A 72089-nucleotide genomic window follows, 5' to 3' on the forward strand; every position below is an offset into this window, starting at 1 on the left:
TAACGGGTTGGCTTTTTAATATAAACTAGTTTGAAGTGTGTTTAATTATATCAAATCATGTGTGCAATTTATCTCTGATCCAACTCGTATTCTATCAAACAAAGGGCTTAACTCGTTTTAAGAAATTTTGGGATTATAACGCTCGAGATACGAGTATTATATTCTTGGGAATTCTTAAGACGGGTGCCGCTATGGCGATCTCAGATTGGGACGTTACAGCTATCCACCCGCTTGGCCTTTTGCAACCTTTGCCCATACCGGAAGAGGGATGGTTAGATATCTCAATGGATTATATTGAAGGCTTACCTCCTTTCGCTGGTAAAACTATGATTTTGTGGTAGTGGATAGATTGACAAAGTATGGCCATTTCATTGCTTTGGCCCATTCTTTTTCTACCAAACAAGCTTCATAGGTGTTTGTTAAAGAAATTTTTTGTCTGCATGGTTTGCCCCGTACAATTGTCAGTGATCGTGATCCCATATTCCTTAGCAACTTATGGGATTCTTTCTTCAAAATGCAAGGAACTCAGCTATGTCACAGCACGGCTTACCATCCTCAATTCGATGGGCAGACAGAAGTGCTCAGTCGTATTCTTGAACATTATTTGCGCTATTATGTAGGTGACAAACCTTCTTCCTGGTTATTAGGTCTCCCTTGGGCTGAATGGTGGTATAATACCACCTACCATTCTGCTATTAAAATGACCCCATTTGAGGCGTTATATGGACGCCCTCCTCCTTCCATTACTGCTTATTTACCAGGCTCAACAACGGTGCATCAGGTTGATATGGCTTTAAGAGATCGAGATGCCTTATTGCGTCTTTCCAAGTCTCACTTGCAGCTTGCTCAGTCGTGCATGAAAAGTTATGCTGATAAGCATCGTACTGAGTGAACTTTTGAGGTGGGAGATTGGGTTTACCTTAAGCTGCAACCGTATCGCCAGCAATCCATTCATGCACGCCATTGTCATAAGCTTACACCACGCTACTATGGTCCTTTTTAGGTGCTTGCTAAAATTGGGACAGTCGCCTATCGTCTTCAATTGCCTCCGATGTCAAAAATTTACCTTGTCTTTCATGTTTCTCTTCTCAAGCTTCGATCTTGGTATGTTCTTGCTTAAGATTAGTGAGTGTATGTCGATGTTGAAGACCAATGTGGTGCTGCCACTTGCCCAAAGTGTTAGGCCCTATTTTGGGGTGTGACATACTCGATTAAATGAGTTTCACTTATAGATTATTTAAAATGTCTAAAATATCTCTGCTACGTCATATTTTTACTAATAATTTAAATCTGATTAATAATTTAGACCCAATTATAATGAAAGTACATGACTAAACTTTCCAAAATTAAAAAAACTGAACCAAAGTAGAAATTTGGTTAAAGTATAGGAACCAAAAATGTACTTTGGCAAAGCTAATTTTATAACATTTAGCATAAAGCTTTTACCATTTGTACATGCTTTAAAGACTTTGATCTACAAGGTCTCAACATCGCCATCGTAACTCAATGTCGGGAAAGATCTATATGCGTCGCCGATGTGCTCTCCCACAATTCAACTGCTCATTTATCAAACGCCAAGCACCGACCATCGTCCAAACCCAAAAATGATCATGGCACAAACAAACATGATGGGTCAATTGGTTGAAAAAGAAAAGAAAATTACTAACTGAACTTATTTGAATAAACCCATTTCAGATTTGATGTCTTCTCAATTGATCAAATCCTTCACTTCAAAAGAAAAGACAGGGAATGAGAGAGGAGGAGAAGAAGAAAAGAGAGAGATATAGAGAGAGGAGGAGAAAGAGAAAAAGGGAAAGTAGGGAAGAGTGTTGGCCGGCCGGAGTTGGGGGCAGGCGTTGCTGGTGTTGGGAAGGGGTCCTACAGTTGGGCACTTGAGTTTGATGAATTTTTTATTTTTTACTATTAAATAATTAATCTTAATTAAGTATACTTAAATCTTAATTAAGTATATTTTTTATGTGGTATAATGAAAGTTGACGATAAACGTTAACTAGGCATGCATCGAGCCTTGTGCAAACATTTAAAATAGAACCAAGTGGGGAGAGGAAATAGAGGAGTAATTATATATTGAAGTTTAACTAGTGGAATAACAGATTCGCTCTTGAAACTTACAATAATTGAACTGTTGTGAGAAGTAAATATGTCATTTAACATGCCCATCCAAAGGGACAAGACAAAGGCCGTCCTCAACTCTCGAGAACCAATCATCATGTGTTTGACAGCACTCTACAACGCAGCATCTGAAGTGAGAGCCATGTCTGAAATGAAAGAAAGTTCGTCCCAAAACAATGTATTGTGAACTCTCCTTTCTATCTAGTTTTTCTCCAGATGCGCCATGTTTCCTTCTCTTTTCATGAATATCTTCTGCATAATTCTCGATAGGTCCTTTTATCAAAGTGTGAAAGAAACGGCAGCAACGCCGCAGTGAAGATGCGATTGCTCATTAAGGATACCGGCTGACTGGATTACTTCAAATTGATGGGTTTGCATGTTATGTTCTGATACTCTTTTCCTTCTTCATAATTTCTTTAATGGTACTCTCTTCTCTTCCTTTAAACCTCCTTTCGTGCATATTAATTCAGGTTAGCGTTTTGGGCCAAGTTTTTAAGATCTTTGGTCAATCAGTTAGATTGCTCGATCTGTATAATTTTTTTTTTGAATTAATTATTATGGACTACATATTAGTTATTGTTTATAACCTCTATTATCATTATTTATAGCCTTATAGGCTTAATTATCGATTTATGACCTAAAACTATAACTCATTTTTACATGGTCATTTAAAGTTTTTTTGTCTCAGATTACCACCTGTAACTTACATCTGTTTCTTATTTTACTTTCTTCCGTCAATAATTCCGTTAAAAATGATGATTACGTGACATGAAGATCTAGTGAGTTTGAAGCATGTGGCCCGCAAAAGAAGAATATGCCGTTGAGCTTTTGTACGATGTGACCTACAAAGTAAGAATGAGACATTGAGTGTGTTTGGTTAATAAAAAATAATGTTAGTATATGTTAATTAATGGACTTTTTTTTTTTGGGTGTCCGCATTAGGGGGTGGGGTTAGGGATGGCAAGAATCCCTGCGGGGGACCCAATCCGATTAAAACCCTAATGGGGGAGATAAATGGGGCTGGGTTCGGATTCGGGGATTTAGGCGGGGACCCGAGTCGGGGGCAGGGCGGGTATGGTTTTAGCTCCCCCGACCCGGAACCCGCCCCGTTTACACCAAATATATATAACTAAAATTTTAATATTGAAAGTGTCATGCAGGGGATCGAACTTGGCACCTCAAATTCTCTCCCGCAGCTCCTTACCATCAGACCAACAAGTTATTATGAGTGCACTATCCTAATTTATATATTTATGCACAATTTAGATAATAAAACACCTTATACCCTATACTGTCTCTAACTCTCTAAGGCCATGTTTGTTTCACCGTGCTAGCTAGTGCTAGCTAGGATAGTGTTAACTAACACCCTTATCCCATGTTTGGTTGTTACCATTCTAATTTTAAGTTGGACTATGGAGTCCGGCCCAACCCAAAAAATGAGCTTAGCCCTTCTTACATAGCACCGTGTAAACACACCTCGCTGTGTAAGCTCCTTCTTACATAGCACCTGATCTGCTTAGCCATTCGACAGTCGACGCTCGCCAATACTTCATCGTCTTCTTCAAATTTCCTCTGCTTCAAATCTCACAAGGTCAGCTCTCTCTCTTTCTGTCATTTTATTTCCTGATGACTCTTATCTTTTGCTTTTGATTCTTTTCTTTTCTTTTCACTTTACTTGATGTGTTGGTTCTTTGTTTTTGCTTTCTTTTATTTCAGATTTGGGGTTTTTTTGTTGTTTTGATGGCTTGATCTATTGGGTTTTTCTACATATATTTTGGGTTTTTTTTTGAGTAATTTTGTGGGTTTTTTCTGCATTTTTTATTAGGTAATTTTGTGGGTTTTTTTCTGCATATTTTTTGGGTTTTTTTTTCGGGAGCAGAAACCTTGGATCAGTAGTTGTGAGTTTTGTGAAGGAGAGTCTTCTCTTTCTCTGTCTCTGTTTCTATCTCTGTCTCTGTCTCTGTCTCTCTCTCTCTCTCTCTCTCTCTCTCTCTCTCTCTCTCTCTCTCTCTCTCTCTCTCTTTCCCTCTCTGTGCGTGTGTGTTTGTGCTTTAATATGCTTGCCTTCAAGTCAGAACTTGAGTTGGTTGTGAGTCAAGCTTATTATATAGAATTGCAGCTGAGTGTTACTTTTGTGCTGGTGGTTGGCAAAAATAAATATTGTCTCTTTGTGTTTCTTGTTGGAGAATTGATTGTGACCTCCCAGTTCAATGGTCGTTGATATAATTGGATTGTTCTTTGAATATGTAGTTTATTGTATTGAAATTTACCATGTTATTTATGTAGATGAAATTAAGATCAGTTTTCTGTGCTTAATGACCTGATCACCTTTACCTTAATAATCCAAACTTTTCCCATGGTGTGGTTGGATCTAAATTACATAAGTCAACATTTAATGAATGGAAGCTGGTTAGTTTGTAGTTTTGGAACAATAATATTTCTAGAGTTGTAAATGGAATAGAACAATAACATTTAATTTTGCTGACTGTTTTATTTGGTAGAGAATCAACGTACTGTTCTTGTCCCCTAAACATAGTTTTTAGTATATATATATGTGTGTGTGTGTGTGTACAATGAAAGACAAATTCTATAGGGGAAATTTGTTTGACAGTGACTTTATGTTGGATCCATTATCATTTATCAAACTTTAAACTAAAATTTGATGGCGAAAGTGTGGTTTTTTTCTTTAGAAAGAGACCATAAATATGCTTGAGGTCATTGAGATAATGAGATTGAGTCATTGTAGAGATGCATTCTGGTAAGAGGATGAGCTCAATGCTTTCATGAGTAGAATAATTATTGATTTCACTTTATTCTTGTAAATTTATATAAAATTATTTGTCTCACATCTTCACTAAAGCGGATTCTAAGTGTTATACTAATGTGGTATAAAAGATACGGTATGTCTAATATTACTCTCTATTTTACCTGTAAATCAAGTGCCACTTTGTTAACATAGTGGAAAGAAAGAGGCCACAATTAAAGACTGAAAAAACGCTTGTTTTTTAATAAATGTCTATTGCATGTGCTAGAGTTTTATAACTCTAGTGATACAATAACATGTATTTGCACGTCCATATGTAGGAGATTGGTTTTTCTTGTTAATATTTTTGTATTTGATAATCTTAGTATTGTATGTTGCTTCTTTCTTTCTTTTAAATTGTATTAGTAATAATATGTCTATTTTATAATTCTTAGATATGGATCGAAGAAAGATTTTATTGATCTTATTATTGGAGCTATGGCATTTAGAAACGATGTGTGCTTGTGCACTACTTGTGATGATGATGTTAAAAAATAGACGGAGATGTATTGAAAGACATGCCTTGGACAATCGTTCTTTGGTTAGACATGAGACTCGTTTGCGTTATCTAAATAGCATAATAGGCAATAGTGACATAGAGTGTGTGAATGAATTGAGAATGGATAGAAGAACTTTTGGTCTATTATGTGAATTGCTTCGTAATGATGGAAGGGTAAAGAATGATGGTTTGGTGTCTGTGGAGGAGCAAGTGTGTATGTTCTTACATGTACTTGCACATCATGTTAAGAATCGTACTATTAGTGGTAGATTTTTCCGGTCAGGAGAGACTATTAGTAGGTACTTCAACTCTGTGCTGCAAGGAGTTTTGCGATTACAAGGTAGTCTATTGAAAATACCGGACCCTGTGCATGATAATAGCACAAATCCTAGATGGAAATGGTTTAAGGTATGTTCATACAACAATCTCCCCAAAGTTTAACTAGTGTTTGACCTTTTTTTTACAATTTAATTGTTGAAGCTTACAATTTTATTCTTTTAGAATTGCTTGGGAGCATTAGATGGCACTTACATTAAAGTGCGTGTAGCTGAAGTTGACAAGCCAAGATACCGAACAAGAAAAGGTGAAATTGCAACAAATGTGTTAGGTGTATGTTCACGGGACATGCAATTCATATTTGTGTTACCGGGTTGGGAGGGCTCCGCATCTGATTCTAGAGTACTTCGTGATGCAATAACTAGGCCTAATGGGTTAAAAGTTCCCACTGGTAAGGCTATTAGCCGGCCTGACATTTATATCCGATATTTTAAAGTATTGCCACACTAATAATAATTGTTGCTGTGGTTGTTAGGATATTATTACCTTGTAGATGGCGGTTACACAAATGGTGAGGGATTTCTTGCACCTTATAGAGGAACAAGATATCATTTATCAGAATGGAGGGAGGGAAGTACACCAACAAATCATGAGGAGTTTTTTAATATGAAACATTCATCTGCAAGGAACGTAATAGAACGTTGTTTTGGCTTGATAAAAGCTAGGTGGGCCATACTGAGGAGTCCATCTTTTTATCCAATAAAGACACAATGTCGAATAATTACGGCTTGTTGTCTTCTACATAATCTTATTAGGAGGGAGATGTCTACAGATCCAATGGATGATGAATTAAATGAATTTGAAGATGCAGAAAACATGGTAGAAGGTGATATGCTTGGTACCATTGGAGCATCTGATCAATGGACTACATGGAGAGATGACTTGGCCCAACAAATGTACAATGAGTGGAGGGGAAATAGGCACCACCAGCCTTAGATTTTGATTTGGATTTAAACTTTAACTATGTATTTGCTAATGTGATTTAGGTGTAAACTTTAACTATGTATTTGTTTATATGATTTAGGTGTAAACTTAACTATGTATTTTCTTATGTGATTTGGGTGTAGACTTGTGACAAATTTAACTATATATTTGCTTATTTAAATTGAGTTTAAATTTAACTATGTATTTATATTTGCATAATGCTATTTTTATCATTTTCTTAGCATATGTTATATATTGCCTTGCAATAATGGAAGCTGGTGGTGGCAATGCTGGTGGTAGCAAGAAAGGTACCAGGCGGATATGGTCAAAATTTGAAGAGGATGCATTGCTAAAAATTATAGAGGATTTTGTCGCTCGAGGCCATCGTTGTGATACAGGTAGTTTCAAATCTGGTACAATGGTCCAAATTGAGAAAGCCTTGGATGAATTATGCCCTACTTCTAAGCTAAAGGCATTTCCACACATTGAGTCAAAAACCAAAAAATGGAAAAAAGATTATAGCATAGTTTTTGACATGATTAACACAAGTGGATTTGCATGGAATGATGCTAAGAAGTGCATTGAGGTCGACAGTGACGATGCATGGCAGACTTATGTGCAGGTACTTGTACTCACTTATGTTGCTAATATGCCTCTACTTATTATTTCTTATAAAACAACCAAGGGAGAGCATAAGGTAGCAGTAGCAATTTAAATTTTTTTTTTCAAGTTCAGGCAATCTGCAAGACAGTGACTGATATCTATATTATTTATGATTAATTATAACATACATTTTCTTATATGCCTCAACAGCAGTAGCATTTAATTGTTTAATAGATTTGTGGCTGGGAAAACACCCAGGTAGAAAGTGAAAACGCCAATTTGTTATGAGAAATATATATTCAAAGTTAGTTTTTATTTTTGCTACTGAATATTTGGGTGCTTCAATGCATTAATCTATGACTCAATTGCTATGTTATTCCTCACGTACTACACTAGGAAAGGTGAACATTAATAGCACCACCAGATATAGATTGATAAAATCTAATTATTGAATAATTGAATTGCATTTTATTGTTGATTTCCTTATTTAATGTAGAAAAACAAAGATGCGGAAGGATGGAGAAACAAACCTTTTCCACTTTTTGAAAGGTTTGCTAATATATATGGAAAGGATCGTGCTACTGGTCGAGGATCGGAAGCCCCTATTGAGATGATGGAGGAGCAAAGCCATAAGGAGGTTAGTGAAAGTGAACTTGGAGCTGAGAATGATGTATCTCCCATTTCAATGAATCAAGAAAGTAGTCAGTCTCATAACAGTCAAAGAAAGAGGAAAAGAGCAACTGGAAACTCAAGTGATGGAACATATAGCATAGTTCTTGCATTAGAAAAATTATTTGCAGAATCTGGAAAAAGAATGCAAGCTGTAACTGATGCTATAATACGAGGTAATGAAGATCGTAGTGATATTGCTAATGAACTCAAAAATATGGGGCTTTCAGCTTTGGAACAGATTGATGCCATGAGCATCATTTTGGACAAACCCCAAACTATATCATTGTTCAAGTCATTGGGGGATGATGTCAAAGAAGTGTTTGTTCGTAGGTTGCTAAGTGACAATGCTAGAGGATGACATGTGGTAATATGTAGTCTTGATTGTGGGTGTTTCTCATGGTTATTTTGTGGACTATATTCAGTCAAGACATCATCTTCTTTGTAGTTTATTAATTAGGACATGAACTTTGGATGTTGATTATGAACTGATGAACTTTGTAGTTTCTTCATTGGGTTTTTTTTTTTTTTTTTTCTGGGTTTTGATCTATTTTGTTTGGTTGTCGAATTACAAGCAGAGGCACCTTAATTGATCTATCTTGTTTGGTTGTCAAATTACAAGCAGAGGCACCTTCTAGGTTTTGATCTATCTTGTTTGATCTAACTTATGAACTTTGTTATTTTTCTTCTTTAAATCTCTGAAAGATCCCTGTCATGAAGGAAAAAGGGAAGCCAAGGAATTAGAGCTGCACACATAACCACATATGATGTGCACTCTTGAGTATGCCAAAATTGGTACATGACCACATACTATTTCAATACAAAGCCTGCTCCTAGAAAAGAATTTCAACTTATGGAGCATCTCAATAGAAATTGATTGTGCATAGGACCCTACAGCACTTAAGACCCTGTTTAGAGTTCAACCATACACGATCATGGAGGTTTTAACATGAAAAAGAGTAAAAAGATATTTTGTATTTTTTACTTTGTGATGCATAACGGTGGTTAATTAACATTGCCAAAACAGTTGCATAATCCTTCAAACTATTTCAAAAAGTGAATTGTCATTGGATAAAATGTATTTATTTAATAAACAAATACATAAAGTACATTATTTTAGGTATTGAAATTATATTTTAAAAAATAAATAATTAAATTGTTTTTATTAATTTAAAAATTAAAATAATTATAGTTTAGTCCGGCCATGCACCAAACACAAGACAGTGCTATTTAGCTTATCCAGCTTCATAATCCGACACAGCACCAAACATAGGATAACATTTAATCCAGCTTACTCCAGTCCAACACAGTCCAGCTTAATACCTAAAAATAATCCAGTCCAACACAGTCCGGCGTAACAAACGGAGCCTAAGACCCTAAGCCCATGTTTGGTGAGAGTGGGATTAAAAAAAGAGAGGCTTAGGCCCCGTTTGGTATCCAATTCAAAAAAAAAAAAATTCAAAAACATGGATCCATTTTTAAAATATGAGATTTTAAATTCAGTTTTAAAAATTTGAAAACTTGTTTGGTATAGAACTTAAAAACTGTTTTTAAATTTTAAAATATTTGAAAACTTGTTTGGTTGATATTTTTTAAAATAATATTTTTTTTTCCAATATGTTGTTTGTATAAGGATTTAAACTTAAAGTTTGAACTCAAGACTCAATACCCAACTCTCGAGATCCGAGATCCAAGAACTGGGGCCCGGGATCCCACACCTGAGACCCGAGACTCTATACACAAGGTCCGTAACCTAAGATCGATAATAAAATTTCATAGCACAAATTCAAGAATCATTCAAAATAATATAGAGTTTACTTCAAATTAACACAAATTAAGAATCATTCAAACATCCAAGATAACAAAAAGTTCAATTTAACACAAATTCTAAGACCGATTATTAACATAATCTAGCCACATAGCCCCAGCTATGTGATCTCTAATATCACTCATTTGATTTTCCTCATTCAAGTCCATGTTTGCCCCTTCTTGACTTGCCCCCGAGCTTTCTTCATCTACCACATCAAGGTCTTCAGCTTGGTATTGATGAAACATTCTATCACCCCTTGATTGCATTCTAATGAAGTTGTGCACTGTGCAACATGCAATGGGAATAAGTCGTTGTTTCCTAAGTGGACAATTAGGCATTAATTTCAGAATAGGAAAACGAGCCTTAAGCACTCCAAAACACCGTTCAATAACGTTACGTAGTGATGAGTGTCTATAGTTGAATAATTCCATTGGACCTCTTGGTTGTCTGTTTCTTCCTCTATAATCACGCAAGTGATAACGCTGTCCACGATATGGTGTGAGAAATCCAGGCATATTTGCGTATCCGGAATCAACAACATAATATTTTCCTATTGAAGAACAATGCAATCAATTATTTTACTATTAAAATATATTATATATATTATGTTAAAATAATTTAAACGTATTTGAATGACTTTATACCTTCCTTAGGCAATGGAAACCGGTTCTCTTCTCTATTTATTGCATCCATCAACACTCTTGAGTCATTAGCTGTTCCTTCCCATCCCGTATAGACAAATGTGAACAACATGTCAAAGGAACATGCACACATAACATTTTGGGTCACCTGCACTTTTCTACCTCGATATGGAACTTGCTTCGATGCAGGTGCCCATGCACTGATATGTGTTCCATCAATTGCCCCAATACAATTCTACCAAGTGACAATTCAAATAATCAATATTAGTACCAGACTATAATAGATTTAGCAAAATTATAAAATTTGTATTGTATACTAATACTAATAGAATTTATTACCTCAAACCATGGATAATACTTGGGATTTCCCATGATCTCAGGAAGAGTCTCATCCATATTTCCAGGTTGAATTATATGAGCGCCAAGTCGACATATTGCTTTGAGAACTCTCTTAAATTGTCTTGATACAGTCTCCTTAGAATGTTGAAATGTCTCAGAAACCACCCTATTGCGAACTGTATGACAAATAGTATACAAAAACATACACAATGCCTCCTCGACACAAACTGATCTATCATCTTGTAAAAAATCGGACCCCCTTAGTGTCGAGCAGAAGTTCACAAATGTATCTTTGTTCATTCTTACTAAATCAAATAACCTATCAGGATGCCCATGCAACAACTCTATCACATATTGACGACCTGATAGTTGTGAAGTCCTACACGGCTCTTTAGTTAAACGTGAGTGATGTTCATGTAGATTTGTAATTAAGAGTAACTCTCCAAGTGAATCCTCTAAATCAGTCGATGAATCACTTTCAGAACTTGAATCATCATTGTCAATCTCATTTGGGTTCATCCTATAATAAACATACACAAATAAGCTAGTTATATAAACAAATCAAGTTGTATTGGAACATAATAAGTATCAATAAAGTAACCCAAATATACATCAAAACCCTTGACAAAACACCACACACCAATAATATATCTCTTTGTTTAACTAATTCTCTCATTGTTGTAGGATTTCCGTGAAGCATGCATTTCGATTATGAAACTATCTTACAGTCCACGAATCACAATGTCAATAGTGTGAAAGAATGAAATTAATAAATTATGTTCCTCTTTATTAATTTAATTTGAAAATAAATAAAATTGACATTATTTGTGACTAACCTTGAATGTTCTTGAGGCTTCTCTAGAACATAGATCCTCTTAAGGGTCTTGTCAATCTTCTTCTCCCAGAGAGACACAAGCTCATTAAGTTGGCAAAGAGACTAATGTAGAGGAAGAGAGAAAGTAAAAGAGATGGGTCATTCACAGCCTTAATAAGAGATAGGTAGATATTTGAAGTTAATGTAAGTAGGTAGATATTTGAAGTTAATGTAAGTAGGTAGTAGAAATTTGAACATAAATGATGAACATAAATGATGTGTCAGCATTGAAAGAAATGTTATAAAGATGTATGAGAAGTTCACTGTTAGACCAACTTTTGATTACTTAAGAAAACTACATTGAGTGAAGATGAGTCCTTTGGTAATCTTGGCTCCAGTTAATTTGTTGCAATCCGATTGCTGCTGACTAGCTTCCAATTAGTATTCTCTTTTATGTATTTGGCAGATATTAAAATAGTGACTGGCTACTCAAGCTCAATAGGACTTAAGCTTGAATGTAGGTCACATCGTCCTTATATAATGTTAATAAAAAAAGACAAAAAATATGTCACAAAAAAAAAAATATTAAAATATAAAAATCAATGAATTGCTAGAAGTGCATATCAAACGACAAGTCTATTAAGTACTGTCAATTAAGTACTGCCAATTAAGTAGCTAGCAAACATTCACTTTAGGCTATTAAGCCACACTCTTTTCCTTGTATCTGACATCCTCATAAACATTCTCCTCCAATCTGGACTGGTAAATTTCTCAAGAGCTTTGACATATGCATCATCATCCACCCCCTCCATAGCCTCTAACACCTCCATGCAATCTTCAATGGATCCTAATTCTCTCAAAGGAGATGACACTTCCTTGTTCTTTCGGCGGTCAATCTTTGCCAATGATGCTTCCGTCTTGGCACTTAGCGCTTTGGTCCAGGCCTCAAGTGCATCATCCAATTTGGCTGATTTAGATGATCTTGATTCTTTTTTTGGGCGAAGATCAGCTGGGGGGACTAGAGGACGTCTGTGTGTGTGAGTAGTAGCTTCATCTCCCTCACTATAAGCTCTTTTCCCATTTTCAATGTGTGCCCCAGAAGTGAGAAATTCAGTCTCTAAATCTCTCTCATCATCAGAATTTGGAGGAGAATGAGTAGATGCATGAGACATTTGTCCAGTGGCAGTGGTGTTGTTGAAAATCTCACCAAGCACATGATAATGTGGACATCCTTTTTTTCGAAAACGGCTCGCAAACTTGTTTTTCTGTAAAGTTGAAACAATACACAATAAAAATATGTAAATAAAAAGCAAACACCCACCCCAATAAAAAAGGAATGCCAAACATTAATAATTTAATGCTTAGAAAGAATATATAATATGCAATTTCTAAATAGTTTATGACACCAGGATATATTAGTTAGTCCTGGAAGTTGTTTATGACAAATACCAACAGCTACAATAAACACCACCGTGAAGTTAAATATATAGCAGGGCAGCTTATACATAATTAAGCTGACAAAGGCATATGGCATAGTACGTACGTACTGCAAAATTTCAAACTAATGCACAAATACTATGATCATGCAATAAACCAACACATCTGCTAGCTGCATGTATCAACTCAACCACACATAATATTTGTACTACTCATTTGCCTAATTAAGTTTATCTCCTTGAAGTTGGTAATTAATAATATAATCACTGAATATATAGAAATTAAGGTACCAGTACTAGCTTTAATGTGGTGGTTCAATTCAACAGCTAGCTAGCATAATTAGCCAGTTATATCCTCTTCGATGTGATATGACTTTATGTGCTTATTTGCATCCTTAATTAATTACATAAGTAAAAGCAGTTGGGGTTCTTACATTAGCACACTATCCCTTCTTAATTATATGCTTAATGCCCATTTATTTACACATAGTAAAAGTAGTTGGGGTTCTTACATTAGCACACTATCCCTGCAGGCTATTCCTGCAAGAGCCCTGCTAAAGTCACAGTCAGTGACTATGTGTTTTCTGGCCTAGCCAAAGTTGGGAACACCTCTAACATAATCCAAGCTGCTGTGACCCCTGTATTTGTTGCTCAATTTCTTGGTGTAAATGGGCTTGGCATCTCTTTGGCAAGACTAGACTTAGCCCCTAGTGGTGTTATCTCATTCCACACACACCCTGGTTATCAATTAATATATATTATAGTTTATAACATTAAAACTTACAGCAGATTCGTTACATCATGAACAATAAATTACAACTGCAGTAACAATATCAACAACAGACAATGCCTTTGTAAGTATCATCAGCTAGCTAGCAGTCATGAAAGGTAATTTATGCATACCTTAATGTAGGATGCCCAAACCTCTTCAGATGCGTGAACTGTGTTGGCATTCGGGTCCCACCCCATTCCCGTATGAGCCACAATCTTTGCAAATTCACGGTGTAATTTACGTAATCTATTATATTTGGACTTCATCTTCTCACGAGAGTATCTCTTACCAAATTTAGTAAAAATGACATTTCCTATGCCATCCCATTCATTCTTATCCAAAGTTGAGGTTTGTAAGCCCTTTTTTGCCGATTCATGCAATAAGTGAATGAAGTGCTCCTCAATAAAGGGTGGCCATAGAGCCGTATCATCAATGTCAAGGTCGTTTTTTGAAGCCATCTCGTACACTCAATAGCCTAATGCATATTATATGAATTTAGTAATTAGTCAACTTAACACAAATATGATTTCTATAATATAATATGTATGTTGCTTTCTATCTATCTTGTAATGTAATGTATAATGTACTTGCAGGAAATAAAACAAATCAAGGAATTACGATCCTAACTTTAATTTTTGTTTATTCTCTTATCTATATATTGTTCACAAGATATCGATCAGCTCTTAGATTATATTTCTAACCAATGCTTTTTCCCATATAGGATCACCAACAATTCTATTACCCAACAGAGAGAATGTTGTCCTGATCACCAACACTTCTATTACTCATATAGGATCCACTACATTTATATGTCCTAGACCAATAATAATTTCAGATCATGCTGGCAGATCATGTAGAACACATAGACGAACAAATTTACATAAGGCAATGGACAATTACATGTACCCAATAACCAAATTGGCATAAGGCAATGGACAATTTTCTATACCTAGAAACCAAAACATAACCAAATGAAAAAGAAAAGGAAAATCTCATTAATTCATTGTTTCAAAAAACCTAAATCAGAAAATAACAACCAAAATTAATAGACATAAGAAAACCCAAAAACCAAAACCCAATCTCAAGGTGAAAATCTATTTACCTTGATCTTTGAATTGGAAGAGATTGCAAGCATAGAGAAAGAGCTAACCAAACAATGGCAGATTGTTTGGTTATTTTCTCAGTAACCAAACGACCCAATTCTAGTGCGATAACCAACAGATCGAGGGAAAAGAGAGATGAGGATGAGGTGAATGAGCACCGAATCAAAGTGATTTCTTACATTTTGATTTTCTCAGTAAACAAACAAAGTTTAGGTCGATGGGAGAAAGAGAGAGAGAGAGAGAGATGTTAGATCGAGGGAGAGATAAGGCTGATGCGAGAGAGGTTAGGTCGAAGGAGAGAACAGGTCGAGGCTAAAAAAAAAAATGACGAAAACGATGTTTAATCATTTTTAGAAAACCCCCTATTTTTGAATTATTTTTAAATACTTGTTTTTCAATATTGGCTACCAAACACGTTTTTAAAACTTAAAAATGATATCCTGGTTTTAAATACAAAAAACGCTTTTTGAATAGGGTACCAAACGCAGCCTTAGTGAATCCCCTCTAACTTAAATAAACCTTCTTAGATAAACCTTCTTAAATAAGTCTCTCTCGCGCAGTCGCTCGGTCACTCGGTCTCTCTCGCGCAGTCGCGCCGCTCTTGGAGATTTCGCCATATCCTGTCTCGCCGCCCTTTCGCCACCATCTCGCCCCTCTGTCTCGCACTCTCGAGTCTCGCCCCTCTGTCTCGCACTCTCGAGTCTCGCCCCTCTGTCTCGCACTCTCGAGTCTCGCCAGTCGCCTCTCTGTCTCCCCCTCTGGCCACCATCTCTGTCTCGCCTACTCCCCTCTGTCTGGTATGTATTTGGTATTTGTAACTAGCAAAGTAGCAATGTTGTGTATTTGGTATGTCTGGTTTGCTGCAGTGTAACTAGCTATTTGCCTATTTGGTATGTCTGGTATGTATTTGGTATGTCTGGTATGTATTTGGTATTTGTAACTAGCAATGCTATGTATTTGGTATTAGTGAGGCTAAACAAAGGATGAAGTTCATCAATGTCCCCGGAAACTATCAACACAGTAAGAGAGGAATCACTCTCAACTTCAAGCAAAGAAACACCCTTATCTCTAGCGAGAGAAAGACCCCAAAATAATCCCCATAACTCAGCTTCCAACACAGAGCCGGCACCAATGTTAACGGTAAAACCCCCAAGCCAACAACCACTACTATTCCTCAATAAACGACCAGCCCAATAAGACCAGTAGAAGAGTGATACACTTCCTTAATCAAATCGGGGTGTTTTGTATATGCATATCTATACATAATTATATATAGCTATTAAACGACCATGATTATTGTAAAATTATTTACATGTATGATGTATGTTTGTGTACTTGGTTGTCCACCTTTGTATACTTTATTCTTGGTCCTATTTAACATAATTGAAGCCTTTTTTTTATTCTTCTTTTGTGGATAACAGGTCTCTATGGCATTGAAAAGCCTTCATGGTTATGAAACTATCCCTTCTGGATCTTCTTCCATTCAGGAGTTGTTTGGGGTGCCTTCCTCTCCCTTCAGGCAGCCTCTAGATGGTCCGGACCCTGACTATTCTGCACCACTTGCCCCTCAGGCTCTCTTTGGGGTAAATGCTTCGCAGACCAGCCCTACAGGATCATCTTGCATTCTCTCTGACAGCGGAGGTCCTCACAGTCCTCCTGGAAGTGAGTTAGCTGATAACCCTGACCACACTATGTTGTCTGCTGTCAGCAAAAGGTATGGCAGTATATTTGGATATCATTCTGTCTTTCATAGTTCATTCACATCTTTTTGAAGTTCATATCATGAAAGCGGATTTAACAAATGTAGGCGTTAAACGAACTTCATATGTGTATGCAATTTCAGAGTCCATGTTCTAATTGACTGACCTGTGCAAGGGGTGGGTAGGAAATTACATGGATTTGGCATACGTTACTTTAAATAGTGTACCATGGCTGATAGGCAAGGCCGGCCTTGAGGGTTGGCGGGCTGGGCCTTTTGAGCCTTATCTAGTGTTGAGTGACTTGAGTCCCCTTTTTGTGAGTTAAGTGGTACTGTGTTTAGTTACTGGGTGGCTTAGTGGTGATTTGGTGTGTCAAGTAAGTCTCCATATGTTCCTTGCATATCATGATGACATCTGTCCTTTTATTTAATAAGGAGTGTTGCTATATGCACACCCTATATCCTCTCACTACACACCCCTTCTTATCAATTTGTGAAATAATAAATTTACCTCAATACAAAAAGACCATAGAGTACAAAATTATTTATTTTTATTTTTTTTAAAAAGCCACCATACCAAATCCCATGGAGCTCGCCGCCGGCGTCAACGGTTAGACCCCACCGCCAGCATCTCTCATCCCCCTCTCCCTCTTTCCCTCTATTTCTCTTTCCCTCTCTCTCTTTCTGATGCACTCCTAGGGTCCAAGAAATAGTATCTTCTTTAGTAACTTTCTAATTTTTGTTTCCTAGTTCGATTTGAGCGTAGTTTCTTGATTTCATTAGGTCTTTAAGGTAATTTTACTTTATGTTTTTCTAGTTAGCTAAGGTTTATTGTTTTCCTAGTGAGTTGACGAATATGTTTTCCCTATATGAACTTAAGGCTTAGGTTGTAATAGAGAGTTTTTGATCAATATGTTTTTTTATGAGAATTCAGATTCTAGACTTTCTCTTGGGTTCCTAAACCCTAGAACTCATCTATCTATGTTCCATCTTTGATTCTATAGCTTAAATCTCTTTTTCCTCTATTGTTTGTTGCTGGAAATTCTGTCTATTCTAGATTTTGCCCTAATACAGTAGCAAGACAGCAGCCCTCTGTTTTTGTCTCGCATCACTTTCTTTTTCTTTCTCTGACTTCCGGATTTGTACTTCTTCGCATCCAGTGGCGGAGCCAGAAAAATGTACTTGTGGGGGCACCTTAGAAAATATATATTAAAAAAAAAATTGAAACTCATAAAATAGATAAAATTATCAATATTGATTGATAAAATTTTTTTTCATTATCTTTACAAATTGTATACGAGTTTTTATTTTGAAATCGTTGCATATTGTCAATACTATGAAAAATCTATCATTCAATATACTCGATCAAACAATTATTCATCCATTAATCTTTCATTCGATTTGCGTAATAGATTATTCACAATATTCATAGCAGGAAAACACATGACAGTTGGAGAATGTATTAACTTCTTTAGAGATATTTAAGTAAAATAGTTGAAGTCTTGAAGAGTTAAAACAGTATATACAATATATTACATAGCATTTTCTGTTTGCTTTGTATCATTCAATAATAACATTTTAAACATACATTCAAAAACAATTGAGAGGGGGCCTGTGTCCCCCCTGGTCCCCACGTGGCTCTGCCACTGTTCGCATCCTCCCTACCAGATGGAAGGGGAGGCTGGCTACCATGACGGCCTCTAGATCGGAGGTTGCTCACTTCCGATCTAGAGGCCAGCGACCAGCAGGGGAGGTGCAAAGAGAGAGGGAGGGAAGAGGGAGAAAAAGAAAGAAAGAAAGAGAGGGAGAAGGAAGAGAGAGAAAGAGAGGAGGAGGTGCTTCGGCGACAAGGATGGCGAATCGAGCGGCTGGCTGCAGAGGGGGGTGGGTTGGGTCTTGGGCTCTGTTTTTTTTTTTTCTTTTTTTGTGTAGGGTTTTTTGGAAATGTTAGGGTGTGCAATGAGAAATTATAAAAATAAAAAAGATGAAAGGGTGTGTAGTGAGAGGATATGGGGTGTGTATATAGCAGCCCTCTTAATAAGATAAGTCTTATAATTTATTCTTCCTATTCTATCATTGAGCATTTTAAAAAATATAAAAAACAAAAATGACACATTCTCTACCCTCTCCGGTCTGATCATATCTACCTCTCTCCCCTTGGCCATGGCAAATCTGCCACACTTTTTTTTCCATCATCTTTCCTCATCTCTCCAACCTCAAAAACTGCAAACTGGCCCTTCTTGGTTTCTTGTTTTAATCTCTCTCTTTCTCTCTCTCTAACAAACAATAAAAAGAGGTCTTGTATGTTTTCCATGAATCAGCCCTTCATCTTATTTAATCTCTCTTTGCACCTCTGTTCGTTTTGAATAGCTTGAATTCCAATAGTGACCCCTTTTTTTTTCTTCTGCCAATAAAACCTACTTTTTCCTCTCTAAATCTTTTCAATTGGAATTTTTCCTCTCTAATTGAATAGCTACAATTTCAACATGGGAAAAGATTTTGTGCCCTATTATGGCACAAAATCTATGTGCCCTAATCCTATGTGGCAAAGTTAAATAATATGCATCATTATTTTCTTTTGGGTGATTATACACATCATTTTTAATATCAAATTAATATCTTTTTTATTGAAAAACTATCTTACCCATCCCAAATCTAATGGCTATAGTTTACTTTATAAAGATTCTACATTGTTAATTTGTTATATTTCCCTGACATTCAAAACCTGCAAAGTATAATCTGCAACACGTTGAAATTCTCCAACATCAACTTTGAATGTTCTCCAACTCTAAGTCTACAATATTTAAATCTTCTCTCAAAGGATCCAACACCTGTTTCTTCTCTTCAAGAATCCAACACTTATTTCTTCTCTTCAAGAATGCAACGGCTACTTCTTATCTCAATCTTTTTTTTTCTTTGATTTATTAGGTATTATGTGAATTAGGAAAAAAGATTATGCTTTGTTGGTGGTTCCCATTCTCTTCATAACTACTTTCTTATATCTCGATTTTAGCCCATTGGAAACAAAATAAAAATTTTCATTTAAATTGGGTTAGTGTATAATTTTCTAACAATTTTTTTAGATTTTTATTTCTTTGTGGTGAAGAAGAGAGATTTGATTGTATAGGTAGAGTCGATCCCCTAGACTTGAATATTTTAGATGAGAACCCTAATTTGCATAAATGATTTGGGTAGTCCCTTGATTTTTCTTTTGTAAACAAGATGAAGCTTCCCTTTAGTTTCTCTTTCTCTTTCAATTTCACCCAAAAATAAATGATTTCAAGAAAAATTAGATTTCTCCTTTCAAATAAAGCTTTCGATTGTCTTTTAATTTGTTTTCCAACATAGCAATTGCAGTAGGACATTAATAATGAAGTGGCTTTTAATTTGTTTTCCAACATAGCAATTGCAGTAGGACATTAATAATGAAGTGGCTGGCTGTGCTTCTTGGTGTTTGAAGTGGCTGGTTGTGCTTCTTGGTGTTTGAAGTGGCTGGCTGTGCTTCGTGCATGGTGTTTGAAGTGGCTGTATTTGGATCATATATAAACCATATATGTAGCAGTACCCATAATTGAAATCTTAATTCCTTGGCCAAAAAAAAGCAGTACACATCATCATCTACATTGAACAAGAATCTAAGTTTTTAAATTATGAAGATCATGGCCGGGTATGATTGTAACCTTGAAAATTGTCCATGATGAAAAAAATAATAATAATAAAAGAAAGGAAAAGTGTTATAAAAGTAAGTCTAAAATTGGGGCAAAAGTTTTTTTAAGTGATGGACTTGTTTAGCTAGGTTTTTTAATTTGGTCATGAAATCTTTTTTATATCTCTTTTTCTTTTGTAATCAATTGATATTTTTGTAAAATTTTACAAGAGGTTAAATGAGTCTTTTTAAAAGCTTATGTGGCAAATGCATTATGAGATGTATTTGATAATATTAAATAGTTCAATTGACATGGAAATTTCATATCATTAGGGCACGATTAGGGCATAAATAATTAGGACATCCTAGCATAGCCCTTTCAACATATTTGGGTATCATTAGAAATGAAGGATGGATTGTTAGGCAGAAGAAACAAAATTGGGTATTTGTTAGGAATTGAAGCTATTCATGTAAGATCAAGTGAAGGGTAACAATAACAGATGGGGATAATGGGGAGGTCAAGAGGAGGTGGGGTTAGGATGAAGAAGACGGGAGGGCGTGGCAGTGGGTGTGACAGGTTGATGAATGGGAGGAAGGGAGAGACGGACCAGACGATGGGAGAGGATAGAGAACAAGTCGGTTTTAGGAAAACGGGACAGAGGATCCGGACTCATATTTTCAGTTCTAAATGAATGAATGAGGGAGTTTGATTTCTAACAGAACACTGGTGCATTTTTGCCATAACAAGAATTTTTTTCTCATTCTGATACTGCACTTCATCAATCACACTCGAATTTTGAATTACTTTTCCAAAACTTTGCGTTCTGTCTTATTTTGCTAATCTCAACTTGTACCTCTGTTCAGGTCAAAGAAAAACCGTTGGCTATGCGGATGGACACAAGCTACGTCTATTTTCAAGTCTAAGGCTTAGTTTGGGATTGCTGTGAGAAAAAACAGCTGTGAAGTAAAGCAGCTGTGAAGTAAAGTCAGCTATGAAGTAAAGCAGTTGAGTGTTTGGTAAATTATATTTTCAAAAGTGTTGTGAGTACAAAAAGCAGTATAAAGGTGTTTGGTAAATTGTAATGTAAAACTGCTGTGACTATTTATAATTACTAAAATGAGGGTATTATGGGTAAAATAAAATTTTCATTGTTGCTGTGATTCACTGCAGCTTTCAAAAGCACCTACAAACTTGCTTTCTATTTTTGCTGTGGGGAGTTGAGAATTGTGGGACAAAGCACTTTTTCATTTTTTTACCAAACACCAAAACTGCTGTGGGTGATTGAAAATTGTCATCCACAGCAGCTTTTGGGTCCTCCACAACAATCCCAAACGGGGCCTAAGGCAAAGCTTGCGGAAGAGAGATAACAGCGTCTCAAAAGGATTTCTTGGCCTTGTCCCCTTTAGTTTTTATTCTGTTCATTTTCAAATTTTAAAGAATTTGTGGTTCTGTATTTCTTAAAATAATTTTTCTATCGAATTTTTTATAGTAATTGCCTAATTGGGAATAAGGTTAATTTCTCATTTGAATTTTTGGGTTAACGTAGGGCATGGAATTTTATCTTCAATACATTTTATTGTTTTTTTATTGACTGCAACACACAGAACACGTTCTTATGTTGTTACTCATCATTATTTTTTGGTAAGTTTTACTCATAATTATTTTTTTGTAAGTTTTACTCATCATTTTTAATCATGCATATCCCAAAATTAAAGAATCAAATGATATATAAATCATCCCTTTGTGGTTAATGTACATCATTTTTTATCTTGATGTATGAAATTGCATTAATTACAAAATTAATCACAAAAGTTTATTTAAACTTAAGAAATTCAATAAAACAATATATAATTTCTCAAGATAACAACTTTTTAAAATAAAAGAACCATAAAAGCATCGTAACCGCAATCTTGATAAAATTTGAGAGAATTTCTCATTCAAATTCATATTTAACAACTTTTGAAGATAACCATTTAATTACCACCATGCTTATACCCTGAATAACTTGATCATACATCTGTGCGGAATTCCTGCATCGCACAGGCAGGCAATATTCTGGCCATATACACGTGCAGAGTAAAATCCATACACGTGCAAGCAAATCCTGGTTGTATGTGCACGCAGAGCGGCCTCCAAAAGGCGAAGCATCCCGACATACGGCCCAAAGCCTATATGTGTGCCGTGATGGGTCCCAAAGACCTATCCAAATCGATAATCTAGAGGGTACTGCAACAGGTGGTTTGAAAACCATTTTTCATAACCAAAACAATAAATCTTTTTCTCATCGAAAGCAAATATTATCGAAACCTTCCCACAAAACTTAAATCAAAATGTCAAAGTGTATTATTTCAAATATATTCAATATACATGAAACAAATCCAACCTTTTCGACAATACCCAAATTATTAAATAAACTACGTGAATGAAACAAGAGACTAGATTCTTTTCCAAAGTCCAACAACTCAGAAAAATCAACATGTAAATCTAGGTTTTAAAACTTATTTATAAACGCATTTTGAAATCCAAAATCCATTACCATTAGTCAAATCCCAAATCATCTCAAGATATTATGCATAATAGAATTAATGAATTTTTATAAATTCATTTGAAAACCAAGGTTCAGTCACACTTGTTATTTCTAAATCAAACTCAATTAATCAAAATAAAACGCAATTCCATAAATCATTTAAGGAAACAAAGGTCCACTCACAGAGATAGCCCTATCTTCGATCCTTCGCCGGATCGTCACGAGTCACGGTCGTCTCGCCTATAAAATAAACAATAAAACACAATTAGTCTCACCTCGACAACATTAAAGGTGCGTGTGTGTGTGTGTGTGTGCGCGTTTACGAGACCTAACGACACTCCCGTCTCTTGTCCCACACAATGATTTACGACACACAACTTAAACCCACAAACACCTCCTTAATCACCCCAAGCTTCTCGGCTCAAACCAACCTTAACCACAACACCAAAACACATCTTAAACTTACGAAAATCAACGCAATGTCTTACCTCGATCAGAAAATTCTTCCTAAAATGAGTTTAGTATCGGCAAAGTCACAAATTTTTGTCCAACAGTTCTCGGCTTCTCTAACAACTTTGGACCTAGCCAAAACAACAACATGTCCAATTACACAATATTCAACCATCGATCCAAAATCGGTTCAATAACTGTAGAGAATTTGCATTACCAGCTCACAAATCAACCCACGATCAACGACTGGTCCGATTAAACTCACCCAATTCCCATTTAGTGGCCATGTGGCCTCGGAGTGGCTAGAATTCGACACTGCCGTTAGTTCCGATGGCTGCCCAAACCTGATTTCCAACCCAAACACAAATGTATCAACTTAATTCCAACTCCAATAGGCTCATTAAACTTAAAAGAGACAGGAAACATTGAAGGGAATCTGAACCGGTCACCATGCACGGCGAAGCTCGCGGTGGCCATGGGTGGCTGAGTTGGGTTTTTTAATTCCGGGCACAATCAGACCAAATCAATCATACAAACTTGTAGAGAATGAAGAGAGGATCGATTTCAGTAACTGGGTCGAGACCAGAAGTCATTGGAGTCGCCGGAAAAAGGGAAGGAAGCCAGCGGCTGCACTCATCGTTTCTCTCTCGTGGGTGGTCGTCGGAGGAAGGGAAAGTGACAGAGAAACTCGCCGTGACGAGAGGAAGTCATCCTTGATGGTCCGGCATCGTGACGTAGCCGAAAAATGGAGGATGTCGGCGAAGAGGCTCGGCCTGTTCTGTGTCATTTCCTCGCCGTGGGTGATCGGCCGGAGAAACAGAGAGTAATGGAAGAGAGAGGGGGAGGAGGCGAGCAGGGGGTGGGTGGTCTTGCCGCTATCCCTCGCCGGACGATGAGGATCCGAAGAGAGAGAAAGGGAGAGTGACCGGAGAGGGAAAGAGAAGAGGGGATATCGGGGTAGGGGAGATGCGTGACAGGGCAGAGAGAAAAATGAAGAATGTTCTGGACTTTTGGGGTTTTAAAACCCTTTGATGCAATTTACAAAAATGCCCCTCACTTTGAATGTCCGTTAAATCCAAACCGTAACTCCGTTTTACGTGTGCTTCGTGTCTACGAATTCGTGGAATCGAGACCTATCCAACGGGCCAAAAGTCAAAATCAAAAGCCCACTAGTTTTAAAAGTTAACTTTGGGTCAAGCCCAATTTGAAACGAAAATTAACAATTAAATCAAAACCTTTTTATTTACCAAATAAATTCTCAAAATTATCAAAATAAATTCTCAAAATATTTAGAATAAATCCTTGAAAAATACAGGGTCTCACAAATTTAAAAATGTAACACTTTTAGCCGATAAGTTTGGAAATAACATTAAATCAATTGTCAGTGAACACACCAAATGAATTTTTAAAACATTTCTAAAGTAATTTAGTAAACATTTTCCGAGGTCTTTCAAATTTCGTTTCCTTATAAAATCTCTTAAAATGAACAAAGTTGAATAAAAAATTTTAAAATTTTAAAGAAATTTGGGTTGGGTTGTTACAAGAGGGGTCACTCCGCACGAGCAGGCTCGTCCGATCAGTACTTGCATTTACACAGCAGTTTTTAAATACTCTTTAACAATCCAACTTATCAAAAACGTGCTTTTCGTCAAATTACAATGTCTCAAACCATATATCAAATCTCCAAATAAACCTAATATCATGAAATGATTGAAATAATGTGGTCTTTTCATAAACTTGGTCAAAATAACACATCCAACTCAAACATTCTTATCTCTCGAACAAAACCAAAGATGGCCAGAAAGAATTAAATTATAAAATGTATAAACATTTCTAAAATAAAAGTCCACTCACAATTGAGGATGCCCAACTTGATCCTCCGCTGGACCGTCTCTGTTCTTGGGGTTATCGGCTAGAGAAGAAATGATAACACATGAAATTAGGATTGCTCCGCCATAAATTCAACGTGCGTATGTGAATCTAGACACTTCGTTCAACCTTTCTATTCCCAAAGGTAAATTTCTAAATTTTCATAGATCACATAAACTCAAATCCAAAATAAATCCTTCTCGACTCAAAATCCAACAACACTTTTTAATTCGACAATTCAACTCAAATAAACCTTATGTATAGTATATCTCGAACGGGGTTCGTCCAAGTATCGTTTTGGTTTCGAAAAAGTGTCCAATTTACATCTAAATTGAAGTTTCGTCAACTCAAATAACTTCCAACTAACCAAATTCAATAATCAACCAAATTTGAATCTCAAATTCTTGTTATTCAAAGAAATTGACGGTTGGGTGGTCCAAACCACTGCTGTCGCCGCTTAAGGTGGCGGTTTCAACACCAAAAATCATAAATTCTCAAGTTTCTCTAAATTTCCAATTCTACTCAATAATTAAAGGTTCCTATGGGTGGAATTTGTACAAAATTTCATACAACATCAATTTTCCCAATTACAAGAGGAACCCGAAATGGGTGCTAAATCCCCAAATTTTCCATTTTCACAAACCTCAAAATAAACAAGCCACATTCAAAGGAAATGGAAGTCCATACCTCAAGGGGAAAAACCCACTAAAACATTGAAGAAATCGTGGTGAAGATTGGCCAGAATTTTTGGGGAGACAGAGGAGAGTGGCAGCTGGGGTTTTCTGGGTTTCTCTGTGCGTGCGGGGCTGAGTTTCCAGTGAACTCAGTGGGTGTCGGCGCCGGCAAAGGGGGGTCGCGTGGGTGGCTGGGTCGGTCGGAGAACGGCCGGAGGTGACGATTGTCACAGTAGGGTGTGTGTGTACAAAGGAAGGTGCGAGAGAGAGAGAGAGAGAGAGAGAGAGAGAGAGAGAGAGAGAGAGAGAGAGAGAGAGAGAGAGAGAGAGTGAACTCGGGGGAGGGTAGTCGGCGTCGGGGTGCTCGCCGGAGATCAAGGTCGGCGATGGCTGGCTGGCGATGGTGGCTGGGAAGGGGTGTGTGTGCGGGGAGGAAAATTCGAGAAAGATAGAGAGAGTGCAGTTGGGGGGGGGGAAGAGAAAAAATGAGGAGAGAGAGAGGTTGATTTTGGGTTTTTAAAACCCATGTCTACAAATTTACAAAATTGCCCCTCACTTCAAATGCCCGTATCTTTCAAACTGTAACGCCGATCGATGCGTGCTACGTGTCTACGAACTTGTGGACTCGAGACCTATCCAGCGTGCCCAAAGTCAAAATCAAAAGTCCAACTAATTTTAAAAGTCAACTTATAAAATCTCTTAAAATGAACAAAGTAGAATAAAAATTTTAAATTTCTGAGAAATTTGGGTCGGGTTGTTACAACACAGGTGGTTGCCCGACTTAGAACAGCATACAAAACACATCAAAATCAACGACGGACCTTAGAAAAGAGTTCTGGAGTTTCCGAAGAGGCATAACAACTGAAAAAACCATCGAAATCGCCGCTACACAAGGCGGAGCTACAGTGGCCGTGGCTGCAAAATAGGAAAATCAACAACAACTCCCAATTGGCTCAAACTAATCCAACCAAAAGCAAAAGCGGAGAGAGAGGATCGAGTTTGATACCTCACTCGCAGCCAAAGGCCGCCGGAAACGCCAAAAATTGCTGGAGATGCCGCCGGACTTCTCAGCCACGATCCGCCGTCGCGAGGGGTTGTCGGAGCAAGGGAGTGGAATGACAGAACTCGCCGTGGACTGGGGAAGAAGACCCAAGTGGTCGCCACCCTCGAACCCGCCGGAAAAGTCGAGTCGCCGTCGGAGAGTTCCATTCAGAAACCGCGTCGCTGCGCCGTGGTCGCGGCTTGGTTGACTGATCGGACCCCACTGGGAGGTTAGTGGCCTGGAGACGAGTCCAGCGCCGGTCGGATCACTGAAATCCAACGCCGGACGACCAAGAATCGAAGAGAGAGATCACGGGGAGAGAGAGAGAGAGTTGAAGTGTTTTTTTTTTTTAAACTTAAACACAAAATTACATAAATGCCCTTTGCTTTAAAAGCCCGTAACTCTCAAACCGTAGCTCCGATTTACGCGTGCTAGTGTCTAAGAACTTGTGGACTCGAGACCTACCCAACGTGCCTAAAGTCAAAGACAAAAGCCGACTAATTTTAAAAGTCAACTTTGGGTCAAGCCCAATTTAAACAAAAATTAAAAATTAACCCAAAACTTTTTTGTTTCTCAAATAAATTTTCAAAATAATCAAAATAAAATCTCAAAATATTTAAAATAAATCTTTGAAAAATATGGGGTCTCACAATATAAGTCTATTGAAGTAAGTTCAAGATCTATTAAATGTGGTAGATGTGGTAAAGTTGATGGCCACAATAAGAAAACATGTACTGCTCCTTTGAGGAATTGATTTATTTGTTTTGTAGTTTAGTTTCAGTTTATGAAACTGAATTTAAGGATTCTTGGAATTATTAATTGAATTAGATTTATGATTCTCGAAATTTTTATTATGTAGTCCTGTATTCTTGGATTTTGGAATTTTCAAATGGAATCTGTTTGGTTTTCATGTTTTTAGTATTATTTTCGAAGGTGAAACTGTTTTGATATAGTTTCAATTGAATATTTTGTATTAATAGGGATTTGGTTTATGATTGCAGTTGAATGTTATTATCTGACTTTTGATATAATTATTATATTCCAGTTGTTAGCTTTTTACTAATGAAACTATTTATTCTCTTGAAACTGAAAAAATGTACGCCTCTTTCTTTTAACATGGCAAATGAAACTATTTTGTAAGTGAAACTGTTTTGCAAATGAAACTGTTGTGCAAGTAAAACAGTTTTGTAAAAAGATCACAAGTGCATTGGTGGTAGCTAGTTTTGTTTGTCCTACATGCAGAACAAAGAAGTTACAAGTACATTGGTGTTAGCTAGAACTGTATGACCAAGAAGTTGTTTTGCAAGTGAAATTGTTTTTCAAGAGAAACTGTTTTGTAAAAGTTGACAAGTGCATTGGTGTTATTGCGAGTTTTTTTTGTCCTACATGCAAAGTTCACAACATTTAAATACAGTTTCAGTTACTTTTAGTGTCTAATTTTAGTTATTGTTTAACAGTTACACTAGAACTTAATAACCAAGAAGTTGTTTTTTGAAAGTGAAATTGTTTAGATATTACAAAAATTATAGAAATAAAGAACTACTTATATACAAGTTATAAATTAAAGAAATTAGATAAGTCTCGACATTTTATCAATGTTTGAATTTCGCCATGATATGATCAAACTTGTTTTTGGCTTCTGGTTTCTTAAATTTTTTGCCCAATATGTTTAACCAGCTAAGTGGATGATCAATGAACTTCTTAAGGACTTGTATTTTGAATTTCTGGACATCTATCTTTGTGAAAGGGTTCTTAAATGGAACTCCCCTTTGAATTTGCTCTGTGTAGTACATGACTAGGAATCCACAATCATTTCTGCAATAGACAAGTATAATCAAACTTACAGTTACAGTCATTCCTTTGTTCTGAAATATATATTTGCAGTTTTTAAAATATTTAATAATACTTACGTTCCCGATTTTTGCAGTGGACAATTGTTGTCATCTTCAATTGGCATTTCAATGTTGTGTTCCAACAACCAAGTCAATGTTGCTTTCTCATCCTCATTCAGTTGCACTTGATATAAGTCATCTAGTTTATGTTGATTTGCCTGGTTTAGGAAAATTAGATTTATTTGTTTCACTAGATTCTGCCTCCTTGTCTCTTTAGCTAAATCTTGTGCAGCATTCTTTTTGGATTTTGTGAGGAATTGATCCACGTAATCTTTTTGCTTGTTTAAGACAACATATGTTAGTGTAATTTAATGTTAATATAGATTTTTTTTGTTTCTTACCAAATACTTTGCATTTTCAAAGCATACATCACTTCCGTTCACATTACTTGATTTGAGGGAATTGAAATGTGTCCACTTGCTATTCTTCAAGTCAAGCATAAGTAGTGTGAAGTGGCTCTTTATTGTAGATAGCATAGGAAACAAGAATTTGTCATATTTTGGCAAGAGTTGACAGGACCGCCCCCGGATTCCACCCGGAAACCCGGAGAGGTCCTGCGGGAATCCAAATTCAAGGAAAATCCTACCGAAAATTCGGCAGAACCTCCCCTGAAAATGGACTAACCTAGAAATTTCATAACCTGTTAAAACACTTCTAAGATATCAACCACCTCTACCACAATCCAAAAATAAAATCTCAGGCCCACAACAAGTAATACAACTCTAATCAGAGCACATCTAATCGACTATACAATCATATCTCATTTTAATAATTTCAAGGGAAGACTTTGACCCTATTATACCAATAAGTTGGAGATGTGAAACTCGAATGCCTTGACGTGGTACGGTCTGACCTCGGTGATCACTACCTGGGGGGAAACGTCAAAAACAAAATGTGAGAAAACTCTCTGTGAGTGGACAAAATAAAGAAACAAAACATTAAGTGATTCATCATTTCAAATTCCTTTAAAATCAAATCTCCACTAAGACATCACGTCACTCTTTGAAATCCCCCAGTTTTAAAACAATTTTTCAAGCTTAAGAGTATTATAAAATTAATGGAACTCAAGGAAAAGATAATTCAAAACACATTTCCCAATAGCAAATAATTTAATTTAACGAAATCATAAAAATAATAAAATCGAAATCATTATAAAACTCGAAAAGTAGTTCTCACTTAAAATCCATATTTAACTCTTGAAGATACCAATTTCGTCTTCCACCATGCTATATACCCTGAATAACCTGGCCATACACCTGTGCGGAATTCCTGCATCGCACAGGCAGGCAATATCCTGGCCATACACACGCGTGGAGTAAATCCAACACGTGCAGGCAATATCCTGGCCATACACACGTGTGAATAAATCAGCACGTGCAGGCAATCCTAGTCATACGTGCACGCAGAGCAGCCCCCAAAGGGCGAAGCATCCCGACACACGGCCCAAAGCCTATATGTGTGCCGTGATGGGTCCCAAAGACCTATCCAATCCGATAACCTGGAGGGTACTGCAAGGGTGGTTTGAAAACCATTTTTCTATAATCCAAATATATCATTTTTTCACCAAAAATAAATATCAAGGTACTTCCCCAAAAGAAACTTAAAATCCATAAGTCAACATACGAAATCCGAATCAAAGTCAATATACATAAATCAAACTAATAATTTTCGAAATAAAACTTAGAAAAATACATGGTCTTACAAATTTTTAAATGAAACATTTTAAATCTAAATTAAAATTTTAACTAACGTTAAATCAATTTCAATGAAAACGTCGAATAAACTCTCAAAGTAATGAAAAAAAATTTCCAAGGTCGCAAAAACTGAACTTCCTTGAAACTCTCTTAAAACCAAGTTAAATAAAAAATTTAATCTTCCAGTAAAATTTGGGTCGGGTCGTTACAACCTTCCCCCCTTACAAAAATTTCGTCCTCGAAATTTAGCATAATCGTAACAGAGGAGTAAAGCCTAAACTCATGACTGCTATCAAGTTTCCAATCTGATTCCTGCAATGTAGGATGCAATCGTGAGATTTGAACAAAGGAAATCTCTCTTTATATGAAGCGGCCTGCTTATTTGACCCATCAATTTTGAAGTGAGTTGTCGCTGTGTCGATGTCCAGAGGTGAGCCGCAAGCTCTCATCTCGAAAGTATGGTGATGACGTGCCCTGGAATTTGTTTGGTGATCCATTAGAAGTTTCATCACTATACCAAAGGAGTAGGTCTTATGAATAGGTAATAATAGAGCATAATTGTATCCATCCAAGAATTCAAGGTGAGTCGTCAATATCGTTATTAGCGAATTCGTGTATTATACCGTTCGTTCATGACAATTGGTGCCTTATATGCTAACTAATTTACTTTACTTGATTTGTAAATCCTCAACTTGCATGACTCGTAACTGTAGTCCATATATCATTTGTCTTGTCCAAAGGAAACTTGAATTCTTGCTCCAAGTTGTCTCAAGTTCTATCAGTCTCGCTAACTCCGCTGCTGACCGCGTATTGGGGTGATTAGTCTAATCCTCACTATGCTTCCGCTGCCCCACTCTGATTATTAACCTTCTGAGTTCTAACCGTATCCAAATTATAACTATCACCAAAATAATAACATAAGTCCACTATATATGCTGCCCTGACGATCCACAAATAAAATGCATCTCTATACGGTCCTTGACTAGCTAGTACCACTCTTACGGCAGGCGTTTCAACTCTCCATTTTTTTTTTTTTTTTTATTATCAACGCTTACTTGGATCTCTTTCTATCAGTACTCATGTTAGTTTCTCATTTCTCCAACCATTCCTCATATCAGGTCATGTCACTCTGATCAAAACTCTTAGCTTCCATCAATGATCATCTAAAATAGAATAACACCATGAAGCCCATAATTATTAATAATGTATCCTCATTCCAAACGATAAACATGGTATTAACATTAGTTTTACCTAAATTATCATTCTTGTCACAAACAAAAATTTCCACTAGGAAGTTATAAAATCCCATAATAAATTGACTCTTCCTATTATTTCAATCGATTAAATTCCCTTCAGTTTAACCACATAACTTCGCCCATGATAAATAAATTCGCCAAAACAGATATATTATCCAACATAAAATATGATCGCGACTTCAAGTGTCGTTAATTACTACATCTTCCACACCATTCCTTACATATCCATGAAAATGAGAAATAAATTTTGATCGTGAACTAAGGGGTCACCCTCAAGCTCCTATAATTTCCTTAGCAATGTGTGATGTATTCAGGTCTATTTCGACTCCAACTACCCAGACTTCCATCACAAGATACTTATGTCTCTAAAATGGTCTAGCTCCTCATTACCATCCATAAGTCATCATCAATCCATCGAGTAATCACATGCCCCAAGTTAGGAAAGCTAGATTAGTGGAATTACAACAATTTCAAGCTTACTCTTTTAAATAAAAACATCACTTCATATGTCATCACTTTGTGATGTCCCTCCTCTTCTAATATCAACCCTTACTTAAATCCAATACTTGATCTCTTGCTTCCCATATGCCTTCCACCTTCTAATTTCTCCTATCATCCCTTTAATTCACGTCTTTCTCTACTCAAATTCCTTCATTGTCCTCACTAGACTTCCAAAATAAAACAATTCATTTATCCCTTAATCGTTATTATGATATCTTTATCCTAATACACAAGCATCTATCATTCGCCATCCTTATTGTAAACCATCAAAGTTTAACTGAGCTTCACTGTGTCACATCTTTGATACTTCATCTCTAGGGAAATCTATAATTCTAATAACGTTAAATTCCATAAAATTCCAACTTGATTTCCTCGAATGGGCTTCAAACGAAGTACTGAAACATTTAAACAACGCACTTACAATTCCGCAATTACTGATTATCAAAAAGAAATCCTCACGGGTACGACCCAAGTTGTAATACAAGCATACCGCAAACGTAACACTCACGTTAATCATATTAAATCTACCCCCATAAACTTACCACACTCTACTTTGAGGTCGGCCACGTCGAGGAGCCATATCTATACTAGCGGAGGAAAGCCTTTTTGTACACTGAAGGATGCACAGGAGGTGCGGAGTCTACAGGAAACTTAAAACCTAATGCTCTGATACCAAGTTGACAGGACCGCCCCCGGATTCCACCCTGAAACCCGAAGAGGTCCTGCGGGAATCCAAATTCAAGGAAAATCCTACCGAAAATTCGGCAGAACCTCCCCTGAAAATGGACTAACCCAGAAATTTCAAAACCTGTTAAAACACTTCTAAGATATCAATCACCTCTACCACAATCCAAAAATAAAATCTCAGGCCCACAACAAGTAATACAACTCTAATCAGAGCACATCTAATCGACTATACAATCATATCTCATTTTAATAATTTCAAGGGAAGACTTTGACCCTATTATACCAATAAGTTGGAGATGTGAAACTCGAATGCCTCGACGTGGTACGGTCCGACCTCGGTGATCACTACCTGGGGGGAAACGTCAAAAACAAAATGTGAGAAAACTCTCTGTGAGTGGACAAAATAAAGAAACAAAACATTAAGTGATTCATCATTTCAAATTCCTTTAAAATCAAATCTCCACTAAGACATCACGTCACTCTTTGAAATCCCCCAGTTTTAAAACAATTTTTCAAGCTTAAGAGTATTATAAAACTAATGGAACTCAAGGAAAAGATAATTCAAAACACATTTCCCAATAGCAAATAATTTAATTTAACGAAATCATAAAAATAATAAAATCGAAATCATTATAAAACTCGAAAAGTAGTTCTCACTTAAAATCCATATTTAACTCTTGAAGATACCAATTTCGTCTTCCACCATGCTATATACCCTGAATAACCTGGCCATACACTTGTGCGGAATTCCTGCATCGCACAGGCAGGCAATATCCTGGCCATACACACGCGTGGAGTAAATCCAACACGTGCAGGCAATATCCTGGCCATACACACGTGTGAATAAATCAGCACGTGCAGGCAATCCTGGTCATACGTGCACGCAGAGCAGCCCCCAAAGGGCGAAGCATCCCGACACACGGCCCAAAGCCTATATGTGTGCCGTGATGGGTCCCAAAGACCTATCCAATCCGATTACCTGGAGGGTACTGCAAGGGTGGTTTGAAAACCATTTTTCTATAATCCAAATATATCATTTTTTCACCAAAAATAAATATCAAGGTACTTCCCCAAAAGAAACTTAAAATCCATAAGTCAACATACGAAATCCGAATCAAAGTCAATATACATAAATCAAACTAATACTTTTCGACAAAACGATTTATTAAATGAACTATGTATATAAGATAAGAAATTAAATTTCTTCCTCAAAGCCCAACAACTCACTAAAACCAACATGTAAATATATGTTTTAAAACTTATTTATGAAGCATTTGAAATCCGAAATCCAACATTTCCCAAAGATAAAAATAATACATTTTTATAATCTTACTTGAAGACCCAAAAGTCCACTCTGATTTACTAATTCTCAATTAAAACTCAAGATACTTAACGTAACTAAAATAATGGAAATTCAGGAAATTCTTTTGAAAGGTCAAAGTTCACTCATACTTATTATTTCTCAATCAAACTCAAATAATCAATATAAAGCACAAATTTCATAAAATTATTTAAAGAAACAAACGTCCACTCACAGTTTAACCGATCAATGTCTAATCCTTTCCGGAATATGTTCCCATTTCACGATTCCTTATTGTTCGTCACTAGAAATAGCCAAAAGACGAAGCTTCATCCACCTTCCTCGCGTTCCCTATCTTTCGTGACTCGATTTAAGATTCCGATAATCGATCTACACTGAAATTGGAATCCTCGAGTAAACCCAGCCTGTCCAAACAACCAAATGTCACACTTGATTCCCAATGGTCTCACATAAAATAATACAAGCTAAAAGCGGTCGAAAAAGGAGTTGATCGCCACCCATGGTGGCTGTCTGATCCTAAGCAACACACAACCTCCACCAAGAACGTACCCGGGGCTGGAAATTGGCTTTTGGGATCCTAAGGAGGCTGAACTACCAGGAAATTTCTCCACCCACCGCCACAAGCAGTGATGGCAGCAGCAACAACACCTGCATAAGGGGGTTTTTACTCAGAAATCAACACAATTACAACTTAGGTACCTCACTTGTACAAAAAAAACAATTTATTTCCAACTCATAACTGCCCAAATGAAGGTGAACCCGAAATGGGTTTTAGACCCAAAAATTCAACTTCACAAATTACCCAAAATTGACAAGCAATACCTTAAGGGAATGGAAGGCCATGATGAGGGGAGAAAAACCCACCAAGAATCAAGTTGATCGGAGCTCGGAGGTGGCCGGAATCGGCAAATGAAACCGGCGGTGGAGCTGACTTTTCCGGGCCGATTTCTGCTCGAGGGAGTACTGGTCGGCGAAGGGAGCAAGGGGAAGGATGACTGGCTCACGGGGATCACGTTGGTGGTCTTGCGCCGCCGGGAAGGTAGCCGGAGTGCTGGGTTCGGGCTGAAGCTGCCTCGTGCACAGGGAGAGTCGAGAGAGAGAAGATGTGCGAGAGGAGAGAGAAGGTGAAACATGAGAGATATGGGGAGGGAGAGAGATGGACGGCGAGTAGCTGGGTGGAGGTCTCGCCGCCTTTGGTCGCCGGACGAGCGAGTTCTCGCCGGATGAGATGATCGGCCAGAGAGAGGGAGAGAAAAGAGAAATCTGGGGGGGGGGGGGTGTGTGTGAGGAGAGAGAGAGAGATAGGAATTTAAATAAAAATTTGGGTCTTTCTAGAAATCCCTAGAACACAAAAGTCTAAAATGCCCCCCAAACTTTGTTCGTCTGTAAAATCCAAACTGTAACTCCGTTTTACGCGTGCTTCGTGTCTACGAACTCGTGGGATCGGGATCTATCCAACGGGCCAAAAGTCAAAAAGGAACGCCCACTAATTTTAAAAGTCAACTTTGGGGTCAAGTCTAATTTAAAACGAAAATTTAAAATAAATCCAATACAATTTATTTCTCAATAAATTCCCAAAATAATCACAATGAATTCTCCAAATCTTTAAAATACTTTTCGAAATAAAACTTAGAAAAATACATGGTCTTACAAATTTTTAAATGAAACATTTTAAATCTAAATTAAAATTTTAACTAACGTTAAATCAATTTCAATGAAAACGTCGAATAAACTCTCAAAGTAATGAAAAAAAATTTCCAAGGTCGCAAAAACTGAACTTCCTTGAAACTCTCTTAAAACCAAGTTAAATAAAAAATTTAATCTTCCAGTAAAATTTGGATCGAGTCGTTACAAGCGTTGCAACAGTTCTTTCAAAAGGAATCCAACGATGCCATTGTCGTTTTTCTCTTCCAAAAATCTCTGATGTTCTCAAGAATAATAGATTTGAATTTGATAAAACATACATATACACATTTAGAATTAATAGTAGAAATAAATAATACGGTTTCAGTTCTTACCCAGGCATAAGTACTGAAAATGAATGTACCACTTTCTTGTATCTCTTCTTGCAATATGTGATTATATAAGTCGACAACCTATGTTTTGTGATGAATTTCAATGTTAGAAATTAGTATTTTAAGGTATAAGAAGTATATAAGAAATGAAATTGAGCATGTGTTACTTTCATGCTTTTATCTTACATTATTTGCCACATCATGCTCTTTGATCAACTGATCCACATCCTCGCGTGATACTGTCCATCCAGGTTTACCACACCAATAGAATTCACTGTTTGATAAAGAAAACAATTTCAGTTACAGTATAAATTTAATTGCAGTGTGAAGATTCACCGTGTAAAATTTACTATTCATATTTAGTTTCTGTTTGAATGTAGCAATTCAGTTTCAGTGTTGAAATTTAGTTTCAATCTAGTATTGTAGTGAAACTTAATATGTAAAAAGATTGAGTTTATTTGACTTACTCAAATTCAGCTTCTTTCCAATAATATATGATTTGTGCTTTCAATTCAGGTTCCATCATCTTGTACACTGCATATTTGCCCCATGAGATTTTTCTCCTCTTTTGATCTACTACTGCTGAATCAACAGTTGCAGTGGTTTGAGTGTTGTCGAGTTCCTCAAGATCATCAGTTTTCACTTCATCAGGACCCACTTGTGAAATTGGCATTGCAAATTCGGCAGTTTTGATGGTAGTCCTTGTCTTTTTCTTTCCACAGTCATAATCGAATTCAGGGTACTCCAACTTCTTCCTCTTTCTTTGTTTCATTCGTAATATTGCTGACAGGTTTTGGATGAAATGCTTATTTGATATCTTTAATGCCTGGCAGGGAGTTTCAGGAGTATTCTTTTCCTTCAAGAACACTACCTCTTTGATGAGTTCGTTCTTGATGTGGATTATTTCACTTTGGATGCCTTTTAGGTTCTTGATCTCAAGCTCTAGGCTGCAGTTCTCAGTCGCTATTGCCAAAAGGTCATTACTCATTTCCTTCACATGTTCATTCAATCCATTTACATGTTCATTTAGAGATGCATTTGTAGCATGCAACATGTGCATCTGAAATTCAACTTCAGAATTTTTTTGTTTTTCAATTTGCAACATGTGCTTCAGTTTTTCATTCTTTCTCTTTTTTTCCTGTAACTGTTCACAAAGTTTGTCAGCTTCCTCTTTCAGCATGTTGAATTGATGTTTTAGATCATTCATTTCTCGTGTAAGCTCCTCATTCTCAGTCATTTCTTCTGCCAGCATTTCTTGAGTCGATATTCTTTGATATTCGACTCCATGTGGAACTTCAATTTGCCTATAATTTTCTGCCATTTCTCTCAGATAATGATCTTCCAATGAGCCAACAATGTCTTGAAAAACATCATTGCCGCTTGTATGGTCTCCACCTTCCACATCTTCAATTTCAGTTGCAGCATCAGATTCAGTTTCAGTTGCACTGCTGTCAGACTCAGTCCCTTCTTCTTTATTTTCAGTTTCTGGTTTATCCTCATCTTTGTTTTCCTCTTATTTTGGGTTGTCGTTTTTCCCCTTTGCAGTGTCATCCACTTGTTCTTCCTCATCAGATTCAGTTTCAATGTTTCCACCTTGCTCTTCTTCCTCATCCTCACTTCCTTCCTCACCATCGCTTTTTCCCTCATCCTCCTCATCAGATTCAGTTTCAGTGTTTCTACCTTGCTCTTCTTCCTCATCCTCACTTCCTTCCTCATCATTGTTTTTTCCATCATCCTCCTCATTAGATTCAGTTTCAATGTGTCCACCTTGCTGTTCTATCTCATCATCGATCACTTTCTTTCTCACCATCGCTTTTTTCCTCATCTTTCTCTGCAGCCTCATCCAGTACTTTGTATTTATTTTTCGGACCCTCTTGGTTTGTATGTCTTTGCCTGATCCTTACGTTCTTTCTTGTCATCTGCACAGTTGCAATATAAGGTATTGCAATAATAGTTATAATACAATAATTTCACACTTTGCAGATAATGTTTTTTTCACTTACCATTTTTTACTAATGACATGTCTTCTTGAAAATCATCATCATCATCATCCTCATTACCACTGTCAACATCTTGTTCTGCAAACTGCACATTTATATTAGTGTTAGTATCATTGAGAAAGCAGTTTCAGTCAATTACAGTTAATTAGAATATGAATTTTTACCTTTATATCTGCAAGTTTTGTCTTTCTCAAAGCTGCACTCAATTTCAACAAGTCCCACTTTACAATTGTTGGACTCATGTGTTCTCTTTCTTCTATTGGTTTTATAACTCTAGTTTTCTTACAAAACCAATACTGTGAAGATACAATAAATAAATATATAGTTACAATCATATCAACATATTGTAAAATAATGTTAATAAAAATCTTAAAAATGTAATTACGTACCAAAATCATTATAGCACATCCACTGATAGAACTGCCATGTGGACTATTCCTTAAATTATTTCTCAAGAAATCACTTATGGTTGTTGCCCATGCAAACGATTTCATTTTCTTGATATTTTCTATTGGGGAGATAAAATTTCATGCAAGTGTGTACTCCGAATTTGCAAAGAAGATGATAGTTAACATCAATAAGCCTCACCACATATCTGTTTTGTCTTCTTCAAGGGCTTTTATAAGTGCATTTCAAGTTTCTTTTTTGGTCACTCTTGTGTCTTCGCTGAAACAGCTCTTTGCAAAACTTGAATCGGATCTTGTGCAGTCAGAGTTGTTGATTTGTACTTCCTTTCCATTACTTGGCAACCCAAACATCTTTGCAACATCTTGAACTTCAATTGATTCAAAACTTTCCCCAGTTTTGAATTTGTGTGTTGTTGTGTCATACAAAATGAGGATATAGTGGATCTGTTGGTCTGATTGTAACGCCCCGAACCTCGGGCCCATAAAAATACAGAACGTCAAACCTTTTAAATCTGTTTTCTCTTTCTTTTGAGTCATGCACATAAATATAAATAAATAAATTTCTTTCAAATAAAATATTTATGTAAAACCTCTGTATAAAAACATTTAAACAAAACAATGTGGGTCCCATTGCCTCGACTTCTTCTCACTGCTTTTTCAACCTGCTTAACCTGGAAAACACAAATAACCACACTGCACCATATCCATGGTACACCGGGTCATTCAAACAAACAACCCGGTAAGCTCACTAAAGCTCATATGAGTGAAATGAAGAAATAATTATCCTAAATAATTTCCTCAATTTTCGTACTCAATAAATAATCCACAATAAAATCCAAGCATAAATAATAAATATCCAATCACATAATATTTCATTCACCAATGATCCAAGCATCAAGATAATCAAAATTCCTCGTATCCACATCAAATCCCACTAATAAATATCCAATCACATAACATCGATGATTTTTCAGTCAAGTTTTCACTCACTTCTTTGACACTTGCAAAGCAATATCCATTGATTTTTTGCTGTCCCTTTCATCCATTTTAAGCTCCAACTCAAAAGTTTTAAGCTTTTCTATTAATTTACCAATTTTAAGTTCATCCAAGTTTTGGACTTCTTGAATTGCATGTTTCTTAGATTGGAACCTTTTAGGTAGAGATCTAAGGACCTTTTGGACAATGGTAGACTCCTCATAGGGTTTTCCTAAGGACATGACTTCATTTGTAAGGGTTTCCAACCTTTCATAGAACTTGGAAAAAGACTTATTTCTTCAAATTTGGCATGAACCATTTGAAACTTAAGTGACCTAATTAACTTGTTTGTCCCCTTCATGAACAACCCTAAGCATGTTCCAAGTTTGCCTAGCCGTGACACAATGTTATATGTGTGCAAATTGTGAGGATGATAGTGCAGTGACAATAGCATTTCTAGCCTTCTTTTGTTGGAGCTAGAGGTCGTGACTTCGGCTACAGACCATTCAGACTTAGGCTTAGGTATTTTAATCCTATCAACAATTTGTGTGGGAGGAATTCACTCAACAGTGAGATACTCATAGGCCAATTCATCATATGCATCTAAAAAAATTTTAAATTTCTCTCTCCAAGCAGCATAGTTGCTGCCATCAAAAAAAAGGAGGGGAGTTACAAGACCCTGCAACTCGATCTCTTTCCATCTAGACTCACCTAAAACCAAACGACACCCTAGGAGATCTCTATTTGCTTTTAAAGTAGCGCTCTGATACCAATTAAAGGTTGGTATTAGGTGATTTAACTACCTAATCAACTTGATTAAAACCACAATCAGTAATCACACCCCAATTTTTGTTTACGTACGTGATAACTCAGGGACTAATCAAACAAACTTAAATCTAAAGCTACAAATTGACACTCGAAAAATAAAATACAAATTTTGTAGCCAACACAAATCAAACACACACAAGGATTAAGTAACAACCTATACACTTAGAGGACCCATCACGTACAGTAGGCATCCCAGTGTTATCCACAACTATAGTGGTGTGTAATTAACTGAATAGTTCAATATAACATATAATAACATTAAGCATAAATGTTCAAAGAAGATTCGTGTTTAAATGTTAAGTATGTCAGTAAACATCATGACATAGAATGAAGAAGAAAGCACACAAGATATTCACCCAGAAAAACCACAAAGGGTAAAAACTGGAGGTCTTTTTCAGCTGACCAGGCAATGTACTATGTAGGAGGTTCAATACAAATGCAGCATACAACACACAAGCTCAATCACTAAGTCCTAAAATAAGTGGCAGCTTCTTACCTCTTCGTGCAACTTCCATAAGCTAGGCAATCAGTCAATCATGAAGTAAGCAACTCAATTTCCAAGATCATCAACCCATGGCACCGATTCAGATTAAGCACAGCAGATTCTTCAATGTATGAACATAAAATGCAGATTTGGATTCTATAAAAATCAACCTCCTCAAGCTAAAGACATGAAAAAACTAATGGAAAATTCTAGATATAAAACCAAAATGAGAGTGTTTAAAAATTTGTGAAAACTTCAAGAACTCACTCAACACATTCAAATTTTAGAAAATCGAAAACAAGTTAAGAAAATAATTTTAGTTTTTGAAATTCAAAACTATTTTCTTACTTGAAAAGATGAGCTATCACCAATGACCTAAAAAATCTCAAGAACATGCACACCTAAAAATAATGTCCATCTACTACAAAGAAAATAGTTTGATTCAAACCTGTACCACGACACCAACATGCTTACCTGCCCGTGCCACCTGGAAGCCAACCAATGGCTCTCCACAAAAGACAAATTGAAGGCATATTCTTGGTGTCCCAGAAAAGAATCCTAGTACAGCTATAGATGGAGCTGTAAATCAACAAATTCCTCATTTTGCAAACTTCCCAAAAAGAGAAGATGATGAATAGTGAAAGAGACAGCCAAAACATGTGCCAAACATGTGAATTCATTTAGTTGATGAATATGCATGTGCAGTGCACATGTGATGAAAAATGTCCTTATGATCAGTGACAACTTGACGAACAAACTTAAAATTGATTTCGTTAAATGCATGAAATGTTTTATACCTTCGGGTCTTTTTCATTGCCACATCAATCTTGAATTCTTCACCCCAATTGTTCTTGGTCCTAACTCTGTCCTAGAGCTTGTGAGAGTAATAATTGAAATACATTGATTTTGGCAGGGAAACGCCAATTCTTAAATCCTAAAACCAACACTTTCTCTATACTCATTCTTCCCATCATTTAATCTAGTATGTCAACCTCTAGACAGTTTTGAGCATGGGTGTGGAAACAACACAAGGTGGAAGGATAAAGGCTTTGGTGGTTTACTATAGGCTTCCTATCAAGAGAAAGAGGTATAATCTTTACCTCTCTTGTTTTAAGTTTTCTTATGCCATGTTTTACATATTACAACCCATTTGATCTTGGATTTATAACTTGGAAAGTTTGATTTAGTTTCCGCTTGCCATGCTAGTCTCCTAGTTCCCATCAGAGAAATGGAAAAATTCAACCCTAATTTTCATTTTCTTATCCAATGGTTTCTCGGCAACCAAACGAAGTTCAATCCGAAATTCAAACTGAAGAAATCAAAAATGAAAATTAAGAAACTCACAGAGAGATTCTTGAAGCAATGGTGATGACAATTCGTAGAAAGAAAGTCATAGAAAAAGAGAGGAAGTCATAGAGAGAGATGTGAAATTTGGTTATATTCATATCCCCAATATACCTAACATAAGTAAGTGGATATGATCTATTGACTAAAGTGGTAAAAAGTTAAAAAACTCTTTTGACTTTTATTAGAATAAAAGGCTCACACTCACTTTTTTGTAATATTGAAATGCTTTAGTGATTTATATGGAATTTTCTATATTCAAATAAATTGAAAGAATAATGGAAAAATATAATATTTGATTTTAATTTTCTTATATATAGCAATTAAGAATAAATATTAAAAAAAAAACAATTAAACATAAATCCAAGCATATCTTAGTTGGTTGAGAGTTTTATTTGTGTGTATAAGGTTGGACTTTAGATCCAATCAAGTACACCTTGTCTTTATTTTTTACAAAATAAAACATGAATCTTGAAATACTGGAGGGACGAAGGCCTGGGTAGTGGAGGTCAGCCGCAGTGGCGGCGGACTTGGAGGCAGGCGGTGGACGGATCTGTAGTGGACAATGGCTAGTAGATGGAGGTCAACGACCAGCAATTGCTAGAGCGGTAGTAGACAATGGCTGGTGGACAGAGGTTGGTGACAAGTGATGGTCGATGGCGGCAAAAGACGGTTTTCGAAGGTCGGCGGATGGTGGCCGAAGGACAGAGGTGGACGGTGGCGAGTAGGCGATGGTTGGATTTAGTGGATGGTAGTGACACATGGTAGAATGTGGTGGATGTGAAATGACATGTGGTGGTTGGCTATTGGTGACACATGGTGCTGCCTGTGCGAAGGATTTCAAATAATGTTGTTTACACCGTAAATATCACGTTGCGCCAATGAAATGGCAGAGACCCAGTCAGAAATATGTGTGGCCCAACACGTGAAACCAATCCAAAATTGGAACAAGGGTGTGTTTCAGTCAATTTACTCGAGGCCCCCTCGAGTAACCATACAATTTGTGCCAAGATGAAGTCTACACCAATTAGGTACCACCCAAATTCCACCTCCTTAATTTCCATCATTTTCCATTACCCATTAATTTAATTACCACCCAAATTCCTCCACCAACAAAACATAATCATTCCCTCCCATCTTCATTCCATTTTTTTTCTTCATATTCCTCCACCCACAAAACATAATCATTCCCTCCCTTCATTATTCCATTATTTTTCTATATATTCCTCCACCATCAATCAACAATCTAAACACAATTTCAAACAACAACAACAACACACATATGTGAAAATCCAAACCAAAGAAATCTCTCATCCTCTCTTTCTCTCTTTCAAACACCAATTCCAAGCAAACACTAATTCCAAACAAACACTTCATCTTTTTCAATCTCTCTCAATCTCATCCTCTCTTTCTCAACTCTCTCTCTCTCTCTCTCTCACATACAAGTAATCAAACAAATCAAAGTCCAAAGCTTGCCCTCCTCATCCTCTTCCTTTAACTCAAACTCCCTTATCTCTTCACACAAACACTCTCCCCATCTTTCATCCTCAAGCTCACAAGTGTAAACAAACCAATCTCCCACCAAGTAGTTTTTCCCGTTTCACTAAGTTCATAACTTGCAAGCTCTCTGGATTTCTCAATAGTTCTTGTCAAGTTATTTCTCATCTCTTGTATTTAAGTTAATTCAAGCATCCTTGTTTTATCTTTTTGTTAGCTCGATCTGCCAGGGTACAACTGTGAGTTTACATTTACATAGAGTAAGTTTATATTTATGATAGCGTATTCTTATACCTTCATAAATATTAAATTCCGCATTTAATTAACGTACGTGTGAGTTTTACATTTTTGTATTTTAATTAACATACGTGTGAGTTTATTTTTCATGTAGAGTAAGTTTATATTATTTTCCGCAATTATTAACAATTGTGAATTTCTTTATTATTAATAATATCTGGATATTATTGAACAAGGACGGATTACCACTAACGTTCATGATATCTATCTATTATTAATAACTGTGAAATTCTTTTTATTTAACATCTAACTATTCTATAATTACTAACTATTCTGTGAATTTCCTTATTATTAATAATATCTGAATATTATTGAACAAAGACAGATTACCACTAACATTCATGATATCTATCTATTATTAATAACTGTGAAATTCCTTTTATATTATATTTGTTTGTAATTTATATCACAGTTCTATTAGAAAAGTTCTTGTGAAACAAGGCATAAAAAAGAATCCAGACTGAGATAGTTGTTCCTCACTCAGTCGTACAATCAACTGATCAGAAGTCAGATCCTGGCGCGCAATTCAAATCATTATTAAACTACATAATAATGGCCTTGTGGACAAAATTGGTTTAATAAAATGCCTCTTGGCTGATGCTTACATCATCCACATTCAACTCAACAAAACGGCCTTTGGGCCGACCTGAATTCAATCCATTTCTGTATCCGGCCTTTAGGCCGTGAACAGTGGCACGCCCGTACACTATCGCCAAATTTCAAAGAGGACTAACAGTGTTCCTCGTTCAAGGTTCTCGAGACCCAAGTCTAACGAATTTTGAGGGTAACATAATTTGGTACGCCTAGTGGGACTTATTGAAGTTTCATTTCAACAAAGAAGGACTTCGTGCCAAATTCTTCAAAATCTTTCAAGGAGCAAGACTGGTCCCACAACCACACCAAATTCTGTGCTAAACAACATAATTTGGCACGCCCAGTGGGACTTATTGAAGTTTCACTTCAACAAAGAAGGACTTCGGGTCAAATTCTTCAAAATCCTTCAAGGAGCAAGACTGGTCCCACGACCATACCAAATTCTGTGCTAAACAAAATAATTTGGCACGCCCGTTGGGACTTATTGAAGTTCTATTGAAAAGAAAACGTCATCGTGCCAAATTTTCTTGAAGAAGCGTAATCAAATTTGCCTTGAAAAAGCACATCCCGCAACCAGATTTACCAACAGTTGGTGGATGCTCGTTACAAGAGCATTTCATTTAAAGATCATTGAACTCCTAGAAGAAGCTTCTCAGAGAGGAGTTATTACTGGAGAATTTACAGCAATACTTGCCGAGAAAGGGTTTGTTGTAGCAAAGACAATGTCTGATCAAAGCGGAGATGATGCCGGAGATGGCAACAAGCAGATTAGTCAAATGAATATGACTGATGCAGTCACCGCAGGGATGCGCGGTGCCACAACCGGTTTAGAACGGACCCTCGACAGAATAGAAAGAGGAATATCCACAGAAATGAGGGGTGTCAGGAATACGTTTGAAAATGGTATGGCTGACATAAGGAATAGTCTTGACCAACTTACCATGACCATGAGAGGCTTAGTTCAACAACTTGGTCAAAACAGACTTCAACCCAATATTGCTCAGAACGAGGATGTACCTGTTATCCAACAAATCATCCCAAATCCCCCACAACCACCACTAGTGGAGCAAAGAGCTCAACATCAACAGCCATTGCTTGAAATTACTGAGCCAGTCTTACCGCAACCGGTAGTTCAACCACGCCAAGTAGCCCCACTATAAGAGTTCGCAACACCTCAACCAGCAAATCAACCGCGGTACATCGTGCCGCATGCACGAAACAACATCAGAAATAGCAATATGAATGGCAATGGAAACGACAACAATAGGGGTCTAAGGCAAGCACTAAGAGTCCTATATAGAGATGCGAAAGAGGAGGCAGCTCACTATATATGATCAGCCAGTAACCATGGCTGTCGTAGAGAATCTGCTCCAAGAACACCTCAGAGGCCAATGCCGACGCCCTAAGCCGGTTTATGTGCTACTATTCACGGCCGTAGTGCTGGACTATGAATATCCCAGATATTTTCAACTCCCAGACTTCACATGTTTTTCTGGCGAGGATGATAGAGTGTCATCCATTGAACACATAGCAAGGTTCACGACCCATATAGCGAGCATTGGTGGGAAGAGTTCTTGAAAATGCATCTCTTTGTGTCTTCCCTAACTGGTATCGCATTTAAATGGTTCATGCACCTACGACCAAATTCAATTAGAAGTTTGAGGGAATTGGAGGATGCATTCCATGAACAATTCCACCACTATGAAGAGGAGGTGTCTGTTGCAGATCTAGCTCGGCTATTTTAGAGAGCAAAAGAATCAGTCTCGGCCCACATAGCCAAATTCAGAAAGGCTAGGATGAATTGCCAAGTGGCACTAGCCGAGCAGGAGTTCGTGAAATTAGCAAGGGCCGATTTGGAGTTTGAATACCAGAAACACCTTGATGGGACTAACGTACAAGATTTGTATGAATTGGCCCATCGGGTCGCTCATTTTGAGTCACTTTTAAAGGAGGAAGCCCAAAGAAAAAGTGTGGCCAAGAATAATCTCCAAAGAGGGACAAATATACATTTTATAGGCATGGAGGAAGATCTACCTGAAGAAGTTGAGGTTTCATTAGCCGAAATTAGCATCGACAAACCATATGAATGCTCAGCATTGGTGAAACCCCCAGCAGCAAAACCTGGTGTGAACGGTCAAGTGATCCCATACCAGTCTCAGGGAAACACCCTTAGAGTGAATGTGACCAAGCAATATGGTTTCGACCTATCCAAGGTAGATCAGATTTTTGACCAAATGAAGGTGGACAAAATGATCAAACTTCCAACTGACCATGTGATTCCATCAAAAGAAGAATTGGCTGGCAAACTTTTCAGCAAATATCATGCCAAATACACTCATGCTACAGCGGCGTGTGTAACTTTCAGGAAGATAATACAGAAATTTATCAATGAGGGAAAACTAAAATTTCCTCAAAAAGACAAACAAAAGATGAAAATCGACACTGAACCATTGGGCAAAGTGTCAATAAACATAGTCTCTTTGGGAGTGCCGAAGCTAACAGAAAACCATCCCAAGACAAGAGTTGACTTGACCACACTTGGGGGGGATCCAGAAGTAGTGCCACTACGGCCAAAAGGGTCGGCCGTTTTGTGCATAAGATGCAGATGCAAAGTTAAACTTGAAGAATTTCTGAAGGAGGCCGTAGGAATCAAGAAGGATAGTGCGGCGAGAATTTCTGAAGGAGCACCATGATTATTCTCTCAAAAAGTGCGGCGAGAAGAACCAGGAAGAGAATGTCAATCACCACCAAGAACTTTCAGGCCACCCGCACTGAAGGATAGTCGTTGGTACCAACATCGAAGAAACGAAGCCATCGAAGTTATGACTAAAACACAGTTTAGAAGATTCCAAAGAGAGACTACCGCGATTCTAACTGCCAAGAAAAATGAGGGTTTAGTATTGGAGAGGGAGAATGAACCTAAACCAATCCTTCGAATGAATCAGTCAGACTCAGCAGGTTTACAAAAGCCAAAATGGATCCTGACTAAGTAAGGGAAACTTCCACTCAGGGGCCAAGGAGCAATGAGGATCCCAACAAAGGAAAAGCCGAGTAACCCCGAGCCAGAATCAGCCAAAAAGGAAACTCTGATGGAAAACTAGACTAGAAAGGAGAGACCTAAATAAACTAGGGTCTAGAACTTTGGTACAATGGAGTTTGAGATGGAAGACAAGACCGGCCTGAAAGAAGTAGATTGCAACATGATATGCACTTTGCCGGCAGAATTCGAAGCTCCTCTTGGCCAACAAGGATCTCTTGAAGGAGATTTCATAGACGAGGGGCCATCGGGAATAGAAATTAATGATGTTGAGATACCAACTGAGGAAGAAATTGTCCAAACTATCGGCAATGTTGCCATAACCAAAGCTGGCTGAGCTTACTTTCAAAAACCAACAGAAAAGATGATTATGATTTAAAGCCATTGTACATCATGGCACACTTGGATGGAGTACCAATTACTAAGGTTATGATAGATAGTGGGGCAACGGTCAATGTTATCCCTTTTTGTCTCATGAAGAAGTTTCACAAAACGGAAGCAGACCTTTTGACTACTGACTTGGTGCTCACCAGTTTTGCCGGCAAAAGAATGAAGGCAAAATGAGTTTTGCCAATGGAGCTTACAGTAGGGAGCAAGTCACGCCTCACTGCATTTTATGTGGTGGACTCTACAGCTAATTATAACTTGCTTTTAGGCCGCAATTGGATCCATGCAAATTGGTGTGTGCCGTCCTCATTACATCAAGCGTTAATCTTTTGGAACGGCGACCAAGTCGAGGTGGTTCAAGCCAAAGGGAAGCCTTTTGAGACTATGACGGGCATAGTAGAGGCTCAATACTACGATGATAATATCAGCTACTTGGTTTTTGAGGGCTAGGATAATAACGGACGCCCAACCAATGTCACGACGAAAAAGAAAAGAAGCCAAACTACCGAAGCAGAGACGCTCACGACAGTTTCTCAGTTGTTTAAAAGGGGTTTTTAATTGTAGACAACCAAAAAGAAATGAGAGAAGCCTTGGAGAAATACCTTGCTCAAAGCCTCGAGAAGTATGAACATGAAAGGAGTGTCAATGCCAAGTTCATCACGTAAAATGAACATATAAAGGAAGAATGGGGAATCGAAGATCTGGAACTGGCTCGTGCCAAGCTCAAGGACACTAAGGCAGAGGTCCAGGATCCTCTGGAAAAAATAAATTTGCGAACAAATGAAGACCCATGGCCAATTTTTATAAGTCAACTTATTTCTGAGGAATTAAAAGCCAAGTTAATGATTTTAATTCGTGAATTTAAAGATTGCTTTGCTTGGCACTACAAGGAGATGTCTGGCCTTGAGCGAGATCTAGTTGAACATAGATTATCCCTGAAAGAAACATTCAGGTCGTTTGCTCAACCATCAAGACGATTTGCCGTGGTTACGGCGAGTTGAAGATGAGATACGCCGACTTCATGAGGCAAAATTCATTAGAATGGCAAAATATATCACTTGGGTGTCAAATGTTGTGCCCGTGCTTAAGAAGAACAGTAAATTGAGGGTTTGTGTAGACTTCAGAAATCTCAACTTGGCCACGTCAAAAGACGAATATCCAATGCCTATGGCGGACTTGCAAGTGGATGGCACGGTGAAACACGAGATTTTATCCTTCATGGATGGTCATGCCGGCTACAATCAAGTTTTTACTGCCGGAGAAGACGTACACAAGACAGCATTCAGGTGCCCACCACCAATAGGAATCTATGAATGGATAGTCATGGCATTTGGCCTGAAGAACGTCGGAGCAACGTATCAAAGGGTCATGAATGTGATTTTTCACGGACTAATTGGTAACATGGTCGAAGTATACATTGATGATGTGGTGGTAAAATCTCAGTCAAAGGAAGGACATCTAGACGATTTACGACAAGTCTTTGAGAGAATGAGAAAGAACAACTTAAAGATGAATCCTCAGAAATGTGCTTTTGGGGTTTCCGCCGGCAACTTCCTTGGTTTTCTAGTACATCAAAGGGGAATTAAAGTTGACAAGAACAAAATTAGAGCCATCATCGAGGCACCAGCCTCAAGAAATAAGAAGGAGCTCCAATCTTTTTTAGGAAAGATCAACTTTCTTCGACGATTCATATCAAATTTGGCTGGCAAGATATGGCCATTTTCAACTCTTTTGAAGCTTAAAAGGTCTGATGAGTTTGTATGGGAAGATGAACACCAACAAGCTTTCGAGGCAATTAAAGCATACTTGGTTCAGCCACCAGTCTTGGTACCACCTTGCCGCAATCGACATCTTAAGTTATATATCGCCGCAGAGGAAAATTCAATTGGAGCGTTATTAGCCCAAGAAAATGAAAAGGGAAAAGAACAGGCTGTTCACTATCTTAGCCGAATCCTTCAAGAAGTAGAAACAAGGTACTCACCAGTGGTAAAGTTTTGCTTAGTCCTTTACTTCGCCACAACTAAACTTCAACACTATTTACTCCCCACTACTATCTTGGTCATCTCACAAACAGACGTAGTAAAGTACATGCTTACACGAACAATCCTACATGGCCGGATTGGAACATGGACAACAGCTTTATCTGAGTTTGATTTGAGATATGTTCCTCAGAGAGCAATCAAGGGCCAGGCTTTGGCTGATTTCTTGGCTCACCACCCCTCAAAGGAGATTGAAGATTTGGGTGAGATCGAGATTGGTATCGTCGAGGCAACTTACATTGTTGTTGAACCTTGGGAGCTTTTGTTCGATGGTTCTAGCCCAGATGGCTCGGTGGGGGCAGGCATAATTATCATGTCACCACATGGGTTAAAGTACCAATTTGCATTTCAGTTGGACTTCCCATGTACAAACAATCAAGCTGAATATGAAGCTTTGCTGATTTGATTGAAAATTTTGAGAGATCTTAGGACCAAGTATGTTGCCGTATTCGGCGATTCTTTATTGGTCATAAACCAAGTAAAGGGACACTACCGTTGTTTAGACCCAGTTCTTAGCCTGTATTGGGCTGTGGTCGTACAATTAGTCAATGATTTTGCCGAGATTTCTTTCAACCATATCCGAAGAGAAGAAAATTTCGAAGCTGACGAGATAGCGAAGATTGCTTCCGGAGTGACAATTCCAGAAGGTGTCATGTCACGGACAATCAAGATTGAACGGCGAGAATTGCCGAATGCACGTAAAAGAACTAAGCCTGGCGCAATTTGTTGTGTTCAAGTTAGCAACAATGATTGGAGATGGCCTTTCATCCAATATTTGAAGGACCCCAATTGTCAACATCCAAGGAAAATAAGGTATCAAGTTAGAAATTACATCTTAGTGAACGATGACCTTTATAGAAAAAGCAAGGAAGATGTGTTGATGAAATGTTTGAGTGAAGAAGAAGCCAGAAAAGTCATGTTGGAGGTTCACTGCGGTATTTGCGGCGCTCACCAATCGGGTCACAAGATGAGATGGTTAATTCACAGACATGGCTATTACTGGCTGAGCGTATTGAAAGATTGCATTGAGTTCGCCAAAAAATGTATCCCTTGCCAGGTGCACGGTCCAATTCAGCATGTTCCTGTCACATCTCTCAATCTAGTCATCAAACCTTGGCCATTTCAGGGTTGGGCAATGGACATGATAGGTCAAGTCAAGCCAAGCTCAAGTGCAGGACATAAATTTATCCTTGTTGCCACTAATTACTTCACCAAATGGGTTGAGGCTGAAGCATTTAAGAAAGTTACACATGTTGAGGTGATTTAGTTCATCAAAGAAAGAATTATTCATCACTTCGGACTGCCTGAGACAATAGTGGCTGATCGTAGCACTATGTTCATAGCACGACAAGTTCAGAATTTTGCCGCCGAACAAGGTTTCACACTTCAACATTCCACGCCGTATTATGCCCAAGCAAATGGCCAAGCATTGTAAGCATTTTGAACATCAAAACGCACGGCGACTGGAACTACACCATTTGCATTGACTTACGGCCATGATGCCGTTTTGCCTTTGGAAATGACGATCAAATCCCAAAGAGTGGCTCAACAACACGGCCTCAAGGCTGAAAATTACAATCAAGCCATGCTACAAGAGTTAGAAAAATTGGATGAAGTGCGCTTAGATGCTTTGAATAGAATGCAAGTCCAGAAGATCAAAGTGGGTAAAGCATACAACAAAAAGACCAGGCATAAGGCATTTGCTCAAGGCGACTTAGTATGGAAAGCCATGTTACCAGTTGGAACTAAAAAGAAAGGTTTTGGAAAATGGAGTCCAACTTGGGAAGGACCATTTCGGGTCAAGTATGTTCTGGGGAAAGGTGCTTATCATTTGACGCACATTGATGGGGAATTACATCCCGCACCTATATGGTCAGTTTCTCAAAAAATATTATTCAGGCACTTGGGAAGGTGCAATTTAAAAAAAAAAAAAAATTAACCCATCTCAAGAAAAGTTTTGGGTTTAATTTTAATTGACCTATTTGATTAATGGGTTGATTTTAATTTAACCCATCTTTAAAAAAAAAAATTGTTGGGCCTTGTTGTTTTAGCCCGTTCTCAGAAAATTGTTGGGTTTTAATTTTAATTAGGCTATCTAAAAATAAGTTAGTTTTATTAAGCCCATTTAAATAAAAAAAATAAAAATAAAAGATTATAAAAACGGCCTAGTTGGCCGGACATCACAAAAATATATGTTGGGCTTTGGTTGTTTTAGCCCATTTCAAAAAATGTTGGGTTTATTGGCCCATCTCTTTGGTCTGATTTAATCAAACCCATCTCAAAAATATGTGTTGGGCCTTATTTGTGTTAGCTCATTTCAAAAATAATTGTTGGGTTTAATTTGATTGACCCGTTTCGTTGGGTTGATTTTATTAAATCTATTTCAAAAAATTGTTGGGTTTATTGGCCCATCTCTTTGGTCTGCTTTAAACTCATCTCAAAAATATATGTTGGGTTTTGTTTGTTTTAGCCATTTCCACTATAAAAAAAACCTTAATACATATCACTATTTTAATATCAGTTTTTATATAAACCGATATTATAAATTTTTAGATATCAGTTAATTTTTTAAACGATGTCTTAATTCATTAACATATCACCATTTTTTTTTTCGATATCTTAATTTTACATTTTTGATTAACAAATAGATAAAACTGATATGTAAAAATCATAACTGATAACTATATTTCACCTTAAAAAACACGTTTCCCCCAACTTAAAAATTTTGGCTGAGTTTCCTAACCCAAGTCACGATATCCCTCACTGGCCTCTCGATCAAACACACACATTCCCTCACACTCGCATCGCACGCCTCCCTCGACCCTCAGCCTCTAGCTCTCTCTCTCTCTCGCCATCGTCGCCAGCTCTCTCACCGTCGCCGCCAGATCTCTCCCCGTCGCCGTCGCCGTCGCCATAGCTCTCTCTCTCTCGCCGCATCCTCTCTCGTCTCATCCATCTCTCTGTCTCATGCAGTCGCCGTCGCCGACGCCATCGCCATCGCCATCGCCGTCGTCTCCCTCCCTCCGTCTCACCACCATCCTCTCTCTATCTCATCGTGGCCTCCATCTCTCTGTCTCACCACCATCCTCTCTATTTATAACCCATCGTCCGTCCCGACTCTCACCTAGTCACCCATCGCCAATCTAGGGTAATTTTTAATTTAGGTTTCAGTTTAGGGATTTCGGTAATTTTTAATTTGGGTTTCTGTTTAGGGATTTAAGTAATTTTTAATTTGGGTTTCTGTTTTGGGATTAAGGATGTAGGGTTTCGATTTCTATGTTCTCTGTTAGGGTTTCCAAGTTACATTTTGATTTAGTGATTTTGATGCTAAATTTCTCCAATTTTGTCTCAGATTTTGTACAAATGAACAAGCAGATATTTACTTTCTTGGGTGAGTACTTCCTCCATTTGTTGGTCCTATATCATTCTAAGTTTCTTCCTTAACATAATCCACTTGGGCATATGCGTTCAGTGGCTTTGTATAGAAAAAATTGCATATGGGTAGCCACAGATTTCCTAAGGCATTTCAAAGTATTCAGAATTATAAAACTTTTAATAATTTTGAATACTTTGAAACTTTTTATTGGCTCTGTTTCTATTGTTTTTATTGGATTTTTGCCTGATAAATAGATAGTGATTAAATTAGGGGAGATAGTGATTGGATGTTAAATCTGTTGGTTATATTGGTTTTTTTTTTCCTCTCTTATGCATAAGTTGTTTATATGCACATGCTAAATCATGATTGACTTTATTATCTATAGATTGCTATGTTATCTATTTGGTGCCTTGTTATCATGAGTTGGGGTTTGGTTGGGATATTGCTATGTAATATTTGTTTGTATGCTATTCTGAAGGAAATTTTGCCCTGGCAGATTATTTTTCAAACTTTATGTTTTATTTTTCTTACGCTTTTCAATGCTTTATGTTTTATTTTTCTTTTTTTTTTTCTTTTTTTTGAGAAATTTGTTTGGTGTTGATGATCGTGGTTGATTGCAGATTTGTTTGGACACCAAGAGATTGATGGAGACACACTTGGTTTCTTTTTAATTTCCCTTCAAATTTCAGAGGCTCACTCACAACATTTGTAGAATTGGTGAAATTTACTGGTTCTGGTTTACATGTAAGTTCTCCTTGTCATGGTGTTCCTTTTTTCTTTTTTCACTCTCACTTGCAGCTGAGAATACCAAAAAATCATGAGGCTTCTTCAGAAGGAGGGGAATGCTTGCTATTCTACTTCTGTCTGGTTTGCTAGCACTATTTTTCATCATCATGTTTGCCTATTGGTGGCTTATGAAACAGAGAAAGACAAAAGGTATGAGAGTTTCATCGCTAGTGAAAATAAATTCCATGAAGGAGAGACAATTTATTTGGTCCATTAGTGTTTGTAATTAATTTTTATCATTATATTGTCAATTTTCTCAGGTGAGTGAGAAGAAAATGGTGCAGACAATACTTTCATTTAATTGATTGCATTTAGTTTATTGTGGCAGATGAGCTAGAGGACACTAGTGGACACCCAGATTTGCAATTTTTCCATCTGTTTGGCCAACAAACTTGGAGGAGGTGGTTCTGGCTTTGTTTGTAAGGTAAAGTCCCAATTTAGAAATGAAATTGTGCTAATTGCGAAACTTCAACACAGGAATCTTGCATTAGACTCTGTGCCTATCTCTGTCTGTGTGTTTTCTTTTAATTCGTTTTGTTTGGTGAATATGTTGTACTGTGAGGACTATGTTGTGGTCAATAATTTGGTTTATTTGTTTGTTATTGGGTGCAGAATTATCTTTTTCATTACTCATTTGCTTTTAAATCTTAGTGTAGGCTTAATATTTAGGATAACTATAAACTTTTGATTCCTAGCCTTTTCAATAGGTTGTGATTCTCCGATTCTAATATGATACAACAACCATTTGGGTTTTACTAAAATTGTTAGATTGGTTACTAAGGAAAAAGAAAAGAAAAATACCATTTTGCATGCTTAAAATTAATATTAGAACTATCAGAAAATGAAAGTGACATTGTATGTATATATATACAGAACTATATATCAGCTTGCTAACAATTGTTTCTCATAAGGCTGGAATTGAAATCTTTAAAAAAGATTGAATTTGATGTTTGAAATTAATGACTTGGTATGTAGGATTTGAAATATCAAAACTACAAGAGTTCAGAGATATATGAACAATAAGTAAATCTTATTTACCTTTTCTATGGACCCTATTTTTTACTTATTTCTTTTAGTAAATAAGATACTCAAAAATTGTTGTTATCCATACATTGGTGAGTGAGATTGTTCTAAACTCACGCATTATATGTTATATTAGATTAGATTGATGTTACAACAGAACCTTTGGACTAATTAATAGCTCTCCAATGAAACTAACCACTTCAACTGTATTGGTATGTCGGATATGAAGGAAGAGAAAAGTACAAATCATGCATGCACCTCTAGTGAACCTATACCTCATTTGGAAGTAGTAAACCAAATTTTTCATCCATATTGTGCTACACAACCATTGGACCACGTGTATGTATATACCTATTTTGGGCGTGTAGAGAGACAAATGTTAGACAATATTACAAATAGAGTCCTATCTATTCTCATCACTATTCCTTCTTTTTCAGGTAAGCTTTACAGAGGAGTATATGTGGAACATTGGTGCATTTATAAGTTCTCTTTTGCTGGAAATTAAAGCCCTTATGGGTTTAAAAAAGTGTAAGTGGCACAAATTACTCGTGTTTCCTATATTGTTATTTGTGGGATAAACTAGATAAAGGTATCTTGCTCTTTCATATCAATACAGTTATTTCTGAACCATTCATGAGTATATATATATATATATGGATTGTATATTAATATGTACCATCTTACATAATATGGATTGTATATTAAATTGTGATATATAACTTAAATTGATATTTTGTCTAAACTAGTGCTATTAGACAATTTAATGGGGTTACGGGAAGGAAAGGGCCGAAATCACCAACTTGGAAGCATCTCTATGTAAGTGTCTATGTATTACTTAAGTCTTTAAGTTTCTTATGTCTTACACATTGGACTAATTTAATTAAGTATAACTCTATGTAATTTCCTTTGCTTGTCTGTAGTGTCCTAAACAACCGGGTGGTGTTGAATGTGGATATTATGTCATGAGGTACATGAAGGAAATAGTTGAGGACACAACCCTTGCATATGAGTCGCAGGTTAGAATACTTACTCCTATTGGGGCAGTTGACTGGTATATTTTGCTATCCTTTGTACAGTTCTAACTTAGGAAACTTGTAAAAGGGAATTACAGAAGGAAGGGATGGCCTAGCTAGGATACTAGTTTGTTGCTGGTTTTTAAGACTTTGTTTTCTGGCTTTGCATCTTTTTAATTTTTTCTGTGTATGTGTGTTTGGGTTGGTGCTGTGTGCATTAAAGAGTGTGTTTGGGTTGATGGTCTGCATTTCTCTTCTATTTCCATTATTTTTAACTTGCATTATTGCTGAACTCTAGGCTGATACTGTGACTACTCATTTATACTTGCATGATCCATTTTTTGAATCATATATATGTGCAGCCATTTGAAAGCCCTTGCTGAATGCAAGAAATGTAGGCCATCTGAAAGCCATCTAAATCATATATATGTGCAGCCATCTAAATTCAATACTTGATGCAATCTTATTAATGCTTTTGGCCTATATTTTTTTAATGCCCTTTGGGATCCTTGCTGAATGCACTTTTCAATACTTTGGGATCCTTGCTGCAATCTTATTAATTAATGCACTTTTCTTTCTTGTTTTCAGTGGAGTCACCTGAAGAACAAGAGGAGCAGTTACACACATGAACAAATAGATGAAGTCCGGGTTGAATGGGGAGATTATGTTTCCATGAATTTTATTTAGACTAACATGCATGTTTTTGGTACCTTTTTGAGCATTCTGTTGTAGATATGAAGATATATACTAGCTAGTTCACATTCAAATCTTTTGTATAGGCAGAATTTATGCCTAGCTGAATTGCACTGTCATGCCTTCATTATTTTTGTACATGTTGGCATGTGTTTAATTAGGATCTAGCTAGCTAGAGATGGATTTTGTGAAGGTTATGGAGATAGGCAAGTGATTTTGAGGTATACATGATGAGGGCTATCCATATTTTTATATGGATTTGTAATCTTATTTTGTTAACTTCATTACTGAGTTTGGATGTTGGATTTATTTATATGAATGGAAGAATTTAAGTTGGATTACTTTAGAAGCTTAGTAATTGTTGCATGGATGCATATTTACCAATTAATTTTTATCAATATTAGAAGCCTATTGCATATCAGATTATGTAAAAATGCAACGATAAAGAATGATGTTTCAACATCATTTAAAAAACAAAAAACTGATATCTAAAGGATACTTTTATATCAGATTTCAAGTACCAAACCGATATGTTATACACCTTTTATATCCGATTTTAAGTACAAAATCGATATGTTATACACTTTGTATATCCAATTTTAATTACAAAACCGATATGTTATACACCTTTTATATCAGATTTTAAGTACCAAATCGATATGTGATACACCATTTATATCCAATTTTAATTACAAAACCGATATGCTATACTCATTTTATATCTGATGTTAAGTACCAAGACGATATTGAATACATTTTTTATATCGGTTTCAAAATTACTAATGATATCATAAGTATCTTACATATCGGAATGCAGTTTTTAAGATATCAGAAATGATTAATATCTGATAACGATGGTGGTATATCATATCAGATTATCAAACAAATACGATATCTAATATAGTATAGACATCAGTGTATAACCGATATGTAATATGGGAGAATAGATATCAGCACTCAATATATCGGTTGGAAACCTAAATAGATATCGGTTTATCACTGATATATATTAAGGTTTTTCTTGTAGTGTTCAAAAAAAAAAGTTGTTTAGGTTGATTTTACTAGGCCCTTGCTTTGTTTGTTTTAATATATGTATTATTTATCATATAAAAAAAAAAATTATGGGCTTAACATGTTAGGCCACCCATCCAAAAAAGAAAAAAAAAAAATCAACTGTTACAGAAACAGGCCAAAATGGCCAGATACAATGGTGGAAATGCAAGGCAGAAGGATCTACTCCTTTGCCTTGGAGCTGGAGGCATCTTTACCCTTCCTCTTCTTGTTCTTCTGTAGTTGGTCATTGACACCTTCAATCTCGGCCAGGGTGGTGGCCATGTCAGTTGAGTATCGAGACACAATTCTCGATAACTCATCCCTCTCCTTCTTCAGAGCGCCCACTGTGGCATAAGTAAAATCCAACTGATGCTTGAGTTCGTCCACCTGCGAACGAAGGGAAGCAACCTCCTGAGACTTGATCAACAAGCGCTGACCCATGTTAGCAGTAGAGGCAGCACTTTGAATAGCAAATGCTAGTGAGTCTCTGATGGCATCTTCATCCTCTCAATTTGCCAACAGTCTTTAATCTCGAGGAGTGGTCACACTCCTGGCCACTTTTGCAGCTATCCCATCATTCAGCATCACAGAATTCTCCACTGTGATTGGACAATCCCCTATGGTGAAACTTGGAGTCCAAGTGGCACTGTTTTGCCCTTGCTGGCCAGAAGCGAAAGTGTTCAAGTCCAACTCTAAGTTGACTGGAGTTGTCATTTCAAAGAGAAGGGGAAATGGAAGATTTGCTTCTTGCTTGACCTGAAAAAAGGAAAGAGCAGAAAAAAAAACTCAAATATGGCTAAACTCAGAAATGGTTTGATAGTAGTCAGAACACTCTACATAAGCAGTGTGTTATAAAGGCAGAAAAGTTACCCTGAAGGTCGAGTCTGTCAGCCAACTCATGGCTCAAGACAACCATTTTTGTCAAAAACAGGTCAGCCTTACGGCCGTTCGAGCTGACATACCTAACTCTAGGTTTTGTCCTTAAGCAAATAAATGCTAGACCTGAAGCTACGGCCTAACAAGGCCGGTTTGGAGTCAAGCCCAAAAGCTGAAGCCCATCTACGGAGTATGTAGCCCAGACAAATCAATACAAGCGCAAGTAAAGAAATATGGAGGCTTGATCATTGATAAAAAAGAAATTTTTACAAAGCATGAAAAGAAAGAAAGTCAAAAGACACAAAAGAAAAAGAAGAATCCTACTCTTTTGGCTAAGAGCCAGAAGCAGCATGTTCTTCACTTTTTCTTTTCTTTCCTTGTTCCTTGACATTATTCTCAAGCCTCGAGCATCGTCCCAATAGCTCTGTCCTTTCTTGCAGGAGCATCGCGACAGTTTGGTATGAGGCACTCAACAAGCTTTGGAGTGACGCCACCTCTGCACGTAGGGCATCAATTGCTTGTGATCTAGCCATAAGACGTTCACCCATGTCCACCACCGAAGCAGCACTTTGAATGGAGAATGCCATGGATTCTCTAACAGCCGTATCATTATTCTGACGAACCAGTAGTCGTCGATCTCCAGGGGTCGAAACGTAATTAGCCACTGCTATGGCTATGTGACCATCTACTATTACAGAGTCATTTACAGTGACAGGATGACCTTCTACCAAGAAGGCTGGTCGCCACACTTCCCCAACCAAGACTGCCTGTCCAGGGAGGGCCATGTTCAAATCCAAGTTAGGACCATTTGCCATTTTTTAATTTTTATGTTAGGAGAGGTGAGGTTTTTTGGTTTCTTTTGGCTGAAAGGAGGAAATTTCAAAACTTTGAACTTTGCTGGGTTTCACTGAGGATTGATGGCGATGAACAGCAATGAAGTGCTGATTGAATGGCCAAAACGACCTTTATATAGACACGGCCTCGGATCCGTTCAACAGCTCGATCCATCCCACTCACCAGACATCATCATCATTTTTTCCCCAAATCACGGAAAGCGGGGGCCAAAACATCATCATCAACAGTCACCCCCAAATCGCGGAAAGCGGGGGACACCTTTCCTCGTTTTTTCGGATTCACTCTGCTTTCATTGTTCTTCCACTCAGACAGCAATGATGGTGTGGACCCTAGTGTCGGTTGTCAGATCCGGGTATTTTCAAATACTGTATACATACGTATTGATGCTGTATTTTTAGGAGCAATACATGGGTATTTACCGGGGATACTTCCATTACGACGGAAAATTTTAAATATCATAATGACGGATACCAAGTATTGGCACCATATTTGAAGAGGATTATACTGGGCTGTAGCAGAACGTATTTTTTGAATTTGAAATGCAGGTACATTTCCTTAACCAACTCGGCAAACAGTGTCGAAGCTCAAGGAAATGGGGAGGGCATATGTTTACACCGTAAATATCACGTTGGGCCAATGAAATGGCCGAGGCCCAGTCAGAAATATGTGTGGCCCAACACATGAAACCGGTCCAAAATCGGAACAAGGGTGTGTTTCAGCCAGTTTACTCAACCCCCTCGAGTAACCATACAGTTTGTGCCAAGATGAAGTCTACACCAATTAGGATACCACCCAAATTTCACCTCCTTAATTTCCATCATTTTCCATTACCCATTAATTTAATTACCACCCAAATTTCCACCTCCTTAATTTCCATCATTTTCCATTATCCATTAATTTAATTACCACCCAAATTCCTCCACCAACAAAACATAATCATTCCCTTCCATCTTCATTCTATTCTTTTTCTACATATTCCTCCACCCACAAAACATAATCATTCCCTTCCATCATCATTCCATTCTTTTTCTATATATTCCTCCACCATCAATCAACACACATACGTGAAAATCCAAACCAAAGAAATCTCTCATCCTCTCTTTCTCTCTTTCAAACACCAATTCCAAGCAAGCACTTCATCTCTTTCAATCTCTCTCAATCTCATCCTCTCTTTCTCAACTCTCTCCCTCTCTAACATATAAGCAATCAAACAAATCAAATTCCAAAGCTTGCCCTCCTCATCCTCTTCCTTTAACTCAAACTCCCTTATCTCTTCACACAAACACTTTCCTCATCTCTCATCCTCAAGCTCACAGGTGTCAACAAACCAATCTCCCACCAAACAATTTTCCCCGTTTCACTAAGTTCATAACTTGCAAGCTCTCTGGATTTCTCAATAGCTCCTGTCAAGCTATTTCTCATCTCTTGTAGTTAAGTTAATTCAAGCATCCTTATTTTATCTTTTGTTAGCTCTGCCAGAGTACAACTGTCTTGGTATGATTAATTTATGAAAATGTATTCCTATATGTTTGTCATAAATATTTTGTTTACATTTATGCACTTTAATTAACCGCAAGTGTGAGTTTACATTTACGTAGAGTGAGTTTATATTTTTGATAGTGTATTCTTATACCTTCATAAATATTAAATTCCGCATTTAATTAACGTGCGTGTGAGTTTTACATTTTTGTATTTTAATTAACGTACGTGTGAGTTTACTTTTCATGCAGAGTAAGTTTATATTATTTTCAGAGAGTAGAGGGGCCATCGAGGGGGTCCGTGTTTCCCCTACTGCCCCCTCGATTTCCCACCTCTTCTTTGCTGATGATAGTATCCTTTTCTTGAGTGCCAACAGGGAAGCCAGCCTCACTCTCAAAGAAATCTTCCAGGAATATGAGACGGCGTCTGGACAAATGATTAATTTTGCCAAGTCAGCAGTGTGCTTTAGTCCTAATGCTATTGATGAGGTGAAGTCAACGGTGTGTAATATTCTCCAAATAAAAATTGTTGATTGTCATGAGAAATACTTGGGGTTGCCAACTTTTGCAGGTAGAGGAAATAAACAGCTATTTCATGAAATTTTAGACAGAGTCACGAAGCGTGTAAATGGGTGGAAAGAAAAACTGTTATCACGTGCTGGGAAAGATGTTTTGTTCAAAGCCGTCCTTCAGGCGATGCCCACCTATTCGATGAGCTGTTTTCGGATGCCTAAAGGAGTGTGGCAAAAATTTCATTCCATTTTCGCCAAATTCTGGTGGGTGAAGGCTAAAAATGATTGGGGGATTCACTGGGCCACCTGGGATACAGTGTGTCGAGGAAAATATGGTGGTGGTCTTGGTTTCAGACACATTGGTGACTGTAATCAAGCCCTGGTCGCTAAGCAATGTTGGCGTCTCCTCACTGCGCCCAACTCGCTGGTGGCAAGGATTTATCAAGCTAAATATTTCCCCAATGGACTCCTCCTCCACGCCCAGCTGGGTAGTCATGCCTCACACATCTGGAGATCCCTCCTTTGGGGCAGAGAGCTTCTTCAACTGGGACTACGATGGAGGGTGGGTACTGGGCTCTGTATTCGCATGTATCAAGATAAATGGATCCCAAGACCTTCCTCATTCCGAATCTATTCTCCTCCCATATTGGCGCTGGATACAATTGTCACTGAGCTGTTTTTGGCCCCAGGTGTTTGGAATGAACGTCTCATCGGGGAATCTTTTTGGGAGGAAGAAGCCACTGCGATTTTGAGTATCCCCCCGAGTACACATATGTGAGAAGACTGCCTTTTCTGGCACTATGAACAGAATGGCCTCTATAGTGTCCGTAGTGGGTACAAAATTGCTCGATCTGAAAAAGATAGAATTGCTGGAAACCCCACTACTTCAACGGGTGTGGATTCAAATATATGGAAAACAATTTGGACCTTGCAATGCCCAAATAAAATGAAATCTTTTCTCTGGAGATGTATGCACAACTTTGTACCATGCCGAGCCACTTTATTCAAGAGGAAGGTGACCCTTGACTCTTCCTGTCCCAGATGTAGGCGAGCCACTGAGACCTTGCTACATGTTCTCTGGGATTGCCCCTATGCACATGATGTCTGGAAACTCTCAGTGCTACATGGTGGTTCGAGGAGTTGTAAGTGGGACGGGTTTTCTGGATTCCTATGTTACTTATCTGCAACTCTTTCCCAAACTGAACTGACACTTGCAGCTTACATATGCTGGGGTTTATGGAATGCCAGAAATGACTTCCTCTTTAATGGCTCTGCTATCTCGCCTCTCAAGCTTTTTGATCGGATGGATGAATTCGCGCGCAACTATATGGAGGCCAACTTAAGGAAGGAGAACACACCGACACCGGCACCGGCCCATCAATGGAGGTGTCCATCGCCTGGTTGGGTGAAAGTCAATGTTGACGGTGCGGCCAGCTCTGTGTTGGGTGCTCGAGGTGTCGGGATAGTGATTCGAGATGAAGAGGGTCAATTTTTAGCTTCTGGAGCTTTACAGACGCAACCGTTCATATACTCTGCTCACACCGAGCTGATCGCTGCAAGAGAAGGTCTACGTTTTGCTTGGGACTTGGGTTTCAGACATGTTCTACTGGAGCTAGCTTGATGCTAAGGATGTGATGGCAAAGATTGTGTCCCAATCGCTCTATTTGGGTGCTGATGCTGTTCTGCTCAACGAGGTTGTGGAACTTGGTTTACTATTTTCCTGTCAATGGGTACCTCGCAGCTGCAATATGGCAGCTAATGCTGTAGCCAAAATGGCCTTATCATGTAATGAGTTTTCCACTTGGATTGAGGAAGCACCCCCCTGGTTGCTCCCAATCTTCTCAGCAGATGTTTCCAATTCTCCTTAATCAATGAAAACTCCTTTTCTCAAAAAAAAAAAAAAAAAGTTTATATTATTGTCCGCAATTATTAACAATTGTGAATTTCCTTATTATTAATAATATCTGGTATTATTAAACAAGGACGGATTATCGCTAGCGTTCATGATATCTATCTATTATTAATAATTGTGAAATTCCTTTTATTTAACATCTAACTATTCCATAATTACTAACTATTTTGTGAATTTTCTTATTATTAATAATATCTGGATATTATTGAACAAGGACGGATTACCGCTAACGTTCATGATATATATCTATTATTATAACTGTGAAATTATTTTTATTTAACATCTAACTATTCTATAATTACTAACTATTTTGTGAATTTCCTTACTATTAATAATATCTAGATATTATTGAACAAGGACGGATTACCGCTAACGTTGATGATATCTATCTATTATTTAATAACTGTAAAATTCCTTTTATATTATATTTGTTTGTAATTTATATCACAGTGTTATTAGAAAAGATCTTGTGGAACAAGGCATAAAAAAAAATCCAGACTGGAGATAGTTGTTCCTCACTTAGTCGTACAATCAACTGATCAGAAGTCAGATCCTGGCGCACAATTCAAATTATTATTAAACTATAGAATAATGGCCTCGTGGCCAAAATTGGTTTAATAAACGGCCTCTTGGCCGAAGCTCACATCATCCATATTCAACTCAACAAAATGGCCTTTGGGCCGACCCGAGTTCAATCCATTTCTGTATCCGGCCTTTGGGCCGTGAACAGTGGCACGCCCGCACACTATCGCCAAATTTCAAAGAGGACTAACAGTGTTCCTCGTTCAAGGTTCTCGAGGCCCGAGCCGGACGAATTTTGAGGGTAACAAATGTTCAAACCTTAGCTATTTGAAATCCTCAATGTTCGGCGTTTAAAATCCATAGTGGATTTGGGCCAAATCCAAATACTTCCCAAACATAAGGATTTAGATTTGGAGAGCCTAAATCTAAATCCACCAAATCAAATCCATGAATCCAAATTGACCCTTAAAATACTAAGGACAGTATAGTATAATACAATACGATATTGAAAAAACACAATTCAATATAGTCTATTTTGGCATACCAAAATAAAAGAGGCTATCGTCCAATTATTATTTAAACTTTATAATGGTTTGAAACAAGCATGCATGATACTTTTCATCCACGATTCTCCATTTTCCGGTAAACCTTTATGTTCTTCGATAAATATATCTTTTGGTGTTTTGCCTTCTGAGTTTTTCATCTCTACATAATATGGTGGAACAACCTTTCTCACCTCCTGCACATCAATAATACGATGCATATATTGTGTATGGAATAGTAAAACAATGAAAAATAATTTTTAATATTGTGATATCATTTTGATAGAGATCGACAACTTCTACTAAGGAATCCATTAAATAAGGCCATCGATCTAATATAAGTGGGTACATTTCGCATTATAGTTTAATGATCCGAGTAATCTATTTTCTAAGTTTTCATTCGAGAATCAATCTTAAAAAAATTAAACAGATTGTAAATCATTAAGATATCTAATTTTGATAGAATAAATAAACGAACGCAATGTTTCCTATAAATACAATAATCATCAATTAACCAAATAGTCAAAGGTTTTCTTATTTGTCTAATTTTTTACATAGATGATTAATAAATAGAGATTTAAAAAATAGATAGTTCGGATCATTGAACTATGATGCAGAATGGCCCCAAACAACCTTATTTAAGGGATCTCTTAAGACAGAGAGAGAGAGAGAGAGAGAGAGAGAGAGTAGCTAGGGACTTGCATGTAGCTCGAGGGGTTAGAGCATTTTATCCCACACTTATGATTGACAAGAGTTCAAGTCTTTCCTCCCATCTCTTAGATATAAATTAATAAGTAAATAATAGAGAAATAAGGGAAAGGATGTTTACCTTGAACCATAATAAGTCTCGTTGTATTTGAGGGACAAGTGCTGACAAGGTATTCAATTGATGCCGTGGAGCTAACTTTGCCGCTAAGTGCAGTATGTTATCATCTTTATTATCTTTGTAAGAGAGTATGATATCCTTGTATAAACCAAACTTATGTACCAGATTGAATATATTTGCGTGATGATACATAACTGCAATGTGAAATAAACTTCGATTGCAGTCATCTGTTTCCCATATCAAACCAGGATAAGAGCCAATAAGCTCATCCACAAATTCAAAATTTCCTAGTTTTGCTGCAATGAATAGTGCATGTGAAGGTCTTCTTATATTGTCGGTGACCATACTGTCATTGTTCCATAAAACTTCTTCCAAAAGGCATTTTAGTAATTGAAGACCAGGAGTTCTTGTCCTGTTTCCCTTATTTGTACCTTCAACACGTCAAACAAGTACGTTGTCATCTATGAAAATATTCTTTTTTCTTTATTAACTTTTGCTAACGTCAAATTTAATTGTACAAGTCTTAATATCTCTATTCTATGATTATTTATGAAATATTTATACTTTCAAACATATATGTACATAGGATAGATGTCGTAATTAAAAATAATCCAAAAAAATTTGTGAATGTCATAATAAAATATAAATTTATGCAATGCAACTTGTACCATTGATGAGACTGCCCAGTTAGAAATATCTATTACTTCACACAAACTACTAAATGACACGATTTGATGACATAAATAATAAACATACAAGACAAATATTAAACACGAATAACCCAATTAACATTACAAACTCGTTTAACTTGTATCATATAACCTTTCAAAAAACTTGTATCATATAAAGAAAATGACTTTCTCTTTTCTTCATATGATACTGTATGAATTTTTTTACACAATTATGGGATTATTCTTTATGTTTTGTTAGCAATAAGATTATGTATACTTTTATTTTACGAGTTTATGAGTGATAGATTAAGTTTAAAAGATTTTAATTCACAACACATGTAAGTCAACCAAAATGTGACACAATTAATATAACTCGATGTACCATGAGTTGGGATAACTGATTAGTATTTGACCTGGATACCAAATCATAACTTGACTAGATTGCCAGCCCTACTGATCGAGTAATGGAAAGATTAAATGAAGCTTAATTAATACGGTGCAATGAGGAGAGAATTACAAGAGTAAATGAAGCTTTTCCATATTCCTGAAGTTTTGATGGCAAATGCTGAAGGCTTCCCAGCCAACAAATGCAAAGCTGTCTCACTATTCATGTCACGAGCCACTGCAAGCTCTGGGTAGTCGTGAAGAATTTTCAAGGCTAATACTGTATAATAAAAACCAACAAAGATAGTTAATTTGAGATCAAGTACTTTTGCATCACAAAACCTGCACATGTGACTTAATAGTAACATGTGGGCTTAATAGTTAATTTCAGACGTCTAAGGTTTCAGTCCTTAACGCATAAAAACATTCGGGCTTAGCTTACATGCACGTATGGTTTTCGATCAAATGATTGCATGTATGTAGTTTTTTACCTGAAGGTCTTCTACCCAATGAGAAGTAAGTTGTAAATAAAGTATTGTTACCCAAAATCAATTCCATCCTTTTCTTTTAGGAAAAGGATCCAGTGGAATAGGAAAACATCTTACATAACATGCATGCATGCTTACCATATAATTCATTGTTGATGGAAGTGAAAAATATCTCAGCTCGTTCCCCTTCGTCGACATTTTTGATGACTTTTGGATATAAATACAACGCCATCTCGTCACGTCCAAACGAAACGGCAAAATAAAGCGGTGTCCTTCCTTGACTACCCCGAATTTCTAGCAGGCTTGGATTCATTTGTAACATCATCTTAGCCACCGGTAAAGTTCCAGCTGCAACAGCACAACTAAAGGCTGTATTCCCATTTTGATCTTTCAAGATCAAGTCCTCTTTGTCTAACATTCTCAGCAACTCCTTCACAATGTGAACATGTCGTGCTCCAGCAGCGACATGAAGAACAGTCTGCCTTCCTCTTATGATATTGGCACGTAAAATAGTCTTATCTTTATCTATGATTCGTTTAGCCACTTTCCAGTCACCTCTTAATGCAGCGTGGAATAGGTTCACGCAGTCTTCGAAGAACCATCTCTTTTGACTTGGTTCCGCTGTAAAGATTTGAAACATGCATGAAGGATGAATATGTAATGTCAATATATAACACAAGATATATATGGTCCAACATTGTCTGCATGAGCCAGATAAAAAAAATTAAGAACTCTGGAAAACAAATAATATTCAAAGTTCGTATTTATTCTCAAAAAACCTAAACAAGGAAATTAATTAGTATAATGTTCATTCTCAAAAAGAGAGCTTTAGACATAGGCCCAATTCTAGTATAGTATAGTGGATGCGACCCAGTACCCATTCAAAATTAACAAATGCGGCCCAATTTCTTCCAACTCAGCAAACAAACAAGACTCCTTCTTGTTAGAAATTACATTCCTTGCCACTGTCTTAAACCACGTCAGTAACAGTCGTCAAAGCAAAAATTAAGGGACTCTGCAAATCAACCTCCATTCTAGCAACTCTAGCCCAATAATATTGGGGAGAGCAGTTTTGCTCACCCCCTTTAACTCAGGTGTATGCTCACCTCCCATCTAAAATATTGTCATGTGTTTAAAAAACTAACCATGGGTTAATATATTATATTAAATTATTTTTAATATTATAATGATGAGAGAGAAAAATAATTTGACAGCTCTTTTCTACTTTTACCCTTATCTTTTATTACTCAACTTTTTTTCACTTTTTTATTACCCATTAATTTCTCTCTTCTCTTTTATTTAATTATTTCTAATAATTTTAGAAATAAATTAAATAAAAGAGAAGAGAGAAGTTAATTATTTCTAATAATATATATCGCGGCGATGATGTTACTGGAAACAGCACTAGGAACAATTGATATATATTATAGATATATGAAAATCGAAAAGCCCATTGATATTTGGTGGATGCATATGAAAATCGAAAAGCAATTATAGTTTAAGACCATAATCATTAATCATTGGGTTTGGCATTCAATCGGAACAACAAAACTCTTTCAAATCTTCCAAGCTTTTACAATCGATATATATTTAGAAAAGAGAAGAGAGAAACTTATTTAGAAATAATTAAATAAAAGAGAAGAGAGAAGTTAATGGGTAATAAAAAAGTGAAAAAAAGTTGAGTAATAAAAAATAAGGGTAAAAGTAGAAAAGAGCTGTCAAATTATTTTTCTCTCTCATCATTATAATATTAAAAATAATTAAATATAATATATTACGGGTTTTGCATGATAGGTGTATTCCTGTTATTATTTTTGGTTCTGTTTTGTGTAAACTCAAATCTAGGATGTTGGTAGATTATGATTTATACCTCTGTACCTCTATACCTGAAACGAAGGTGTAGTGGTTTATGTTTATACTGCACCAGGTATTTAAATAGAAGTTTTGATCTTTCCCATGTTAGTGGTATGTAAAAAACAAACCTAGTTATCAGGTGGAGTATGTTCTTCCATGCCAGGTGTTTTTTTTTTGACCTCCATGGCAGGTGTATTTTTGTTTGAGCAGTTTTTGACATATATTGTAGTTGAAAGTGAAATTTAAATCCTCACATTCAGGTGGAATATGTTTTGTTAATCTCTATTGCAGGTATATTTTTTGTTTTAGAAGATTTTTACCTATATTGTAGTTGAATGTGAATATCAAACCTCAAAATCAGGTAGAAAATGTTTTGTTAACCTCTATTCTATTCCAGGTGTATCAACCCTAAACCCCACATACGCATCCTCTAGTTTTTGACATATATTGTGGTTGAAAGTTAAATTTAAAACCTCACATTTAGGTGGAATATTTTTGTTTTATTATTTAAAATAGGCTTTTTTACAAATCACGCACCGGGGCTAGGGGGAGGGAGTCAGAGCTGGCGGTGGGTGGGAGCTGGGGGGGGGTGGGAGGGTGGGGCTGGATGTGTGGGAAGGGGTAGGTCGGAGAAGGGGGGAGGGAGGGAGTAGATCGGAGCTGGAGGAGGGAGGGGATGGGAGGGTGGGGCTGGATGGGTGAGAGGGGGTGGGTCGGAGCTGGGGAGAGGGAAGGGGTGCTCGAGTGGGGCTGGATGGGTGGGAAGGGGTGGGTCGGAGGGGGGGTAGGGAGGTGGGTCACCGGCGCTGGTTTGGTGGCCGGGTGCTTGGGGGGAGGGATGGGGTGGTGTCTTTTTTTTTTTTTTTTTTTTTTTTTTTTGTGTTTTTTCATTTTATTATTTTATTATTTATTATTTATATATTTAATAATAAAAAACTAATCTAAAAAAACTAAAATAACTTTTTTTTAACAGAAAAATTGATGGACTTGGACGGAGGTGGATATATTGCAAAAAAATTTTAATTCAGATGGCAGATTACTTCAATTTTTTATTTAGGTGGTAACTTACAAATCGAGGTATAGTACAAGTGGGTGATTTGTTAAAAAGCCTTTATGTATATGCGGGGTTAGTAATTATTAATGTTTTATCAATTGCAGACCGATGTTTTATTTCTTGAGATTTATTTGCTTTCTTTCTTTACATTTAAAATTAATTTAGACACCTATGATGTTGTGTAATTCATTTACTTGTAGATTTGATAATGGCCACAAACGAATACCCATGCCTTGAGTACAGATCTGATTTGCTGAAGTTTCAGAAGGTTTCGGAAAGAATTAGACCTGCTATTAGAGAATCTCATAGAGATCTGTTAAGAAAAACCCCTTTTTGGAGCTTATATATTCAATGCATTTGATGAGGATTCGGCCTTGTATATTCAACCCCTATAGAATTGATGATTTTGTATTATTTTTATCAACCATGTTTAACAGTTTGGTGAATGAAATTATAAACTCTGATAACTAGGTTTAATGCTGCCAAAAATAATACAGTACGTGTGAATGAGTTTGTAAAGTAGTTATTTTGTATTGTCTTAGGCCCCATTTGGGATTGCGGTGGAGGACTCAAAAGCTGCTGTAAATGACAATTCTCAATCACCTAAAGCAGTTTTGGTATTTGATAAAAAAATAAAAAAATGTTTTTCCCCACAATTCTCAACTCTCCACAACAAAAACAAAAAACAGGTTTCTAAATGCTTTTGAAAGCTGCAATGACTCACAGCAACAATAAATATTTTATTTTACTCATAATACTCTCATTAATTTCTATAATTTTTATTAGTTTATTTTAAATTAAAAAAATATGTCCATTGTTAGTTATATTTTATATTGTGATAATTAATTATGATATTTTATTTGTACAATTAAAATTATAATATACCTAAAAAAATAATAGGCATACTTATTTAATAATGTTGTTCTTAGAAAAATTAATACTAATAAAATTTGTAGCAAAAAATTTCCAAAGCAAGTAAAAAAAACATTTTATTTTTACCAAATAAATAAGTGAAATGCACTTTCAGCATCATGTCCATTTTAGTAATTATACACAGTCACAACATTTTTATATTAACATTTACCAAACACTTTGATACTATTTTTTGCACTCACAACACTTTTGAAAACATAGTTTATCAAACACTCAACTGCTTTACTTTATGACTAACTTTACTTCACAGCTATTTTTCCTCACAGCAATACCAAACTGGCCTAGTTTCACTAGTATATGAAAAAACCTTTTGTGTAGGTAATTCCCCCTACTGGTTATGCTTAATCTCTAATTTAACACAACTAAACTGTATGTTTTGTTACCTAATTTGGGCTAAACAGTATGTCTAATAAACTCCAAACATACAGTAAGGGTGTTTGTAATGTCCTTTTGGAAATAGCTCATGGGTTTGCTCTCATATAAGTGCTTCTGGGCGGGGAGTTGAAAATCAGTATGAGGGACTGTTGGTCTTAAAATTCCGTTTGTTTTTTACCCTTGGTTTTATGTATTTGTAGCCTATTTAGTATATCTCTATTCCAGGGAAATGTTTGTGTATTTATTATTTTTATATATTATATATTATTTAGTTTACCTCTATTCCAGGGAAATAATAACCTCAAATTCACGAAGAGCTTCGTGGTTCACCAAGAATAGTGGAAAAAATAAGTGAGACAATGAGAACCCAAATCAAATGAAAAGTAATCAATATTCATAATAATAAATTAATTACCAATAACATGATATAAGGAAAAACTTAAAATGACATGTAATTATTAGGAAAATTATAATTAAAGATTGCTTAATACAAGGAATTAATTGGCACAGCATTAAAACAAGTCATTTGTCAACTAAAGGGCAAAATAGGCATTCAAAATAAATAAATACAGCAAAAATAGAAATCCAATGTGTCAAGGTAAAATATGGCCTAATTTTATAACTAAAAAACCGTGGGTTTATTCTGAACTCAACCATCCTATTTGGGTTTTTGTCCAATTTGCTGTTTTCTTTATCCAAACACACGAATATCCTTTTTTATCCAAACAACTTGGCCTTATTAATTGAGTAAAAAGTAGAAGAGAACTTACGAAACTGTGTAGGAAGGGACGCTGTTCTACTAGAAGCTGACACCATTG

The 72089-nt window shown here is 36.8% G+C and overlaps 5 protein-coding genes and 2 long non-coding RNA genes across 8 annotated transcripts; 3 read left to right on the plus strand and 4 right to left on the minus strand.

Annotated features, from left to right (window-relative positions):
* Positions 1-3594: 3594 nt before the first annotated feature.
* Positions 3595-8527, plus strand: LOC147291791 (uncharacterized). Of its 2 annotated transcripts, XM_086234808.1 has the most exons (5): positions 3611-3724; positions 5332-5843; positions 5937-6174; positions 6971-7317; positions 7795-8527. In XM_086234808.1, exons 2-5 carry the CDS (start codon positions 5334-5336, stop codon positions 8326-8328), a joined length of 1629 nt encoding a protein of 542 aa, XP_086090934.1. In that variant the 5' UTR covers positions 3611-3724; positions 5332-5333; the 3' UTR covers positions 8329-8527. The 2 variants fall into 2 exon arrangements, with proteins under 2 accessions (XP_086090932.1, XP_086090934.1); XM_086234806.1 differs by lacking the exons at positions 5332-5843; positions 5937-6174 and having other exon boundaries at positions 3595-3724; positions 6938-7317.
* Positions 8528-9854: 1327 nt separating this feature from the next.
* Positions 9855-11276, minus strand: LOC147291792 (uncharacterized). Its single transcript, XM_086236024.1, has 3 exons — positions 10758-11276; positions 10422-10653; positions 9855-10327 (listed from the first exon to the last, which is right to left on the minus strand). Exons 1-3 carry the CDS (start codon positions 11274-11276, stop codon positions 9855-9857), a joined length of 1224 nt encoding a protein of 407 aa, XP_086092150.1.
* Positions 11277-12257: 981 nt separating this feature from the next.
* On the minus strand, positions 12258-14237 carry LOC147291793 (uncharacterized). The gene is made up of 2 exons (XM_086238473.1): positions 13911-14237; positions 12258-12836 (listed from the first exon to the last, which is right to left on the minus strand). The coding sequence occupies exons 1-2, from the start codon at positions 14235-14237 to the stop codon at positions 12258-12260; spliced, it is 906 nt and encodes a 301-aa protein (XP_086094599.1).
* Positions 14238-15459: 1222 nt separating this feature from the next.
* LOC147291794 (uncharacterized) lies at positions 15460-21564 on the plus strand. Its single transcript, XM_086238719.1, has 3 exons — positions 15460-15679; positions 16304-16596; positions 21092-21564. Exons 2-3 carry the CDS (start codon positions 16310-16312, stop codon positions 21156-21158), a joined length of 354 nt encoding a protein of 117 aa, XP_086094845.1. The 5' UTR covers positions 15460-15679; positions 16304-16309; the 3' UTR covers positions 21159-21564.
* Positions 21565-34359: 12795 nt separating this feature from the next.
* On the minus strand, positions 34360-35358 carry LOC147291795 (uncharacterized). The gene is made up of 3 exons (XR_015121552.1): positions 34964-35358; positions 34691-34789; positions 34360-34545 (listed from the first exon to the last, which is right to left on the minus strand). It is a non-coding gene; the product is annotated as an uncharacterized LOC147291795 (long non-coding RNA).
* A 20626-nt stretch (positions 35359-55984) lies between these two features.
* LOC147291796 (uncharacterized) lies at positions 55985-57004 on the plus strand. Its single transcript, XR_015121551.1, has 3 exons — positions 55985-56046; positions 56151-56246; positions 56832-57004. It is a non-coding gene; the product is annotated as an uncharacterized LOC147291796 (long non-coding RNA).
* A 7723-nt stretch (positions 57005-64727) lies between these two features.
* On the minus strand, positions 64728-67695 carry LOC147291797 (uncharacterized). Its single transcript, XM_086236028.1, has 4 exons — positions 67194-67695; positions 66701-66847; positions 65516-65943; positions 64728-64883 (listed from the first exon to the last, which is right to left on the minus strand). Exons 1-4 carry the CDS (start codon positions 67693-67695, stop codon positions 64728-64730), a joined length of 1233 nt encoding a protein of 410 aa, XP_086092154.1.
* Between the last annotated feature and the right edge of the window lie 4394 nt (positions 67696-72089).

This window comes from Dryas octopetala, chromosome 3, assembly GCF_963921425.1.
Source record: "Dryas octopetala chromosome 3, drDryOcto1.1, whole genome shotgun sequence".
Classification (NCBI taxonomy): domain Eukaryota; kingdom Viridiplantae; phylum Streptophyta; class Magnoliopsida; order Rosales; family Rosaceae; genus Dryas; species Dryas octopetala.

Bases quoted from the DNA above. Each gene is read 5' to 3' on its own strand.
- LOC147291791 (XM_086234808.1), top strand. From the start codon at position 5,334: ATGGATCGAAGAAAGATTTTATTGATCTTATTATTGGAGCTATGGCAT. The intron at 6,175-6,970 runs GCCGGCCTGACA...CAATAATGGAAG, and splicing joins TCCCACTGGTAAGGCTATTA to CTGGTGGTGGCAATGCTGGT. The intron at 7,318-7,794 runs GTACTTGTACTC...TATTTAATGTAG, and splicing joins CATGGCAGACTTATGTGCAG to AAAAACAAAGATGCGGAAGG.
- LOC147291792 (XM_086236024.1), bottom strand. From the start codon at position 11,276: ATGAACCCAAATGAGATTGACAATGATGATTCAAGTTCTGAAAGTGAT. The intron at 10,654-10,757 runs GTAATAAATTCT...GTCACTTGGTAG, and splicing joins AGTATTATCCATGGTTTGAG to AATTGTATTGGGGCAATTGA. The intron at 10,328-10,421 runs GTATAAAGTCAT...GTTCTTCAATAG, and splicing joins GTTTCCATTGCCTAAGGAAG to GAAAATATTATGTTGTTGAT.
- LOC147291793 (XM_086238473.1), bottom strand. From the start codon at position 14,237: ATGGCTTCAAAAAACGACCTTGACATTGATGATACGGCTCTATGGCCA. The intron at 12,837-13,910 runs GTATGCATAAAT...TCAACTTTACAG, and splicing joins TTTGGGCATCCTACATTAAG to AAAAACAAGTTTGCGAGCCG.
- LOC147291794 (XM_086238719.1), top strand. From the start codon at position 16,310: ATGGCATTGAAAAGCCTTCATGGTTATGAAACTATCCCTTCTGGATCT. The intron at 16,597-21,091 runs GTATGGCAGTAT...ACCTCTGTTCAG, and splicing joins TTGTCTGCTGTCAGCAAAAG to GTCAAAGAAAAACCGTTGGC.
- LOC147291797 (XM_086236028.1), bottom strand. From the start codon at position 67,695: ATGTTTCAAATCTTTACAGCGGAACCAAGTCAAAAGAGATGGTTCTTC. The intron at 66,848-67,193 runs GTAAGCATGCAT...TTTATTATACAG, and splicing joins CATCAACAATGAATTATATG to TATTAGCCTTGAAAATTCTT. The intron at 65,944-66,700 runs GTAATTCTCTCC...GACGTGTTGAAG, and splicing joins GAAAAGCTTCATTTACTCTT to GTACAAATAAGGGAAACAGG.